We start from the raw sequence: 72,089 nt of genomic DNA on the forward strand, positions 1-72,089 counted from the left end.
GAACAACCATCAGCTGTATTAGGGAATGACGACAGTGTACGGGAATTACATAATGTGTGTAAGAGTACAGGTTGTGTCGCAGACACGACTACTTATGGAAGTTTGGCCGTGAAGCCGTTAACTCTTTGGAGCACGGTGGTATACATAGTATACCACCTTTTGAAAATTTTCTTGGCTCTTTGCACAGTGGTTTAACTGCACGACCACCACTCTAATATGCTCACCTAGTTCTCTACTTATCAGACAGATGGCACTCACTGCCTATAAGGAATCAGTTCCCGCCAAGAATTGCATAGATTACAACTGTGAAAGCTGCGTGCTGAGTTGTGCATGGTTTTTGCGTGTGAATAGTGGTTTATAACGAATTTCTTGTTGCGCCTGTGTTTTTTCCATATCTTGGACGTCACAGCTACGGTATGAACCCATGTATACATTCATATGCACAATCTTCCGTTATTTATATACAATTTATTTTGGTGGTATATTATTTGTACCACCGTGCATGTAGCAGTATTCTATTGCATTTCGTTTCCTAGTATAAAATTCGAAATCCTCCGCTACAAAGTTTAGTTTTTAATTGTGTTGTGACTTATTTTAGCTCTTTCTCCATTTTGTTTTGCTTACGTATTCTTTACTTGGATTCAGGCTGTTGTTTGAAAATGAAAATGTCAAGAAGAGGCTTACGAGATGAAGAAATCGAACGATTATTGTGTGAAATTCCATCAGACGAGGATTCCACTGTTGACACCACAGATGACGAATCTGATTATGAAGCAAGCATTGTTGCGGAGGCTATTGTGTCGTCTGAAGGCGAAGTTTCAGAGAGCGAGGAAGAAAGTGAGTCCACTCCGCCAAAACGCGCTGCTGACACAGCGCCAACTTGGGGACAACAATTCAATGCTACCTCAGGAATGCAGTTCGACAGTGAATCAGGACCAAGTGCTTTTATTAGGGACATTGATGATCCAGAACCTATCGATATATTCGAAAAAATATTTCCAAAAGAGCTAGTTCAGCTAATCGTTTTCCAAACAAATTTATATGCGACGCAATCTGGCAAGTCTTTCACTCCAACAACTGACAATGAAATACGAACTTTCCTGGGAATCAACATTTTGATGGGTATAAAGCGTATGCCAGCATACAGAGACTACTGGTCTAGTGCCCCAGAACTTCATGATCGTTATATTGCATCTCTGATGGCAGTAAATCGGTTTGGATGGTTACTGAGGAACATTCATCTGAATGATAACACATTGCATCCAGAAAAAGGACACCCAGGTTATGACAAACTGTACAAGCTGCGACCAGTGATCAAGATACTATCTGAATCTTTTTCCAAGTGTTACCAACCCAGCAAACACCTAGCAATTGATGAGTCAATGATCAAATTCAAAGGCCGCAACAGTATGAAACAATACATGAGAGATAAACCCATAAAGCGTGGTTACAAAGTGTGGATGCTGTGTGACAAGACCTCTTACAACTTGAAATTTGATATTTACACCGGAAAAGTAGGTGACACAGTGCAAACAGGCCTTGGGGAGCATGTAGTGCTGAGTTTGTCCTCTGAACTCGTAAATAAAGGCCATTATCTTTATTTCGACAACTATTTCAATAGCTATAACTTGTTGGCTGGTTTACAGCAGAGAAACATATATGCCTGTGGGACAGTTCAACCAACAAGGAAACATTTACCCAAATTAAAAACAGACAAAGAATTAAGCAGAGGTGAATTTGACTGGAGGGTCAGCAACTGTGGCATCCTCTACTTGAAGTGGAAAGATAAGAGAGCTGTTCATCTCCTTTCAAATTTTCACAGTCCTGAAGTTACTACAGTGACTCGCCGTGAAAGAGATGGTTCACGCATAGAGCTACCTTGTCCTCAAGCAGTGATGGATTACAATGCACACATGAACAATGTCGACAAGTTCGACCAACTGAAAAAATCATATGAAATAAGCCGGAGAAGTAAAAAGTGGTGGCACCGAATATTCTTTCACCTGCTTGATGTCAGTATCGTCAACAGCTATATAATTTGGAAGGAACTAGGCGATAGAGAAAAAATGACTGCCAAAGTCTTCAGGATGAGTATCCTGCAAAGCTTAGTAACCCAGAAAACACCATTGAGGCCATCTAGACTTCATGAGAGTCAAGTCCACGTAAAGAAAAACAAGCCATATGTTTCCTCACGCCAGCGTCTCGACAATTCATCCCACCAGCCAGAGCGTACTACCGCCAGACGTTGTGCGAAATGCAGTACAAAAAAGAAGCAAGTGCGCACTTTCTGGATGTGCGCTGAATGCAAAGTGCCTTTGTGCCTTAGCAAAACAAAAAGGTGCTTTCAAGATTTTCACAAAAAGGAATAAGAAACATATTTTATTTGTAAGGTTTGTAATTTGATTTTGTATTGTAAATGACCAATTGCCAGAAATAAAATTATTTTACATTAATTATACTAATTATTACTGCTTAGAGTAGAATTTAAAGGTGAGTTACAAGCACAAACCAAGATATCTCAAAAACTTTAGGTACGGCCCTAAGTGGCATGGTGGTATATTATATATACCACCATCTAAAACCAAAATCAATACAATAAAAAATTTTAATTCATGTTTTCCTTTATTAGCAACCCCACCAGACATAGAAAATGCATGTTTTATTAAAAAATTAATTAAACATAAAATCTGTGCATCAAAGAGTTAAGCACCCGCTCGCGTAAAGCTGGAAATCGGGAGTCCCAGACCGTCACTGATTTTCCTTCTTGTCATTTCCTTATACAGGTGATATTTGTTCGTATTAGCAACTCACTATACATTTAATTTACTGTAGAAATTGCATAGCGTTCCAAATGCTTGTGCTGGTGGAGTTATGTTACCCGTAACTTTAATAACTCTAGATGTGCTAGAATTATTTTGTGAGATGTGACCAAACGTGTTATTGAAGGTTTTGGCCCGTAGTTACTGTTTTGTGCTGCCTCGTGGACTAATCTGCGACGTTTCCTTAAGGAGTGTGTCTGCTAAAAAGGGCCATGTTATATACGTAGTGTTCTGCTTCAGAGTAAACTGTTGTCGTGTCTGTTTGCATTCCAAGCGCAGCCACTCAGAAGTTGCACCTTCGCGACGAGCAACCAGGAGGCAGATGTTCCGAAGACAGCAGCAGACTACTTTCATTTAAGGATTTAATTAATGGGAAAATCTGCTCATCGGTCTACCAGTGAATATAACCTAGCCCTCCGCTGTCAACCATGTACGTGATTTAACGTCAAATATTTAACTCAACAGTTCGTTTGCAAAGCATTAAGACGTTTGAAGTTGTTTTATACATGGTAATTGGTTTATTTAAAGAGTCGTTTATGCAGTAAATGGTTACAGCTGTTGAATAATCTTCCGTGTTGCTGGAGATACGTATAGATGAAATGTATTCGCAGGTGAGAATATGGACAACCATCAGCTATGGAAACAATGAAAACTTACGCCGGACCGCGACTCGATCGCTGATTTCCCACTTATTGCGAGTGATCTCCTTACCATTAGGGTATGCGCGAATGACTGTCGGCCAGTCCCAAACTTCTATTGCCGTCAACCACGTGTCCACAACATGTACTCTTACATCCATTACAGCTGAAAGTCGTTTGCTCGCTTTCCGGGGGCTAATACGATAATGAAGTGCCTGTGTTAATCAGAAGTGCAATGGGAAGTTGCTTCGGACATGCATAGTCTGTGCAAGTGACTTTCACTTAAAATGTCTCCCATGTACGGCAGTGTACATAATGAACGAGAGAATGAGGGTTGTAGACACATGGTTGACGACATATATGGGTTTGGGTGTGGTTGCGAATCATGTTCGGAAAGCGTAATGTTACGCCGACCGCTGCGATAAGCGGGATATCCGGGTTCAGTTCCCGGTCCGCGACAAATTTTCATTGTCCTCATTCCATTATACAACTGATGGTTGTCCACATTCGGAAATCAAAATACATTTCTTGTATTTGCATATGGGCTGTGTGGGCCGCAGTAGCTGCCCCTTCGGACATGCATCTACGTCCGAAGAAGCCTTGTATCGTTCTCCTGGACAACAGACACTGCAGTATCCTAAGAATACACATTGTCATGCTATCTGATAACGCCATTTCACCTACTGGTAAGTGAAAGTAATACGATTTCAGCCATAAATATCTGAGAGAAAAAACTTCCACCGTTCTAGATTGTTTAGTTACGCATGGTGGTGGAAAAAGAGACCCAGCTAACTCTGAATATATCCTACTTCCTCATGTTCCGCATATTTACTGTACTCTACGGGCGGTTTGGGCGTTGATTTGTGTGGACTGAGAAGAACTGTGATTCTCAGCGTGATGGACGTTTGAAAAAAGAGAAAAAAAGGGGGGGAGAGAGGTTTAAAAATAAAGGAAAGCCTGCGGGCCGTCAGAGGTAGTGGGTCGGACGCGTCGGCACTCTTTCAGCCATTCACGCAGGCGCAACTTCGCACAGCGCATTTGCATGTGTGCACGCATTGTGCGCGGCGCGGGCCGCACGGCCGCGAGAACTCGTGTCCGCTGGAAACTGTGCTCGCCGCCCGGCGACGCCATGCATTATGCATGTCACTCCGACCACCATTTGTCAATAATTTGTACATTAACTCGCGGGCCCTGGCGACCGATCTCGCCGCCGGTCCCCACGCCACGCCACCCGCAGGCGGTCGCTGTTTTGCTATTCATGCCCATCCACCCCGGCTCTCCGTCCTGCCCGGAGCCGCTGCGTTCTGTCGCCCCGTCCCGGACCCCTATCCCCTGACCAGTACACACGTGCAACTGGCCCAGTTCGGCTAATAACGCGATCTAGGTCAGGGGGGAAGCATGTGCTGCGTCCCTATTATTGTTTCCTTCAGCAGCTGCGATGCGACAACGTCCCAGTAGCGCATCTCTCATACTTTATCGATTTTTTAAAAATGTTTTAATAGCCGCCTGGCTTTTATTTCGTTTGTTGCCAGTGTAAACTCCCTAGCAGACTTCGCTATTATTCCGCTGTTGTTATGGCCTTCCATTCAATGACTGGTCTGATACAGCTCTGCAAGCTAATCCATTTTGGGCGGGCCTCTTCATTTCTGTGTATCTACTGCATCTGACATACATTTGCCTTTACGTATTGATCCTGTAGCCAATATGAAGCATGACACAAACGAATTAAAAACATTACCTGCCACTGGGCACTGATTTAAATCAATGGGCAAAGTTGAAAATTTATGCTCGGTCGAAATTCGAACCTGGGTGTCCTACCTAGTAGGCAGATGCACTCATCACTACACAATATTTTTATTTCTCCCATGATTATATGATAGCGGAACAAACACTGGTAGCAGTTACTTGTGTAAAATATCTGGGAGTATGCGTGCGGAACGATTTGAAGTGGAATGATCAAATAAAATTAATTGTTGGTAAGGCGGGCACCAGGTTGAGATTCATTGGGAGAGCCCTTAGAAAACTGTAGTCCATCAACAAAGGAGGTGGCTTAAAAAGCACTCGTTCGACCTATACTTGAGTATTGCTCATCAGTGTTGGACCCGTACCAGATCGGGTTGACGGAGGAGATAGAGAAGATCCAAAGAAGAGCGGCGCGTTTCGTCACAGGGTTATTTGATAAGCGTGATAGCGTTACGGAGATGTTTAGCAAACTCAAGTGGCAGACTGTGCAAGAGAGGCGCTCTGCATCGCGGTGTAGCTTGCTGTCCAGGTTTCGAGAGGGTGCGTTTCTGGATGAGGTATCGAATATATTGCTCGCCGTACTTATACCTCCCGAGGAGATCACGAATGTAAAATTAGAGAGATTCGAGCGCGCGCGGAGGCTTTCCGGCAGTCGTTCTTCCCGTGAACCATACGCGACTGGAACAGGAAAGGGAGGTAATGACAGTGGCATGTAAAGTTCCCTCCGCCACACACCGTTGGGTGGCTTGCGGAGTATAAATGTAGATGTAGATGTAGACAGGAAAGGGAAACTATAAAAAAGATCTCTTTGCCTCCGCCTCTTGTCTCTTACGAAAAAAAGGAACTGCACCTATTCAGACATTGGCGCCTGTCTATGCCTATCCCAAAATGACTGACCTGGTCTTGAAAGTGGTAGGAAAGGAAGAACGTAGGGGACGAGAACACACAGAGCAGCGATGAAAATGAAGGTTGTTTTTTAGGGGCATTTTTTGCATTATGTTATTTCATTTTTTTATGTACGGGAATTCCATGAGTCCTTCGCACCTTCGAATGGTGAACATCCAAACGTGCTTTCTCGAAATTTCTAAAGGAGATTCCGTTTGTAGATTGTTGAGAGCGTGTTGTCGGAAAAATAAGCATCAGCATCTCAAGGCTGGACGTTCCAGTTGAAAGACGCTCCATAGAAAATTGTTTGGGCTGGGGTTGCGAACAAGTGACAGTTTCAATTATTAAGGTACGCCTAATAACCCAGTTCCGGCTTCTCGTCGGGGCCAAAAATGCAGCGCACCATATTACCGCGTATCAGTTTCACAGCTGTGGCTGAAGAAGTCGGGATGAGGGGTGCCCTTAGCATGGAAGGTCACGGCCCGATAATGTCACTCCTTAAACACAACAATTATCAAATCAATAAATTAACAATTTATTCAAAGACAACATTTATAAAACAGCTAAGAGACAATCAACATGTGGCCATCTTTAAAACATACCGAAATATCACAGATAACTTGCTTCTCAAGCAAGGCAACAGATTACAATTATCAAAAACTGACTTAAAGAGATGAGCCACGGAGATTTCAATACTTAAAGGAACAATAAATTACAATCTGAAAGTGATTTAAAGAAATGTGGCACGGATCATTTATTTAAAGCAGCAATAATTTGCAATGTGAACGTGATTTATGAAAGCCGCGCGGGATTAGCTGAACGGTCTAGGGCACTGCAGTCATGGACTGTGCGGTTGGTCCCGGCGGAGTTTCGAGTCCACCCTCGGGCATGGGTGTGTGTGTTTGTCCTTAGGATAATTTAGGTTAAGTAGTGTGTAAGCTTAGGGACTGATGACATTAGCAGTTAAGTCCCATAGGATTTCACACAAATTTGAACATTTTTTTGATTTCTGAAACGCACACCAGTTCGTTAAGAACCCAAATAACACAAGCAACACAAAGTTACAATTTAATGCAATTCATTCCCAAGCAAATTAATAAACATATTTTAAAACATATACACATGAAACACGTTAAATGTTTACCAAACGGGCAGTGACGCTAGGCTGCCCAGGGCGGAAGGTGACTTAACTTTAAAAGCCGGAAGCAGCAGACCAGCCGTCCAAAACAACATCTAAACCTTGGGGCCCAACCGGGAGTCACTTCCCAAAAGACGGCACGTCACAGCTTCTCTGCAACGAAGCGGAACATGGCGTCGCTACCGCACACCCCAGTTCGGAGAAAACTGGAACACGAACAGACCGCAGAAGATACGGCAAACACGAACCAACATCAGTTAATATAAGTTAACAGATCAATAAACAACAAATAAATGAAGAAGCAATACTCTTTTAGTAATACTGAGTGAGTGCATTCAAGCAAAAGCACGAGTATTAAATTCTACGTACAAATGATTGCCTTTTACAGAATACGGGCCTTTACAAATAAGTGAGGGAATGCTTTCAAATAAATGCAAGTATATAAAGGAAATACGTACAAATGACTAGCTTTACAGAATAAGAGTCTTAATTATTAACTGAGTGCCGGCCGGTGTGGCCGAGCAGTTCTAGGCGCTTCAGTCTGGAACCGCGGGACCAATACGGTCGCAGGTTCGAATCCTGCGTCGGGCTTGGACGTATGTGATATCCTTAGCTTAGTTAGGTTTAAGTAGTTCTAAGTTCTAGGGGACTGATGACCTCAGATGTTAAGTCCCATAGTGCTCAGAGCCATTTGAACGATTTTTAATAACTGAGTAAGTGCTTTCAATAGAAGTGAGCAAAATTTTACAACAATATACAAGGTACGTCGAACTGATTGGCACTGACAATCTCATGCAGACAGTACATAAACTTCTGGATGCTGTCCCAAAAATAAAACCAAAATATAGCACACAGATCTTCGAGCTAATCAGCTTCCTAATAGTAATCCAACCAGTGAAATTTTAAAAGGAAATAGTACCTGCTGGTCTTACTTCAACAACACGTACATTAGGGTACCAAGCAACAAGTACACTCGCTGCAACGCAAATCGGCCAACGAAACGAAGGCACCAAAATCAGTTACACCTTCGATAGAGAGCGTATTTCGAGACGGTCTCCAGAGATGGGTCTCTCGGAGAAAACAGGCACCAGAGCAATGCGACGAGGAGCGCCCGGAGTTGATATCAGGCAGCTCCACCACAAACTCGCCACCGCCCTACGAGGTAGACCCGGCGTACCGCTGCTGGCCGAGCACACTTGTTTTCCTCTATCGTCCACGCAAGCACGTCCTTGCGCCTCGTAACGAGTCCAGCACCAACTACCCTGAGCGTGGAAACACCAGCAAGATAACGACAGGGGAAAAGATCCCAGCACAGTCGATGGTGTCACGCCAAAGGGCTGGTGTGCCAGAAGAGGCGCACCAGGGCCAACAGTGTTAGTCTTCTCTGCAGTGAAATGAATTACAACTGGGAATAAGAGTGTCTGGGAAGTGATCCGAACGGGTGTCTGTCGGGTTTGGAAAGCCAAGACGCACTGCCCGAACCTCCAGACATCGGGTGACGGACCACATGATAACCGGTGGAGGTCTGTGTCGTCAACACACAGTGAACACATAGGGATGGGTCAGCGAGGGGCATGTGGTGCAAGCGAAATTGGTTGACCTGCTTGCTATTGACGGTGATATACCAGGTGGATTAGTCGCTGGTGTCGAGAAGGACTGCATGCACCGCCACAACCTTCCACACTCGACGTCAAATGATATGGAGAGAATTGTCATCTTAAACTTTTGTAGTCCTGTCTTCCTCAGTTGCGTGTAATGTCACGGTATATTGATAATTGTTACTTGTGGACCGTCTGATAGCAACTGAATAAAACAAAATTTTAGTGCCGTCACCCGATGTCTGGAGGTTCGCGCAGTGAATTTTAGATTTCTTTACCCGACAAAAAAATTGTGTTTTATTCAGTTTCTGTCAGACGGTTCATAAGTAAAAATTATCAATATACCGGGAGAGAATTGTGTTTGATGGGATTGGGCGACCAATGCATTTGTAATGTGTTGTGTAGGAGTAGTCGTGGAAACGCTAAGTAGTGCAGAATGTAACTTAATTCCAGAAAGAAACGTCGAAAGTGATTAAAGGAGGTTGGAATGTCTGATAACGTGACTGGGGCTGATGTGGAGACTGGCGCATAATCATGTAAAAGCAGTCCACTGAGGTTCGTCGGTCAATGATGCCAGATTTTCAGTTTGGAGATAACAAAAAGTGCTGTAACTTTATTTGGCTCCTGGAATAAGCCAATACAACCGTGCTCCCGTGGGTGGGCAAAGGAGAAATATTGAACTTAAAATCACATCCCGGTACAGACAAAGAATCCCATCGTCATCAATTCACGACAAGTGAGGGTAATCGGGACTGGGAAACAGCCCGCATTCGCCGAGGCGGATAGAAAACCGCCTTAAAAACCATCCACAGATTGGCTTGTTAGACATTCACGTATTGCACAAGCTATACGATGTCGAGGGATCTAAACCAGTGATTTGTGAGCAGAGCCCTGATCGTCTCGAGAAGACATCTGCTTTTGGTTGCCATGTAACGACGAATATTATTCATAAAATCAATGCTAAACAGCGGACGCTGATTGCCACGCTTAGCGGGGCGTCACATCTCTCAGGTAGGCCCTAACCGATGAGCAGAATCTGCGAGATGCAGAACAGCCAGATGCCTCCCCATATGTCGCTACCCATACCATAGATGCACGGACATCATCTTCGTTGCGTAGCTAGAGCACAAGATCGTCAACATTGGCAATACAACAGAAGCAGTGTACATGGAATGTCAGGCCCAACAGGCACCTATCGATGCAAAATTTAAGGATCAAGAACAGGCCTTAGAAAATACATTTGGAGAACAACAGGCTAAAATGATCGCTGCTTGGGAGAACAAGTTTAGTCAACAGCAAGTTGATGTGGATCATAAAATTAGTAATATAGAATCCAGATTAGTTAGTCGAGAAAAGGGAGAAGTTAAAATTACTGACCGTGCAAAAAGGTACAAGAAAGTGTTAGTAATTTTTCAGGACAATTTGGGGTTAGGACTGAAATGGTTAATGCGTGGATGAGGCCCGGTCTTCTAAGCAACAATCAAGTAGTAATGCCAAGCTGGCCGGCCGGGGTGGCCGATCGGTTCTAGGCGCTACAGTCTGGAACCGCGCGACCGCTAGAGTTGCAGGTCCGAATTCTGCCTCGGGCATGAATGTGTGTGATGTCCTTAGGTTAGTTAGGTTTAAGTAGTTCTAGGTTCTAGAGGACTGATGACCTTAGAAGTTAGGCCCCATAGTGCTTACAGCCATCAAAAACATTTTTTTGCCAAACTGGGAAATGTACAAATAAGTGCGAGACAAAACGTCCGCGAGTACAAGAGAGCGCGAATGCAGGTGAACTATAGGAAGTAAACGGCCAATCCGATGGAGAGGATGACACATATGTTCAAAGAAGTAGTACTTCATCATTAAAGGTAGAACATACTATTTTCAAAAATAGACAGTTTTCTATTTTTTCGAGTGAAAAGAATGACATTAATCCTAAGGTATTTATTAATTTTTTAAAAACGATATTTCCACGTACTCGGATAGAGTATGACAAATTACAATTCATAGTATCAAAAATTGTCGGTGAATCAGCATTGTGGGCCGCTGAGATAAGCGAAACTTGCTATACGTGTTCCTAATTTGAAAAATTCGAATCACTGCTTACCAGCCTGCACGAGGAATTCTTGATCTTCAAATCGCATTCTGCGATATGGTGCCAAATCACGGAAGTAGGATGGGTGTTCCATTGTTGTCCATCCAAGCTTAGTGATCTCGGTAGTGGTTATAGCTGCACATTTTCATGCAACAGCAAAACGTAGATCCTTTCACGCTATTGGCGACACCGACACATTCGAGAATGAATTTTTTAAGCATTTCCACATACGCATCAGAACTGATAGAGCTGCCATGTGACATGATGTCTACATATAAGAGTACTTTTGAATGAAAGAAACACAACAGCCTTAACTTCTGCTCCAGGTGCAGTCTTGAATATTTTCTTTATCGGTAAGTTTGCACCATGCTTAGAATTGTACTCTACCAAAAGTATAGTTAGGTAGTTTTGACACACGACATAAATGATGTGGTGAATGATAGGATTGCCGGTAGTATTGATAGCATCGGTACGAAAGTAAACACAAATGAATGAGTAGGAGAGCATCTGTGAGACGAAGATTTCTCTTTGTTTTTGTATTTGTTTGGTTGTATGTTTTACACGTATTTAGAGCAGAACATCATATAGTGTTACTCCATTTTTTTATACCCTTAAAAATATAAATAGCATTTAACAAGTAATAAAAATGAGCTTGTTATGTAATTTCTGAACTTTTATGGAGTCAAAGCAATCAGTTTTAATGCATGTACAGTTGACACGAACAGACATAAAAAACTATATATAATTATTGTTATAACTTTGTTCTGAACAGAACATTCATCATGGTCAAAGGCAAGAGGCTCCTGTTATTATTGATAAATGCGAAAGTTATTATGAATACCAGAAACCAGCTGTATATAAGTTCGATGAAGTACCGATTCTAAGTGTGATATATTTTTCATTGGTGTTTTTTCTTTATTGTACCTTTTTGATGAGGAAATTGCGTTTTGTAGCAATATACAATAAATCTGTATTATTTCTTTTATTTTTCCTGCAACGTCCCTCTGTTTCTCGTTACAAACGAATAATTTTCGAGTAAAACCAGATTCAAACACTGACAGGTCCAGTTTTGCTAAAAAAACAGGGACAGGGCAATTACTATGTAGAACAAAAATTTTCCATACGTTATGCAGCCTTTCATATATCCTCACTCAGTTTCTAGACGGTTTACTGCTTCTAGTTTTTACGGAAATCTATTAACACACTGCAAACATATGTAAAGAAAGTGATCTCTATGAGCTAACACTTAATAGGTATGCAAAACGCCTAGCATACAGATAATGCGGGTATATACTTAACTAACCAAAGTTACTGGAAAAATTATTGTAGTCTGCGCTTACTTTTGATAGTCTATGGTAGACTAAGGTAGTTTTACAACTCTAATCATGACATTCCATCAATTGCCGTCTCGTCTCCAGTTCAATGAGATACAACCAGACTCCTCCTCCCAGCACAATTCACGCTAGGTGTTCCGAATGTTTCCTGCACACTGTCTTTCGTGTTTCCTTCTGGGAATCCGTCGTCATTCTCGGAACCAACGTGACGCAGTGACGCAAACCATTTTCAAGATCATCTGTGTCAATACCCTACCCACAATCGCTTCTGCTACCACTCAGACTGACATTCAGTCAGTCTTATGTATTTGTCAGCCAAAATTGGATTGTGAATACGCTGTTTATTGCCAGTAGACTGTGCAGTGCTCGGTCAACGGATCAGCGAGAGGTTTGGATTGTTGGAGTGCCCACTGTCACAAGATAATCTGCTTGTCAGACGTTTAGTTTTACTGGGATCAACAGCATCAACTCCATACATGTTTCAAATCTCTTGTGAATCTTTGTCACTGCCTCTTCGTCACAATGCTGGAGCTCTGTAAGACCACGTTGCTTCAATGGACGTCAAGTGCTACGACAACGTGACTTACAGAAAGAAGTTGAATTACTTAAATCTGAATTCAAGCAAGAGTAATCTCTGGATGACCTACGTGAATAGCGCAGATGTAGAATGGAAGGGAAGCTGAATTTACTAACGTAAACGTTGTGTATTCCTTTTGGAATGACCCTCTTGCTATAAAATATATGTAATAAAAGAAGAGCTTGGGAAATTCTTATATTTTTTATACTATGTCATATAATTTAGATGCTACATTATCGATAAAGCAGCTGGAAGATGCAGTAGAGATTCAAGAGTTGAGATGTTCAAAGAAACAAATGATGATGTTGGATGCAGAGTACATGTATAGTTTAGCGCCATCTAGGAGAAGTTAGAGGACGCTGTCAATCGACAAAAACAGTAATAAAGGAAAATGCAGTGGCTTACAGTAGCTGGAGTGGTAGTTCCCATCTTGCCTCGATTTCCTTTAGTCCCCGTGTACACCGCTGACCCCTCGGTGGCCAGAGGACTGGGCCAGTCGTGTGCAGCGCCACGGGGGCACGGATTGATTACATGCCGTCATTAACGGGGCATTAGCGCCATAATGCGGATTGTAACATTCCGTTCCGAGTGCGCTAATGGTTATTAATGGCAAACGATCTATCGATCAGAAGGGAGGGGTATGGTAGAGGCCAGTACTTTATTTTACGGCCGCGCAGAGGCTGACATCGGTTCTGCACGCAGCCTGAATCACGCGCTGGAGTACAGAACTGAACCAAAACATGCTACCGGGTTGTAAAACGAAGCGATGGAGGTCATTCAGCTTCTGTAAAATCTGTTGTTCACGCCAGTCCGGAATAGAAATCCCACAACTCAGCGGTTATAAGAGAGTGTTAGAGCACCTTATCGATTAACGATGAAAGACGATAGACTGCACACAAAAGATTGTATACTTTGTTTTTAGATTTTTAACCTATGGATTGCGTGTTAAAAACATGAGTGAGCTGCACTTAGCTTGATACGTCGCCGAACGGATCCTACTGACCTGCATTTAGCTGTTGGTTTACTTATAAGTTTTCAGGGCCGATTATCAGTTGCTCTTTGCATTTCAGGCTCTAGATTCGACATGGACTAATAAGTATCGTTTTTGCTCACTCACAGAATGTTGTGTTACAGTGATGCGAGGCTGTATTTCTTATCTTGGATCATATACATCCTTACATGACTCATCCACAGTGCAAGGGATCAATACCTTCGAGAAGCAGAGATTCTTCGTCCTGAAAATGTTGGCGATAGAATAAGCACTATATTGATGATTCCGTGAAGATACAGCTATAATCATTATGGTAGAGTGTTACACCTTACTGAATTTTTGCTCCATCAAACAGGACATTCGAAAATTCCCGTTACTAAATTATAGCACATGTAGTGGGGAACGAGCACATAACACTTTGAGTAGGAACCCAAGTCCGGGAACGTCATCCAACGACGCTATAGATCGACAAAATTATACAGGGTGGTCCATTGATAGTGAGCGGGCCAAATATCTCACGAAATAAGCACCAAGCGAAAAAACTACAAAGAACGAAACTCGTCTAGCTTGAAGTAGGAAACCAGATGGCGCTATGGTTGGCCCGTTAGATGGCGCTGCCATAGGTCAAACGGATATCAACTGCGTTTTTTAAAAAATAGGAACCCCCATTTTTATCACATATTCGTGTATTACGTAAAGAAATATGAATGTTTTAGTTGGGCCACTTTTTTCGCTTTGTGATAGATGGAGCTGTAATAGTCATAAACATATAAGTACATGGTATTACGTAACATTCCGCAAGTGGGGACGGTATTTGCCTCGTGATACATTACCAGTGTTAAAATGTACCGTTTACCAATTGCGGAAAAGATAGATATCGTGTTGATGTATGACTATTGTGATCAAAATGCCCATCGGAAGTGTGCCATGTATGCTGCTCGGTATCCTGGACGACATCATACAAGTGTCCGAACCGTTCGCCGGATAGTTGCCTTATTTAAGGAAACAGGAAGTGTTCAACCGCATGTGAAACGTCAACCACGACCTGCATCAAATGATGATGCCCAAGTAGGTGTTTTACCTGCTGTCGCGGCTAATCCGCACCTCTGTGGCAGACGAATTGTGCGAGAATCGGGAATCATAAAAACGTCGGTATTGAGAATGCTGCATCAACATCGACTGCACTCTTACCATATTTCTATGCACCAGGAATTGCATGGCGACGACTTTGAACGTCGTGTACAATTCTGTCGCTGGACACAAGAGAAATTACGGAACGCTGACAGATTTTTTGCACGCGTTATATTTAGCGACTAAGCGTCATTCACGAACAGCGGTAACGTAAACCGGCATAATATGCACTTTTGGACAACGGAAAATCCACGATGGCTGCGACAAGTGGAACATCAGCGACATTGGCGGGATAATGTATGGTGCGGAATTATGGGAGGAAGGATGAATGGCCCCCATTTTATCGATGGCAATCTAAATGGTGCAATGTATGCTGATTTCCTACATAATGTTCTAACGATGTTACCACAAGATGTTTCACTGCATGAAAGAGTGGCGATGAACTTCCAACATGATGGATGTCCGGCACATAGCTCGCGTGCGATTGAAGCGGTATTGAATAGCATATTTCATGACAGGTGGATTGGGCGGCGAAGTACCATACCACGGCCCGCACGTTCATTGGATCTGACATTCATATTTCTTTACGTACTACACGAATATGTAATAAAAAATGGGGGTCCTATTTTAAAAAAACGCAGTTGATATCCGTTTGACCTATGGCAGCGCTATCTAGCGGGCCAACCATAGCGCCATCTAGTTTCCTCCTTCAAGCTAGACAAGTTTCGTTCTTTGTAATTTTTTCGTTTGACGCTTACTTCGTGAGATATTTTGCCCGGTCACAATCAATGGACCACCCTGTAGGTGCCGGCTCCTTTAAATGTATGTATATAACACGTGATTCCGTGGTGATGTAGACGGATAAATGTATCAACTGGAGGTAACGGTCCCTGGTTCGGGAACGAACGAATAGAAAGTTACAATCGGAAACTACTCTGATACCACCTACAGTGGAATGCATGACGGTACTGTTGTTGCTACGAATGTAGTGTACCTAACTTCCATAGGTGGTTGTATGGACCAAAAATATCTAGTAAACATGCGATCTAAAATTCGTCCTGAGGAGCTATGAGCACTTGCTCATCTTCGTTACTGCGAAACGCATCTGCTCTAATGAACAAGCGCTCGTAGCTCTTAATTTATGTATTATTAAACCCATGTTTACTGGACATTTTTGCTTGTTTTGGTCCATACTAACGACCTCTGAAAGTTGCCTCCGCTACCATCGTACCAACAACGATACCACTACATGTATTTCAGTGTAAGAGGTATCATAAGGATTTTCACTTATAACTTCCGACTCGTTCGTTTCTACATCTACATCTACATGATTACTGTGCAATTCACATTTAAGTGCTTGGCAGAGGGTTCATCAAACCAAAAATCTCTCTACCATTCCACTCCCGAACAGCGCGCGGGGAAAACGAACACCTAAACCTTTCTGTTCGAGCTCTGATTTCTCTTATTTTAATTTGATGTTCATTCCTACCTATGTAGGCTGGGCTCAACAAAATATTTTCGCATTCGGAAGTGAAAGTTGGTGACTGAAATTTCGTAAATAGGTAAATTTCGTAAATAGGTCTCGCCGCGACGAAAACCCTCTTTGCTTTAATGACTTCCATCCCAACTCGCGTATCATATCTGCCACACTCTCTCCCCTGTTACTTGATAATACAAAACGAGCTGCCCTTTTTTGCGCCCTTTCGATGTTCTCCGTCAATCCGACCTGGTAAGGATCCCACACCGCGCAGCAATATTCTAACAGAGGTCGAACGAGTGTAGTGTAAGCCCTTTCTTTAGTGGACTTGTTGCATCTTCTAAGTGTCCTGGCAATGAAACGCAACCTTTGGCTCGCCTTCCCCACAATATTATCTACGTGGTCTTTCCGACTGAAGTTGTTCGTAATTTTAACACCCAGGTACTTAGTTGAAATGACAGCTTTGAGAATTGTATTATTTATCGAGTAATCGAATTCCAACGGATTTCTTTTGGAACTCTTGTGGATCACCTCACACTTTTCGTTATTTTGCGTCAACTGCCACCTCGCACACCATACAGCAATCTTTTCTAAATCGCTTTGCAAGTGATACTGGTCTTCGGATGACCTTACTAGACGGTAAATTACAGCATCATCTGCGAACAACCTAAGAGAACTGCCCTGATTGTCACCCAGGTCATTTACATAGATCAGGAACAGCAGAGGTCCCAGGACGCTTCCTTGGGGAACACTTGATATCACTTCAGTTTTACTCGATGATTTGCCGTCTATTACTACGAACTGCGACCTTCTTGACAGGAAATCACGAATCCAGTCGCACAACTGAGACGATACCCCATAGGCCCGCAGCTTGATTAGAAGTCGCTTGTGAGGTACGGTGTCAAAAGCTTTCCGGAAATCTAGAAGTACGGAATCAACTTGAGATCCCCTGTCGATAGCGGCCATTACTTCGTGGGAATAAAGAGCTAGCTGCGTTGCACAAGAACGATGTTTTCTGAAACCATGCTGATTATGTATCAATAGATCGTTGCCTTCGAGGTGATTCATAATGTTTGAATACAGTATATGCTCCAAAACCCTACTGCAAACCGACGTCAATGATATAGGTCTGTAGTTCGATGGATTACTCCTACTACCCTTCTTAAACACTGGTGCGACCTGCGCAATTTTCCAATCTGTAGGTACAGGTCTATCGGTTAGCGAGCGGATGTATATGATTGCTAAGTAGGGAGCTATTGTATCAGCGTAATCTGAAAGGAACCTAAACGGTATACAATCTGGACCTGAAAACTTGCCCGTATCAAGCGATTTGAGTTGCTTCGCAAGCCCTAAGATATCTACTTCTTAGATACTCATGCTAGCAGCTGTTCGTGTTTCAAATTCAGGAATGTTCCATTCATCTTCCTTGGTGAAGGAATTTCGGAAAACTGCGTTCAATAACTCCGCTTTAGCGGCATAGTCGTCGGTAACAGTACCATCGGCACTGCGCAGCGAAGGTATTGACTGCGTCTTGCTGCTTGTGTACTTTGGTTCAAATGGCTCTGAGCACTATGGGACTCAACTGCTGTGGTCATCAGTCCCCTAGAACTTAGAACTAATTAAACCTAACTAACCTAAGGACATCACACACATCCATGCCCGAGGCAGGATTCGAATCTGCGACCGTAGCAGCAGCGCGGCTCCGGACTGGAGCGCCTAGAACCGCACGACTACCGCGGCCGGCGCTTGTGTACTTTACATACGACCAAAATTTCTTCTGATTTTCTACCAAATTACGAGACAATGTTTCGTTGTTGAACCTATTAAAGGCATCTTGCATTGAAGTCCGTGCCAAATTTCGCGCGTCTGTAAATTTTAGCCAATCTTCGCGATTTCGCGTACTTCTGAACTTCGCATGCTTTTTCCGTTGCCTCTGCAACGGCGTTCGGACCTGTTTTGTGTACCATGGAGGATCAGTTCCATCTCTTTTCAGTTTATGAGGTATGAATCTCTCAATTGCTATTCCTACTATATCTTTGTAATTGAGCCACATCTCGTCTACATTTGCATAGTCAGTTCGGAAGGAATGGAGATAGTCTCTTAGAAAGGCTTCTAGTGACACTTATCCTCTTTTTTAAATAAAATTATTTTGCGTTTGTTTCTGGTGGATTTGGAAGAAACGGTATTGACCCTAGCTGGTGCTGGGACCCTTACCTCAAATTGATACACTGAACCTTCTCCATCGTTCTTGAAATTTTGGAACATAATCACTGAATGACCCTGCAAGTGCATACATTTAGACGCACCTGCACTTATCACTTCGTTGGGTGATGTTTCCGGACGTGGGTTCCTTTTCAAAACGTGCAGCTCAAGAATTCACACCAAACTCAAATGCTCTACAAACAGTACAGTTTATTCATCTGTAATAAACCTTATCAGAACCCGGCACGTTGTCCAATTGGTCACCTTACAGCATAAGACGAATCTGCCACCGAAATATGATACCACATGAAGCTAGGTCGCCGTATACTTGACTTTGGGTTCCACATACGTTAAGTCGTTACTTTGAAATCTCATAAATCCTGCTGCGAGGTTCCACTGTACTTGGCCTGGTCTCTAAAAAACTGTTCATGGACAACTGCAGCTGAAGAAAGTTTAGCTTGTTTCTCATCCACGGGCATACTAAGTCCTTCGAGGATGCAGCGCCCTATGAAGGTACTAACTGAACAACCCTCGTGTGTATAGAAGCCGAGAAAAAATCCTCCGCAACAAGATAGGAAAATGATCATGTCAGCTACGCTTCTGAATACCTACGAGAGTTGCCCAGAAAGTAATGCACCGCTTTTTTTTTTCTCAGCGGAAAATAATGCTACGGCTGCTGAACGTTACGTATATATTATCTGAAGTCTCCTGAGTAAGAGCGCCAAGTTTCCGTCTTTTCTCACAGGCCGGCTTGAGTGGCCGAGTGGTTCTAGACGCTACAGCCTGGAACCGCGCAACCGCTATGGTCGCCGGTTCGAATACTGCCTCGGGCATGGATGTGTCTGATGTCCGTAGGTTAGTTAGGTTTAAGTAGTTCTAAGTTCTAGGGGACTGATGACCTCAGAAGTTAAGTCCCATAGTGCTGAGAGCCATTTGATTTGAACTTCTGACAGATCGCATATCTGCAGAACAGTTTCAAAATGACGTTTGTATGTGATGTACGTTACAAGCAACGTGCCGTCATTTAATTTCACACTGCAGGGAAAGGAACTGTGGGGAATACTCACAAACGCTTGTGCCAAGTCTACGGAGCATCTGCTGTCGACAGAAGTGCAGTTAGTCGCTGGCACGGGCGGTGAGGTCATCAGAAGGTGGTTCGGGGAGCTTCACGATTTTCAGCGGTCGGGGAGACCATCCACGGCTGTGACTGCTGACACACCTGACCTAGCCCGCTCTGACTTCCAATTGTAAGGGTCATTAAGGGATGCCTTTCGTGGAAGACATTTTGAGGACAATGAGCAGGTGATTGAGACAGTGAAACACTAGCTTAGCCACCCGGACAATGATTGGTATGGCGCTTTGAGGAAGGCCATAGAACGTGATGGAGATTACGTGGAAAAATCGAGTGTGTAGATAAAACACCATTCTTTCGTGTGTATTTTCCATTACTTTCAATAAAGAATAATTGAAAAAAAATACGGTGTATTTCATACTGGGTAACCCTCGTACTTAACTCCGGGTGAACCTTGCGTCCGTCGCACGTAAAGTTTGATTACCCTCTGATTACCTATCTATATCGACATGCAGTTAGTTAGGATGTAACATATACGAAACAGACTATATATAGATTCCAGTCAACTATGAATGTTACTACGAGCACGATACTTTGTATGGTCAATGCGCTTGGGTGAATTAACGGCGCTAGACATTTTTGAAAGCATGTGTATTACTCCAATTGATGCAATAACTTCGTGAAGCATTACGCAAAGTGTACCATAACCTACAATGCTCCAAAGATTTGGACGGTAATTGTAGAAAAATGGAAAATGAAATTACATGTGGTTTCTACTAATTTTCGAATGGGTGCTGCTGTCCTTGTCGTTGAGAGTGCCTAACGCCCCTCCCCCCCCCTCCCCACTCACGCATATCTACAGTGACGTTAAGCCATCGCGAGTTTATACAAACAACCCATTAATAAAACGTGCATCGTATACAATTGTTCTTATTCGTTCGTAGAAATTTACGGATTTCTTATGAGCAAAATACACTACTGACCACTCGAAACACTCTGAACGAAGCATCCAAATTAAGTGAAATTTGCAGTTTACGTTTGAGGCTACGAAATATGCACGTGATGAGGATTTCAGTGCCGGCGATCATCACGGGCGCCAGCAGCGCTTCCCAAATGCTGTATAAAGTGGGGAAAGACAGCCGTGTGGACGTGCTGGAATTGTTCTTTCCTGTGGTTGTTTTGCGTAAGCTGGTTGAATCTGTCTCATAGGAGACAACGAGCGCCTTTCGAGAACGTTTGTAGGAGCTCGAGCGAGGATTAGAATATGGAGCATGGTGAACTGTTGCCTTATTCTTAGCCATACTGGTTCTGCACCCAGTACTGTGGGTTGGGTTGGTGTTGCGTTCCACTCCGGCAGCACTAACCAGCCAGCCTTACATCTCTGAAGCTTTGGAACCTGTTGTCCTCCCATACCTATGGGCCTTTCCGACCATGCCACACATGGTAGGCAATGTTCAAGACTTCTTCGCCGTCCCTCCTTTTTCTCCAGATCTCTCGCCTATGGGAAACGTCTGGTCGACGATAGCGGAACGAATGGCCTGAGATAGACCATCCCCGATGCTACACCGGATCCAATTTTGCCATATGTGAGAGCACCATGGGCGGCTATACCCCAACAACACATCCAGAGCCTCTTTGATCCAATGCCGAGTTGTGTGGCAGCGCTTATAGCCAGCAGTGGCAGCAAAACTCAATTAAGTCATCTCCCGCACTTCACATGGGGCTGTATTTTCAGTCATGTGATATTTGTAAAACGTGTTATCTCCCAAATCAGTTTGGTTATGATGTCTCTGGTTATTCTTGTTGCATTTTGAATGGACAGCAGAGTATTCATAAATTACGAATTTAATCAATGCCTTAAAAAGTCTTAGGTGCGAGTAGGACTCGAGTTCTGACTGTTTCGAACAAGTTATTTATATCGATAGTTCACCTACAGGTTTTGATGAGTCACTTTGCGACTATCAAAATATGACATAACTGGCCCCAACTTCATGTTTTTTCTCGCCAAGGGACCGTAAGACCTTAGTATATGACAGGAATTTCAGCTTGATATTCCTACACGTAATGGAAATAAGAGGGTCTTAACAGACTAACTGACGGACAACAAAGTGATCCTGTATTGGTTCCATTTTGCCGACGAGGTACGGAACACTAAAAAAGAGAACAAAAATTATGCTTGTTAGGCGTCAGGTTTTGCTCAAAATTTGTGCTAAAGTAACACGATAGTACAATGTGAAATGAAATGGGGTTCAAACCTCGGTATAACCACTGTCTGTCAATTATGTTTTTCCCGAAAAAAATGACATCCTTGACCCGGACACCGTCGTAGAGAAATCCGTAGTTTGAAAAGCGACCCAATCGAACTGTCATGTCCAGTAATTGTTCGTATCGTGAGTGGGCACAGAAATGAGTTGTCCGCACATCTTGGAAACGGCCAATCATTTTGTCTCCAAGTCACTGGATTTACATAACCAGCAGACCCGTCAGGCACGTTTCAAGCCTTCTAAAGCCGCCAGAGTTAACTGTTGGTGATATGACTGTGAAGTGGAAACTCGAACGGTCAATCCCAGCTAAGACAAGACCAGGTGGACCCTTTATACTGGTGGATAGGGACCGTCGAGCATTGAGGAGGTTATTTCTAAAATATAGCAAGAAGTCAAATGAAGGAATCATCCATGAGTAGCGAAGTGCTACCAGCAATCCAGCTAGAACAATTACTGTGGTTATGGAGTTAAAGACAGTGAGATACAATGGTCGATCAACTTCTAAAAAACCATACATTTTGGCAGTCAAAGCCAAGCGAGGCTTGAGGTGTAACGACAGTTCAGGTGTAAAGACGCTTCAGGTATGAAGATGCTTGTGGTGAAAATAGCGACGCCATGGGACACTGGATGACTAGAAATGAGACCGAAAGCGTCATCGAGATGCTCAGCCAACTTCAATGTCAGAAAAGCAAGAGAAGCGTTGTGCGTGACGGTGTGATTTACGGGTCAAGTTCAGAGAGCGCACTTCCCCACAAGAGACAACCACTTTCTACTATAAATCCCTCGTGATAATGCCATGAAGGCGGCAATCAAAAGCAAGTGCTTTTATTTGCCGAAGACTGGAGAACGATGCGCGTCACCTTCTGTAGTGCCATCGTTGAAGAACAGAAGTAGGGTGCTACGGCATGAGGGTGATTTTCGTGTTTAGGGAGTGGTATACTTAAGAATACGCTCAATTCGGAGGGATACGAGCGGACCTTACACCATTGTGTGCTGCGTACGGTAGAGGGAGAGTTCGTAGACGATGGCTGTATCAGCAGGAGATTTCACCCTGACATAGCGTCTTTGATTAGTAATCAAAGCGTCCTTGGTACCGGTTTCTAAATCTGCCACTGCTTAAACCTGAATAAAAATCATCAACAACGGGGGCCGATGACTTCCGGCATATAAAGTCACCCTCATTTAGGTAACGACAGTGTCAAGGAGGGTGGATTAGCAGAGAGCGGTTCAGGAAACTATTTTGCCCTTGAAATGGGGAACTGCCTCTAAAGGTGGAGGATTGAACAATTATCCACAACATCAGGACGGAAAAGGCAATGGAAACCACTGCATCAAACATATATCCCAGGACATGGGCCAATAAGTGAAAGAGCGCCATGATGATCTATCCATTGGCAAGATTCCGAACTAGTCCCCCATTCGAATCCCCGAAATGGAACTGCCAATGTGAGGATGCCATTGAGAAAAAGACTGAATCACTAACGAAAGGATAATGTTATACCAGCCGGGGCGTGGAATGTCAGAAGTCTGAGCGTAGTTGGGAAGCTATAAAATCTGAAATGGGGAATCCTGAAGTTTAGATGTAGTGGAGGTCATTTAAGTGAAATGCAAAGAAGGCGACTATTGAGTAGTATTAACAGCAGCAGAAAATGGTATAAGGGCACTAAGATTCGTTGTGAATAAGAAGGAAGGGCAGAGTCTGAGTTACGTTGGTTGGTTGGTTGTTTGGGGAAGGAGACCAGACAGCGTGGTCATCGGTGTCATCGGATTAGGGAAGGATGGGGAAGGAAGTCGGCCGTGCCCTTTCAGAGGAACCATCCCGGCATTTGCCTGGAGTGATTTAGGGAAATCACGGAAAATCTAAATCAGGATGGCCGGACGCGGGATTTAACCGTCGTCCTCCCGAATGCGAGTCCAGTGTCGAACCACTGCGCCACCTCGCTCGGTCTGAGTTACGTGAATACTTCAGTGAAGAGGAGTTCTCATCAGAAATGGCAGAAAACCAGCAGCGACAACATGTCCATCTAGCAAGCCGAAGATGAAGATAAAGAGGAGGTATATAAGGATACTGAACGGATAATACAGTACGTAAAGGAAGATGAAAATATAATAGTCATAGTGGACTGAAATATGGTTGTAGGGGAAGGAGTAGAAGGAAGGGTTACTGGAGGATGTGGGATTGGTACTAGGAATGAGAGGAAGGAAGAATAATTGAGTTTTGCAATAAATTTGAGCTAGTAATAGCGAATACTCCAATCAAAAATTACAAGAAGAGCTATACTTGGATAAGGCCAGGTGATACAGAAGATTTCAGTTACATGAAATTTTGGTCAGTCGGAGATTCTGAAAGCAGATAATGGAATTTAAGTCGTAACCAGGAGCAGATATAGGCAGTAGGGAGAAGTTTAAGAGACTAGTCAGTTAGAATTATTGACTAAAGACTTGGGATACAGAAGTACTGAGGAATGAAGATATACACGTCAAACTGTCTGGGGCTATACATACTGCTACAAAGGATGCTCAGTAGACAGGTCAGCTGAAGAAAAAAAATGGCAGTCACGTAAGTTGGAAACAAAATATAGAAAAAAAAGAAGGTAATTGAGAGGAACAAGAAGACAACCGAAATGTGATTTTCGCCCTGCAGCGGAGTGTGCGCTGATATGAAACTTTCTGGCAGTCTAACACTACTCAGTTGGAAGAGCACTTGCCCCCGAAAGGCAAAGGTCCCGGGAACGAGTCTCGGTGCGACACACAGTATTAATCTGCCAGGAAGTTTCATATCAGCGCACACTCCGCTGCAGAGTGAAAATCTCATTCAGGAAATATCCCACAGGCTGTGGCAAAGCCATGTCTCCGAAATATTCTTTCTTCCAGGAGTGCTAGTTGTGTACGTTTCGCAGGAGAGCTTCTGTGAAGTTTGGAACGTAGGTGACGAGGTACTGGCGGAAGCAAAGCGGTGAGGACGGGTTGTGGGTCGTGCTTGGGTAGCTCACTTGGTAGATCTTTTTTCCGCGAAAGACAAAGGTCCGGAGTTCGAGTTTCGGTCCGGCACACACTTTTAATTTTGCAAGAAGTTTCAAAAAGACAACCGACTTACTTCCCAAGATGCCACTTGGACAACATTATACCTCTAAGACGTACGCATAAGATGCAATATGAATGTATAAGCTAACACAGACGTAAGGAACAATATTATGCTCCTTTTATCATCTTTACAGGAAAACTTGCTAATGGCAAAACGCCGAAACCAGCTTGTGTAATTTGTATCACAAAGAGCTCATAAATATTTAGTGCTGCAAAACTATTGTACTTAAAACAAAATATGTCATCCTATCAACACTGTTTGAAGGATTCAGCCTAATGTTTTGCATTTTGTTTGCTAAGTAGGATTCATACTAAGTATAAATAACGGAGCCGGGAGCTGCAAAATGAAAACCGCTGAAAGAATGTTTTGCATTGCTCATGGAAAAAGGTGTGGTCCCTATAAGACCGTTTAACTGGAAAACTTCCCGCTAAAGGGACACGGGCGCTTACCCACGGGACGATAGAACGAGGATACGCAAACGTCGAACGCCCACTGCACTCATTCCCGCTGAAAACAGTTTAAAAGGTTCACCAAAAGAAGCGTCCACTGCAATCAGTCGTGCTAAAAACAGTGCAAAGGATTCTTCAAAAGAAAAGAAAAGGGTGTAGCGCATTCCTAAACAGGGGGAGTAGTGTGGCGAACGGGAACTCATCGAAAAACGGCACAAGTATGAGGACAGCACTGGGTCAACGCGTGGCACTATCGATTCTGGGAAGGACGGACGTCATTAGCCGATGATGCACCGTCTGTAATGCCACTCCGAGTTGTCGATGCCATTGTCCAGCAGGTGGATGCCCTCTCTATTCAAGACTGGCGAGTTACGGTAGCCGCTATTGCCTCAGAGGTCGGACTGAGCGTCAGAATTATTCACCCTGTCATGAAGGACAGATTGAAATTTCGCTAAGTGTGCACCCGATTGGTGCGTCACAGTCTCCAACCAGATCAGGAAGCATTTCGAGTAGTACTCTCTCTTAAACATCCGGAACGCTATGTCAAATAACTGGATAAGTTACTGTAACAAGTGATCACTGGAGACGAGGCATTATGTATCAGATCGAACCCGTGTCAAAACGACTTTCTCCACAGGAAAAATACGGAATCATCGTCACCCAAAAAGCCCTATATCCCTTTTCTCTTCCTTTGGAGTCACAGTTTCATTGTTTCGGCCACGACTGAGTACAATGGACGGTCGACACACACACACGCACACACGTGGTCGCTCTCTCGTCACGTGAGTGTCGGCCCATGTCCCTCTAGCGGCAGGTTAGGGAGATAAGCTCTCTTATAGAGAACTCACGTTCTTCCAGTGGAAATTACATTACAATACTTTCAGTGGTTTTCATTTTACAGCTCGTTCCAATTTGACCGTATCGCATGTGTCTAAGATGGTAACTAGAACTAAGCAGTCAGACTCCTCAGGAAGACCACAAAAACTACAAAAACTGTCAGTTGGCGATATTTTATTCGTATTATTACGCTAGTGGCCGGTCATGTATTCGCACGCGTAGTATTATGCATCTCCAACCTGACGACTTGAATGGAGGAGCTTATTTTGTTTGCGGGCCGTGAATAAAATTCTGAAAACAATGTCAAGTACCTGAGTATCTTCACTTTGATATTATTTAGGAGATGTAAGCAGGAAATGTGCTTGAAGGCATGAAAATTACACGTTGCATATACAGTTGGCATTTGGACTGACATATTTTTGTTATGACCGGAGCACATAGTGATGTAACTAACATGCTTACAAACAACGTAAGTATTGTATGTGAATCATGGGTGTACGTGAGGGTGAGTGATTCAGTATGTAAGGAAGCTGGAAGAGGTGAAACAAATAAATGAAGAAAAGGGAAAGAGAACACGCATGATGTACATGTTTAGCTCATCTCTCAATACGCTTCTTGTGAAGCTCAGTACACACGGCAATGCATTGTTGAACCTTATTCCTGCAATTCTGTGTCGTGGTCTCTTAGACAGACTTCTTCGCTGTCCCTCACAAAAACCGGCCGGAGTGGGCGAGTGGTTCTAGGCGCTACAGTCTGGAACCGCGTGACGGCTACGGTCGCAGGTTCGAATCCTGCCTCGGGCATGGATGTGTGTGATGTTCTTAGGTTAGTTAGGTTTAAGTAGATCTAAGTTCTAGGGGACTGATGACCTCAGAAGTTAAGTCCCATAGTGCTCAGAACCATTTGAACCATTTTTTTTGTCCCTCACAAAGAATCGTATCCACATCTACGTCTCATTCAAGGAAAGCCGAAAGCTGAAAGTTGAGACATCGGTTGCGCAGCTGAAAAAATGTACAATATGCAAACGAAAAAAACTTGCTGAAGTACTTTTTCGCAAACCGCAACAACCACATATTCTGGATTCGCTTTTTTCTTCGCAATACAACTGTTCTGAAACTATTGCAGGCGAATTAATGGTTCAAAGTATATAACTGTTTCAAAGTTTATCACATCGCAGCCTGATACTGAGGTTGTTATATTTGCCTTACTGGCCATTGCTTCCTAACTGATTAAATCAATGTCCATTATTCTAATAATTTGCAGTGAATTAAGAGCGTGATTTGGAACTAGTAACCTGAAGGAATCAGAAATTGGTAGTCTGGAACTGTCCTTATACTTCGAAATGCGTCCCTTTATCATCTATAGAAGTATTACGAAATCTTTTGTATTTATTCACAAGAAATTTCCAAATTCCATCAATCCGTATATAGATGTAGATATACAAGAGGATCGTGCCACTGTATTTACTTTTTTGAAAAGGCGAAAATCTCTTTCCACTAGGGGAGATTCGTTTACCACTCATCTCTTTAATTTGAAAGTGTGGAAACAAGGAATGTCTTTCGTCCCAATATGCAGAGGATCGTGTTCGTGTCTATGTTTATCTCAAACAAAGTAGAAAGCTGAAAGTTGAGTCACATTCTGCACTGCTATAAAGCATACTCTATGTAAACGAAGTAAAGTTGCATACCAAGCTCCGTTTTACTTTATTCACAAAACAATGAAGAAAATGACTAGCCGGGATTCAATCCTTGAACCTCTCGCTGTCTAGACAGTTTTACTTTCTTTTTTTTTTTTTTTAAATAAGACTTTAAAGGGAACAGGTGGTGAGTTGACCCGAGGCCTGGCCACAGTCCCCGTTCCTGGAGATGTGGTCCAAGGGTTGGGAAGGGTTACTATATTTTAATTTTTTTTCTTTTTCTTTTAATTTTCTTCTTTTTGCGATTTACAGGTGCAGAACAAAACATGGAGAAACTAAAGTTGCCATTCAATATATCCAAGCGTAAAAACTGGTAACGCCGTCTAGATTTAACCAATCCACAAACAAAGGAAAGGGACCCTGCAACTGCGCACTTGGCGTTTCTCCAGGTTGCCTTGTCGGTAACTTAAAGACAATATGTAGTCCCCTGTGTACATCAGGCATGAACATAGTTTCGCGAGCCATGATCTGTCTTCTCAGTTCATTTCTCGCAACTGCAACACCTTAGCTATCCCTCGAATCCAAGCAACTGACAAAACACATTCTTTACAATTTACGCGTCGCCACACGATCACACTTTGCTCTTGCCACGTGTACCAGAAGTCTAAGACATCCTTGTCATAGGCGCGACATAGATACATCACCATCCTCTTTATCCAGTTCATGGCGTTTGCCCGGGCGGTGGGAAAGTGTATTTCGTCCTTGAAGAGTATGTTGTCAGCTTTGATTGCCGTGTGCACCGCACGCAAGCAGTGGTCGTTGGAGTGGGGGGGGGGGGGGATATCGGTGTGTCAACGATAAACAGTCCAAACATAGGATGAACAAAGGATAGGAGACGTTGAAGGACGAAACCAGGATGAGAACTTCACTTTTTCTCAAGAAATTATAGAATTTATTTCAAATATGTCAACAATCAGAATGGTACACTCCTGGAAATGGAAAAAAGAACACATTGACACCGGTGTGTCAGACCCACCATACTTGCTCCGGACACTGCGAGAGGGCTGTACAAGCAATGATCACACGCACGGCACAGCGGACACACCAGGAGCCGCGGTGTTGGCCGTCGAATGGCGCTAGCTGCGCAGCATTTGTGCACCGCCGCCGTCAGTGTCAGCCAGTTTGCCGTGGCGTACGGAGCTCCATCGCAGTCTTTAACACTGGTAGCATGCCGCGACAGCGTGGACGTGAACCGTATGTGCAGTTGACGGACTTTGAGCGAGGGCGTATAGTGGGCATGCGGGAGGCCGGGTGGACGTACCGCCGAATTGCTCAACACGTGGGGCGTGAGGTCTCCACAGTACATCGATGTTGTCGCCAGTGGTCGGCGGAAGGTGCACGTGCCCGTCCACCTGGGACCGGACCGCACCGACCACGGATGCACGCCAAGACCGTAGGATCCTACGCAGTGCCGTAGGGGACCGCACCGCCACTTCCCAGCAAGTTAGGGACACTGTTGCTCCTGGGGTATCGGCGAGGACCATTCGCAACCGTCTCCATGAAGCTGGGCTACGGTCCTGCACACCGTTAGGCCGTCTTCCGCTCACGCCCCAACATCGTGCAGCCCGCCTCCAGTGGTGTCGCGACAGGCGTGAATGGAGGGACGAATGGAGACGTGTCGTCTTCAGCGATGAGAGTCGCTTCTGCCTTGGTGCCAATGATGGTCGTATGCGTGTTTGGCGCCGTGCAGGTGAGCGCCACAATCACGACTGCATACGACCGAGGCACACAGGGCCAACACCCGGCATCATGGTGTGGGGAGCGATCTCCTACACTGGCCGTACACCACTGGTGATCGTCGAGGGGACACTGAATAGTGCACGGTACATCCAAACCGTCATCGAACCCATCGTTCTACCATTCCTAGACCGGCAAGGGAACTTGCTGTTCCAACAGGACAATGCACGTCCGCATGTATCCCGTGCCACCCAACGTGCTCTAGAAGGTGTAAGTCAACTACCCTGGCCAGCAAGATCTCCGGATCTGTCCCCCATTGAGCATGTTTGGGACTGGATGAAGCGTCGTCTCACGCGGTCTGCACGTCCAGCACGAACGCTGGTCCAACTGAGGCGCCAGGTGGAAATGGCATGGCAAGCCGTTCCACAGGACTACATCCAGCATCTCTACGATCGTCTCCATGGGAGAATAGCAGCCTGTATTGCTGCGAAAGGTGGATATACACTGTACTAGTGCCGACATTGTGCATGCTCTGTTGCCTGTGTCTATGTGCCTGTGGTTCTGTCAGTGTGATCATGTGATGTATCTGACCCCAGGAATGTGTCAATAAAGTTTCCCCTTCCTGGGACAATGAATTCACGGTGTTATTATTTCAATTTCCAGGAGTGTAGTATATTAGATCTTAACAACTCGTCTTTTAATCTCTCGAAAGCGGCCTGACACCCGTCAGTCCACACAAACGGAACGTTTTTGCGTAAGAGGTTATTCAAATTTTCATCATTAAACACTTGTCCTTTTACAAATTTACGGTAAAATCCTGTTAGCCCTAGAAAACTTTTTAATTGTTTCCTAGACTTGGGTGGAGGACAATTCCCTATTGCCTCTAGTTTCTCTGGGTCCTTTGTAATACCAGCAGTGGTAATTACATGCCCTAAAAATTTCAGCTCCTGCTTCACAAATTCGCATTTCTTTAGCTTTAGAGTCATTCCGCCACGGCGCAATGCTCTAAAAACTTCATCTAACAGGTCACAATGGTCATGCCAAGTGGCATTGGCCAACAATAGATCGTCAACATATACAGTTAATCTTGAACTCAAAGCCGGTCCTAGCACTTTATCTAGGGCCCTGATGAATACTGACACATATATATTAAGTCCAAACGGCAGTACTCTATACTGATAACACCTGCCCGCAAACAAGAAGGCGGTGTATGGCCTAGATTCTTCTTCGAGTTCTATTTGCCAGTAACTAGCCGTCAGATCGAGGCTAGTCATGAATTTAACGTCATGAAAACGTTGCAAAATGTGTTCCATACTCTCTGGTCTGTCTGTTTCACGTTGAACGACCCTATTCAACGTGCGTGCGTCGATCACAATACGCACACTACCATCCCGTTTTGCTACAATGACCAAACCGTTATTATATGGACTCGTACTTCTTTCAATCACTCCCCATTCGATCATCTTATCTATCTCCCGTTGCACTGCTTCCTTTTTGGACAGCGGTATAGCATACGGTCTCACGAAGAATGGTTCGTGCGGAATCACATGCAACTTGCATTTATATCCTTCCACAAGTCCCGGTTTGTTTGAAAACACACTCTTATTCTTCATTATTACTTCATACAGGCCTCGTCTTTGTTCGTGTGTTACGTTTGACACACCGTCTACAATACTTTCCAATTCACTTTCTACACTATTGTCAATGCCGAGATTCCTCACATTACAGTAGTTCAAATTCATACCTACGTCAATAGCATCCGGCCAGTTAACAATGTGTATAGGCTGGTATTGCCTATGCACACCGTCCCCTGCCTCGTCAAAACTAACTATTATTGTTTTATCTTGTGACGTACATGTCAAAGTTTTGCTTTCGCAATTAATCACTGCACGGTACTTTAATAGCCAATCTAACCCGATAATTACTTCCGTAGTCAAGTCTGGCACGACGACAAACTCTTGTTCAAATCGTGCCCCACATATCTCGAAGTGGACAAAAATCTGTTTTGTGACCGTTTTACTGGCCTTCCCAGTAGCACCGATAATTTTCACTCCTGTTACTGGCATAACTACGATGCCAGGTCTATCTTTCAGTAACTCAAATATTTTCCCAGATACAGCACTCAATTCTGCACCGGTGTCAATCAACACGTTTAGTTGTAGGTCGTGCATATTAACAGACACTACTACCCGTCTACACTTGTCCTCAACTGTTTCTTTATTTCCCCACAGTAAATCCTCGACTATATCCAGGTCATTCCAGAAAAATCCCATCCGGTTTTGATCCCAAATCCGGCTTATCTGGCGGCTTTTTCAGCCTCTGTTCACATACAGTTTTAATTTCAACACGTTTGTCCTGAGGCTTTGTCTGTAGCTTCGCCTCCAATACCGAAACCTTTTCCTGTAACTCGTCAACTAGCGAGTGTTGCTTTGCTATCAATTCACTAATTGTCACCTTCGTTGATTCCTCCTTAGCCAGATTGATCTCATCTGCCAATCTACCTGGAGAAATGTGCCCAGTAGTATCTGCAATTACTTCCTCTAGATCTGCGCAACCCACACTGTTATCGTCTGACCGTATAACGTCAGCTCTAACCTCATACACACTGTAATCTACGTGGTTTTCTACCAATCGTGTCCGGCTACCACTAAAATTTTCGCAATCTTTCTCCTTAATACTTTCGCAATGTTTAAACTGGAGGTTTGCGTCGGATGGGTCGGCTACTTCTACCACTGAAACTTTCGGTAAGGTCTGCCGGTTAGGGCCAGAACTTTCCGTTACTACTTCAACATCCAACTCTTGCGGGACGAAACACGACCAATCTTGACGTGCTCCCCATTAACATCAACTATTTCTAGTAAAGTCTGACGGTTAGGGCCAGAACTTTCTATCATTTCACAAACACTATCTTCCTGCGAGACGAGACGCGGAAAATCCTGCACGCGCTCCCCATAAACACTTCTCTCATACAGGCCCCTATAATCTCTTAATTCGTCGTATAAGCGACCGAACTGCCTTAACCAGACCTCATCCCTCTCTGCATCCCCTCGCTCGATGACGGACGTTTTATCCGACATCTGATCTTATCTCAACACTTGCGAATCATTCTTAAACTCAATCTCCAGTTCCGCTGTGGGTATTACAGCTGCCACTTTATAATCGACTTCCGGAACACTACTTAAATTGTTCTCACTGACAGTGAATGTACTTCCTAATGCCGTGTATACAGCTGATCTACTACTTGTGGGCGCACTCCTTTCTCCTAACACTGGCACACTCTCCCGCCGTTGATTATTCCACACGGAATTTTCATATCGACAACACCTGGGTTTTCTCCTGCTATTGGGCCGCCAAAATTTCTCCACGCCCGGTCGGACCCTCACCGGCGCGACTAATGGTTTCCCTGTCTCGTCCCAGCAGATACGGCCCCCGGATGCTGCTGAGGCGGCTGATCACACCCTCAGGCGTTATTACTATTCTGTGAAGCCCGTATCACGTTAGTATGATACTGGTTTCCGTCATTCCTGTTATTATTTGCATTGTACCGATAGTTATTACGACCCGAACCATTATTGTTATTGCTGCCATGGTTGCGGAATACATAATTCCCATGGTTATCGTTGTTGCGGTTGCTGTGGTACCCGTTGTTGTTACCACGGCCTCTACCACTGTCGCGATTATTGCGCCAATTGTCCTCGTCCTCCACTCTTTCCAGGAAATCATTTATTGTTCTGTAATTGCTTCCTACGTAGTGTTTTGTATCATCTGGAAGCTTTTTGTAGAGTTCCCAGACTATTTCGGATTCCGTGCTGCGATCACGCAAGTATTCCAGCTTGCGGATCCAGCCCTCACAAAACTCCTTCATCGAACAGCGCGAATTCGCATCGAAAGGCCTCGATAGGACAAATTCGCGCCAGACACTTTGCTGTTTTTGCTCTGACCAGTATTCAGCCAGAAACAAATTTTTAAATTCGTCAAAAGTCAGGTCCGTAATGTTGAGGTTTAAGCCCCAACGCTTGGCATCACCAGCCAACACATCAATAATCGCATTAATTTTTGTCTCATTAGTCCATGATCTGGGTAAAACTCTTTCACAATTCTTAATGAAATCCGTCGCGTGTATACCGCCTTTATTCAAGGGGTCGAACCGCTCCTCTTTCGTCAACAATTCCGAACTATGTGCGTAGATTGGCACATAGCACTGCTTTTCGTCAAGTTTCTTTTCTAATTCCGACACTCTCGTAATTACTTGACAAGTGGTTGTCACAAGCGTTTCTACTTCCCTTTTTTTTTCGCAGGTATTAGCCTGCTTCGTCACTTTGGTATCTACTTCGGATACTAAAGCCTTTAAAGTTTCCACCTTCTTTTGATCCTGTTTTTTCACTAATTGAATTTGTTCCGTCACTTTATTCTCGATGATCGGAGCAACTGATTCTCCTACACTTTTCTCGATTCTGCTAATTTCGGAATAAAAACGATTATTTATGCTCGCAATTTCCGCCTGAACGCCTATCATTTCCTGTTTAAGATTACCAGTTTCGCTATTAATCACAACAATATCTTCTTTGATTTTATCAACTTTTGTGTTAACAACTCCAACATTGTTGTTAACAACATTAATAGCTTTGTTGTGACTGTCTAGCTTTCGTTCAATTTTTTCAGACTGAGCTTCTTGCTTGGCCGATTGACTCTTGATTTCGTTAATCAAAACATTCAATAAATCAGTTAAATTCTCGGAAACTACCGGTTTTACTTCCGTAGCGGCTTCCTCTTTAATTGTCCCCCCGTATTCGTCGTCAAGGGATTCGCATTTGATTTTCACTTCCGACTCCGAAACATTTTCTAAAGTGTGGAATTCCTTTTCTGCTCTTTGTTGCGTTTCGGCGGTCGCGTCTTTCATGCTAGCCGCCTGTCCCCGAACAATGGGTACCGCGGTCCGCGTTCCCCACTGTTCGACCGATTGTTCCTTATCCAAGCCTACCAAATTTTGGTAATTGTTGCCTTCACTCATTTTAATAATTTTCGATTTAAATGCCAAATCTCAAATCTAATTAGGATTCCTCACACTAAAATTCTCGCTGACGTATCGACCATTTCGTAACCAATACTTTGTTACGAGATTTGTACAATGCAAAATTCGTGTCCAGAACAACCTCAAATTTGAAGATTGTCCTGTCACCACGTCGCCACGTGTAAACTCCCCCTCACTTATCGACCTTAATGGCAGTGAAAAATGAAACCGCGTGTACCTAATGGGAATTTTGGAAAAGCAATCGTCACCGAAGTTAACTGTCGGTAAAGAGGGAGGAAAGGGTTACATCTAAATGAAAGGAAAAATGTAAGTGAAACTGGTGGAAATTAATTTTGAAATAGGGATAAAGTTAATAAAGAAAGTAAATGTGCGGCCGTTACGTTAACAATCAACTAGCGGTAATTAGATATTTGAGATTTGGGGGAAATTACGGTCGCCAGTCCTATGGAAAATTACTATAATAACTGAAAAAGAAAGGTTATTACACATATAATTAGCACTAGAAGCGTGGCAACTGAAGGTTGACACGTGTAGTGTGAAAACTGAAAGTTTGTCAGAGGTAATAAATTTCGCTACGTTTAATTTAGCAAAAGAATTAATGAAAACGGAAAATCGAAAGTTAATTTAGTGACTGAAGTTAATAGTGAGCTTTCTTTCTGAAGCACATCGAAATACAGTTAGTCTTGGACTACCTCAACAATCATTTCTAAAGCTACTTGAATCTACGCAATTTAGAAAGAAGAGATTTAACTTTGAACTTGAATTAAACGATTCTGAACAATTAACAATAGTAAAATTTAGTACGTACCAAGCTGAGCTGCAGTCACAGGTAAGCTAAAATACGGTAACAAAACTCGCACTCTTAATTTGTGCTTGTGTAATCTAATTATTGTAGCCAGCTATGAATACTTAAATTGAACTTTGAAATTAAAGCAGTGAAATGGAATTATGCTGGCGTTTGAATTTCAACGACACTCGGGTTCATTTCGGAAAAGGAAGGGACCCTGCTTGGCAATGCAATTGGGACAATGAGCAACAAAGGTTCATGCTAAGTTGCTGTAATTTTGCGAGGCAAATGGAACAATTTGAAAAGCTGAGGTCTGCCATACAGTTCGGAAACTTTACGTGCTTTTAGTCTTCCTTGTTGGTTGATTGAAGGTTTGAAGCCGTCGATCGAGGAGGTGGCGACAGTCACTCATTGTCGGCCGTCGCTGTTGCAGAAGCTGGATGCTGGCGCGCCTTCTTCTCGACACGGTCACCAGGCGAAACGGGCTCTTGATGTGCGCCAGCTAATGCTTCCCGTCCGCGACACCATGTCAGAAACTATCATCGCGAGTCGAGCGCAATTACATGCTGCCAAACCCCGAAAGCGCGGCAACTCGCGGGAGCGTCACACAACACACCTGCTCCACTCGCTACTCCAGCCAGACTCCCCCAGCTCTGCCCGCGCTCCACGCGGCAGAGTTAACACTACCAAAGATCCTACACACTTTGAGTCTTCACACGACCTATCGATGTAATCGTTCGATAGCAGTTTTCCCTAGGCAAGGCCCAGCGTAAAAATACAAATAATATTTACGAAACAAACCAATTATACATCGACATAAATGCATAAATATATGTACAAATAGTAAAACAATTACAATATGTAATGACACAGGAATGTCATATATTCAGGTAACAAAAATAAGGAAAACAAATTATAGTACAATAGATGGAAATAGGAGGATATGCATTTCCGGCGGTACAACACCAGCGATATATATTGAACCATCTCAGGTTAGCCACAACACATACTTTATCTCACATCACTAAAATGTACCTGATGAACACGGACGTTAATAATAACACCATATGACAGCAGTTTAACAACGCCATAGTGGGTCACGCCCATGTAGAACACATTTCAAAATAAATTTAAAAATAATTGTAGTCTTCGGAATTGAATAAATTATATATCTATTAAAAGGTAATAGTCTGCAGATTCAGAAAACGCAAAAAAGTAAAAATTGAACTTTTCATGATTTTGAGCCTTTCCGGAGCCCCTTAAGCTGGACGTATTGTTTTATGTAATAGAGAGTTCTGACACACTCCTTACAACAGATACAAACTTAACCGCGTGGCACGGACTTTAGACTTAACATTTGCAGATAAGGTTGGTATTTAAAACACTCAACATTTAAACCCGTGTAAAAGAAATTTAAAAGAACTTACTTTAAGATATCAAAAGCTGATTCATCATTGTTCCAAAACTTGCAACAGATAAGGAAAGACTTGAAGCTAAGGAACAACAAATGGAGACACCAATGCGCTATAATACGACCAGTAGTCTCTGAACAGAACACTTCAGAGACAAATTTACCACTTCAATACGTGGTCCATCTCTTAACATTAGTGTAACTTGAGACTAACTCCGAGGTTTTAACAGACCAGCTGCCCGTATAACACTTCTTATACACACATAAATGGAAATCACTAAACAAATAAGCAAAATTACGCTTGCGGCTTTAAACAGCTTACAGTAACTGCAAGAAAATCTCATCTTTCACACTCCACGGGTAAGTTTCACTGAGAGAATAAACACAATAGCGAACATGACGTCTGTAGTACTCCATTCGACAACTTCTAAGCACTATTCCGGCCGTCAACGTCCAAACCGCACATGGCGAGAACATTCCAGAAGCAAACTGCGGGTGCACTCTCCCTCCAAAACCCAGAAATCATTCGCAGTGTTTGCTGTCGTGCATACGGCTCCGAATACACCAAGGGTCAGTAACGGCCATCACATCAACAGACTGTCCCCTTAGTCCGCACATGCTGCCACCTTGTAGCAACAACAAAGCCCCCTACTGCGACATAGGTCCCACCTTTCTCCTCACCCCCAAACAGCTATAAACCGTGCGAATCAGTCACGCACTCGCACCTCCGACCGAGACGCCAGTCAGTCAGAGGATCGAAGATAGCACCACACAACCGAGGCTCAGACTGGTGAAGAGAATGCAGTTATTGACTGTTCGAGAATTTGCCGTTTTGCCGTTCACCACAACATACCACAACGCACGTACCTCCGTATAGAAGGAGAGGGAGAGAGAGAGACAGAGAGAGAGAGAGAGAGAGAGAGAGAGAGAGAGAGAGAGAGAGAGACAGAGATAGAGCGCTACGGGAGATGAACTGCTTTTCGTATTCGCTGTATTGCAGGCTACTTTTTCCTACCACATCGCAAGGATGTTGTCTAAGGAAGCCTCGATAAACGTATTTGGTTGTGGGCAAACTGGCTTAAGGTAAACCGTATTGAACGTTAACTGTGTCCGACGAATAAGTCCCGAAGACGTGCGGGCAGCGCCATAATGAGGCCAACATTGAGTGGTGGACGCAGTGACTGCGGGATCACTTCGTCAATCACAGTGCTCAATAACCTGACGTGGTCGGCTCTCCAAAAGTGTTGCATTATATTAAGGAATATCCTATGCGACGTATTCCTCACGAGTCCGACACATTCTTCACTCGCTAACAGCGTCAAGGTATCGTAGCGGGTTCTAAAGAGAAATGTCCGAACACCGACTGTGATAACATAGACGCGATCGTGGTGGGCAGCGGCAGTGTGGGCTCGACATGACATATTTTAGGTGCCAAACAGACGTTCATATAATGAGTGCGCTAGAACATATCTCATGCACGAAGTGCGTGTTGTACTATTGCGCGAATCTGCTGCAGAAGCCATCGATAATTATTCAACGCCGAACGACGTATTTTTTTGTGGAACACCGCTCCGAAATACTTGAGAATGGATACCTTGGTAAAGGGCAGTGCTGTCCCTGGTGGCTGCACTAAGCCTACTTCCATATATTCGATCTATCGTAGTTTAGTGACAATTTACCTGCCACCCTTCCATGCAGCTGAAGCCACACTAGCACCGCCTTGGATTCGTCTCCTGACCTGACCAAAACAACGATGTTGTCGGCATATGAGTCTGACTGGCAGGATGTGGTCCGTAGCTGAACGCCTAAGAGGCGCCGTCGAAGGCCGTGCAGTGCAGACTCAAGAGCGAATGCACATAAAATGGCCGAAAATGTCCAACCTAGCCGCCCTGAGAGCTGGATCGTTACAGGTTCTGAGCTATCACCGTTCGCAAAAACTCTCGAGTGCGCACCGTGAATCAACCGCAATACCCTAATGTAACCGCTAGATCATCACAAACATGCTAATTTCGTCACGCTTTCTGCTCTCTTGAGGTATCGGTGCTCTTTCACGTGGTATGGCTGTTGTTCCCTAGGGGGGAACAGCATTAATCCCTCTCAGGGACTGCTGTTGTGGTTACACGGACGTGGCATGTTAATTTTAAGGGGTGGCCGTATGCCCTTCCTGTCGCCGCCCCATAGCCCCGGGATGGAATCAGTGTACCCCAGGTGTCTGCGTCTACTGTAAGCCACGGAATAGTGCGAATGTGATTTAAATGCCTGCGAGTCGTGTAATTGAGGCGGAAGGTGGGGACCAGCCCGGTATTCACCCAGCGGGATGTGGAAAACAGCCTAAAAACAATATCCAGGCTGGCCAGCACACTGGCCCTCGTCGTTAGTCCGCCGGGCGAATTCGATCCGGGACCAGCGCGCTTACCCAAGTCCAGAAAGCAGCCCGTTAGCACTCTCGGCTACCGTGACAGGTTAACTTAATTCATCATGATTCAGATAATCTGGACCAAATATTTGTAAACGATGTACAAAAATCTTCCTCGTGAATCAACATACGAGTATCTATTAGTTAAAACCGGATCACTACCCCTACAACAGTCCATGAGATTTGCCTGCATATAGAGACTGACACGAGAGAGCGACCTCAATTTACATAGACAGGGATATGTAAGGTATTGGGGATCTTCACAGTCAACTATTAGCCTCACCAATACTCCCATCCTCTCCACCCCTTCTTCTGTTCCAACAGCCACTCCTAAGCCACAGATTTTATGCACCATAAATCCATCCGTATATCACCACATCCCTACCGTCCTCATCTGCTATCTTCTTCCCGTCCAACAAGAGACTCCCTATCCCAGGGAAGATGCTTCCAGTTTTAGAGACAGAAAAGTGCATCTTTCAAGTGCGATCAGCGCTTCAGCATCATGTTATACATGTTTCTAAATCATCAGGTTACCCTCCATTCAGAGCTGTTCCACGCAGCGACCGTTATTTTGATTTGTAAATAATAGATTTCAGCTATCAAAAAAGGATAGTGCATTGAGATTGGCTAGTTGCTAGCTGAAATCTAGATCTGCCAATAAAAATTCCAAAGGATGACTGATAGCTGAAATCTGTTATTTACAAATGTTTCTAAATGTATCCTTATTGGCCGCGCGGGATTAGCCGAGCGGCCTATGGCGTTGCATCATGGACTGTGCGGCTGGTCCCGGCGGAGGTTCGAGTCCTCCCTGTCGACCGGTGTGGCCAAGCGGTTCTAGGCGCTGCAGTATGGTACCGCGCGATCGCTGCGGTCGCAGCTTAGAATCCTGCCTCGGGCGTGGATGTGTGTAATGTCCTTAGATTAGTTAGGTTTAAGTAGTTCTAAGTTCGAGATGACTACGACCTCAGATGTTAAGTCCCAAACTGCTCAGAGCCATTTGAACCATTTTTTTCGTGGCCTCCCTCGGGCATGGGTGTGTGTGTTTGCCCTTAGGATACTCTAGGTTAAGTAGTGTGTCAGCTTAGGGACTGATGACCGTAGCAGTTAAGTCCCATAAGTTTTCACACACAATTGGATATTTGTATCCTTATTGTCTTTCGTGTCATTATTACTGTTTTTAACTACAAGTTGTCTCTTGTATACATAAAAACTTCGAAAATCAGACTAAGAGCAGCCGACCAGTTGCAAAGGATAAAGTAATCTTTACCTAGGTTTCAATAGATATAAATCTATCTTCTTCAGAAGACGGCAATATTATAACAACATGAAGTGATATGTCCTTATCGTTTAGGCAAACATCTGCATAGTTACATTAATCATATAAAATATAGCCCTGAAACAGGGTTTGTCGGACAAATAAAGTAGGTACATGGAAGTTGCAGAGCGCTCTGTTGTTATAATATTGCCGTCTTCTGAAGAAGATAGATTTATATCTATTGAAACCTAGGTAAAGATTACTTTATCCTTTGCAACTGGTCGGCTGCTCTTAGTCTGATTTACGTGGAACCGTTGCTGTAGCGCAGCTATGTTTAAAGTAATAAAAACTTCGATTTTATTTCACCTTTGATAAGTTTTAAATTCACAGTAAGTATCTCACCTTTCTGTTTTTATTTCTTCTACTCATTCAGTTCTTTTCGTCATTTGGCTGAATAATGGGTTCACTGTACCGCTGATAGTCTCCGCTCCCCCCCCCCCCCCCTTCCATCACCCATTGGCGGAGGAAGGATAATGTGGAAAGGTAAAAATGTTGGGGATCTTATTGCAGGCCAATCTATTCCCAATCAAGTTGCGAGATAACGTTGGCATAAACACATTGTTACACGTAATTCCTCTTAAGACGCACTACAGTTGGTTCTATATAAGTTACTGTTTCGAAACAGTGTTCCGTGAAGTTTCTTGCAATACTTTGCAGCCGGCCGAAGTGGCCGTGCGGTTAAAGGCGCTGCAGTCTGGAACCGCAAGACCGCTACGGTCGCAGGTTCGAATCCTGCCTCGGGCATGGATGTTTGTGATGTCCTTAGGTTAGTTAGGTTTAACTAGTTCTATGTTCTAGGGGACTAATGACCTCAGCAGTTGAGTCCCATAGTGCTCAGAGCCATTTGAACCATTTGAACCAATATTTTGCAGCTGTGCAGCCTCCAGAGAGTCTGCAAACAAGTACCGTTGTGTCCTTCACAGCGAGCCGGCGGCCGGTGTTGCGTTGCGAAACCCATTAGGGCCCTGCCGGTCGGCACTCAGCGCTAATCATGCCGTGTCCGCTCGGTCGCTGCCCCACCACGCCTGCCCCGCGACGCGGACCCAACAGCTCCTGTGGGGCCACGACACGTTCCGTGCTCCGCATACCACCCAGACGAGCTAGCGCCGACTTACGCGGAGGATAGGAGCATTCCACTCCCACACACGTCATACGTTCGTCAGGTAAATACACAATTTCAGAAACTAATTGCAACGGTTTATGGATGTCCATCTTATTGCATGGACAAGGGAAGTCAGCTGATGACTACACTGAAGAGGCCAGAATCTGTACATCTGCCTAAGATCGTGTAGGGCCCCCGCGACCAGGAAGGAGAGCCGCAACACGACGTGGCATGTACTCGACTAATGTCTGAAGTAGTGCCGGAGGGAAATGACACCATGCAATCCTGCAGAGTGTGGCGTCTGCGTCTCTTTAGAGTTGACAGGACTCAGTGGTGATGATTGTCCCAGTCGGTATGTCGTGGAACGGCGTCCGTCGCTACTTTAAACATTCACGTAATTCTGACTTTCACTTCCGATAAGCCACATCCGTTAGGTACATCACGGTAAGAGAACACAAACTCCTCGCCCGGTTTGGTCATATTTCAGATACCGTCTTTCGCAGCGCGTCAGAATGTGTAAGCCGCTCTTGCTTCTTCTTTTCATTATGCCCGGTAAGATAATGGATGTTGAATATTAATAATATAATGTCTTGAGTCTCCAGTTCATCACCCAAGTCCTGGCCACATTATGGCATTGCGAGGATGTTAAGTTGGAAAACAAATATTCCTTCGTCAAGACGTCGCTATGTCGAGTGTTCAATAACTACAAGACGTAATTCCAGAGATAACATATACTTAAGCAATGCTCAGTATGCGTCGTAATCTGGGGACAATTCAATGACTGTTCACTGTTAAATAAGCATGAAATCACTTTTCACTTCATAATATTATAATATTCAAATAATTTTCACAATCACACATGATAATGTCTATTCAGTTATTTAGACGAAACGAAGAATTAAAGTTTCAATTCTATTTTATTGTTTCCTGCAATTAATTGTCCCTACGCTGAGCACGCACACCTATTTCTCACTCAGGGAATTGCTTCCGTTTGCATCAGTAATCCTGTCGTTGACGACACTTTCTGATAACTCGGCGCAATTGTACGTTCTTCGTGTTTGCGTTTGTTTTTTACCTACTCCAGACTAATAATTGTTTTTCTGTCGGCGGTCTTTCTTTTTCAATGCCCTTGTATGTTCGTGCGTATCCAGTTGCACGAAGGCTAAGTTCCATCACACATCTCACACGATTTAACTTCACCGCGAGTCTCAGTATCCCGTTACCTTGCTAGTAGTTAAGATGACTTTGCTTTAGTATGACTTCTGAATAATACTTCAGCCTATATCGCAAAACTTTCAAACTTCCGATTACTTTAAAACAATCTAGTAGCGACTAGATAGCAACTGAAGCTAACATTTCCGTTTCCGAGTTACGTTGTAGTCACATGGAACATCCTTTTCGATGCGGCTACAACTCTCTCCTATGATAAATGTTATCTTTGGCCAGTTTACCATCTGGGCTTTAACCTTCGTTATTAATTATTTTGCAATTCCTTCTTTGATGTTATCGTCGCGTATCTTATCAGAGTCTTTCATTCAGTCTCTATTTAATGATAAATATTATTATTCAAATGACATTCCTGTTGATCAAATTATCACAAATGTCAAATTTGTCGTTAGTAGCTGCCGTCGCTGCCAGATTGACTAATTTTCTTACCTCTTTTACAACCAAGGGTTGTTTATTAGGTTTTCTGAAATTGGCGTGCTACAAGAGCTGTCCATAAATCCGTAAGAGCTCTTCGAACAGCACGTTGCAAGGCATCCCAGGAAAGCCCAATAATGTTCATCACTTGGGAGTTTGGTGACAAGCGGAAGTGTTTAAACTCATAAGAGTGTTCCTGGAGCCACTCTGTTGCAACTCTGGATTCGTGGGGTGACGCATTGTCCTACTAGAATTGTCCAAGCTAGTCAGAATGCGCATCGGACATGAATGGATGCAGGTGATCAGACAGAATGGTTACGCACACGTCACCTGTCTGAGTCGTATCACTCCACCTGCACAATCCCCACACAGTTACAGAGTCTCCACCAGCTTAAACAATCCCCTGCTGACATGCAGGGTCCGTGGATTCATGAGGTTGTCTCCACACCCGCGGAGGCCGAGCGGTTCTAGGCGCTTCAGTCCGGAACCGCGCTGCAGCTACAGTCGCAGGGTCGAATCCGCCCTCGGGCATGGATGTTTGTGATGTCCTTATGTTAGTTAGGTTTAAGTAGTTTTAAGTGTAGGGGACTGATGACTTCAGATGTTAAGTCCCACAGTGCTTTGAGCCATTTGAACCATCTCCATACCCGTACAAATCCATCGGCTCGATAGAATTCGAGACTCGTCCGACCAGGCAACATGTTTCCAGCCATCGACAGTCCAACTGTAACGCCGGAAATGCATATCCTCCTATTTCCATATATTTTACTATAATTTTTTTCCTTATTTTGTTACCTGAAGATATGACGTTTCTGTGTCTTTGTATATTGTAATTGTTTTACTATTTGTACATATATATTTATGCATTTATGTCGATGTATAATTGGTTTGTTTTGTAAATATTATTTGTATTTTTACGCTGGCCTAGGGAAAGCTATGCTATCGAAGATTACATCGATAAGTCGTGTGGTGCACCGAAGTGTTTAGGATCTTTGGTAGTGTTAACTCTGCCGCGTGGAGCGCGGGCAGAGCAGAGGGAGTCTGGCTGGAGGAGGGCAGTGGAGCAGGTGTGTTGTGTGACGCTCCCGAGAGTTGTCGCGCTTTCGGGGTTTGGCAGCATGTAATTGCGATCGACTTGCTATGTTAGTTTCTGACATGGTGTCGCGGACGGAAAGCGTTAGCTGGCACACATCAAGAGCCCGTTTCGGCTGGACACCGTGTCGAGAAGAAGGCGCGCCAACATCCAGCTTCTGCAACAGCGACGGCCGACAATGAGTGACTGTCGCCACCTCCTCGACCGACGACTTCAAACCTTCAATCAACCAACAGGGAAGACTGGTAGCACGTAAAGTTTTAGAACTGTAGGGCAGATCTCAGCTTTTCAAACTGTTAAATTTTTCTCACTAAATTACAGCAACGTAGCATGAACCTTTGTTGCTCATTGTCCCAATTGCATTACCAAGCAGGGTCCCTTCCTTTTCCGGAATGAACCCGAGTGTCGTTGAAATTCAAACGCCAGCATTAAAGTAATATCATTCGATTTCACTGCTTAAATTTCAAAGTTCAGTTAAGGTATTCATAGCTGTCTACAATATTTAGATTACACAAGCACAAATTAAGAGTGCGAGTTTTGTTACCGTATTTTAGCTTACGTTTGACTGCAGCTCAGCTTGGTACGTACTAAATTTTACTATTGTTAATTGTTCAGAATCAATTAATTCAAGTTCAAAGTTAAATCTCTTATTTCTAAATTGCGTAGATTCAAGTAGCTTTTGAAATGATTGTTGAGGTACCCCAAGACTAACCGTATTTTACTGAATTTCGATGTGCTTCAAAAACAAAGCTCACTATTAATTTCAGTCACTAAATTAACTTTCAATTTTCCGGTTTTATTAATTCTTTTGATAAATTAAGTCAGAGTGCAGCGAAATTTATTACTTCTGACAAACTTTCAGTTTTCACACTACACGTGTAACCTTCAGCTGCCACGCTTCTAGTGCTAATTATATGTGCAATAGCCTTTCTTTTTCAGTTACTATAGTAATTGTCCATAGGACTGGCGACCGTAATTTTCCCCAAATCTCAAATATCTAATTACCGCTAGTTAATTGTTAACGTAACGGCAGCACATTTACTTTCATTATTAACTTTACTCCTTTTCAAAATTAATTTCCACCAGTTTCATTTGAATTTTTCCTTTCATTAAGATGTAACCCTTTCCTCCCTCTTTACCGACAGATTAACTTCGGTGACGATTGCTTTTCCCAAATTTCCATTAGGTACACGCGGTTTAATTTTTCACTGTCATTAAGGTCGATAGGTGAGGAGGAGGTTACACAATGTCGGTGTTGATGGTCCCAGGCGAGGTGCAAAGCTCTGTGTCCTGCAGTCAGAATGAGTTTACGAGTAGGTCCTCGACTCCGAAAGCCCATATCAATAATGTTTCGTTGAATGGCTCGCACGCTGACACTTTCTGATGGGCTAGCACTGATATCTGCAGCAATTTGCAGAAGGGTTGCACTCCTCTCCAGATGAACGATTCTGTTCAGTCGTCGTTGGTCCCGTTCTTGCAGGATCTTTTTCAGGCTGCAGCGATGTCGGAAGTTTGATGTTTTGCCGGATTTCTGATCTTCACTATATTCTCATGGAATGGTCGTACGGGAAAACCTCCATTTCATCGCTATCTCGGAAATGCTGTGTCCCATCGCTGTTTCGTTGAGTATAACACCACGTTCAAATTCACATAAACTTTGATATCCTGTCATTGTAGAAGCAGTAATCCGGCTTAAAACTACGCCAGACACTTGTTGTCTTACACAGGCGTTGCCGACCGCAGCGCCATATTCTGCCTGTTTAGATATCTCTGTATTTGAATACACATTTCTATTCCAGCTTCTTAGTCGCTTCAGTGAATATGAGAAAAAGTACTACCGCAGCTGTTATCTGTGAATGTCTTTATTCTATGACACGACTAGTTTCGGCGCAATGTTACCGCCGTCCTCAGGCCGCACGACTGCCAAAAACGTATTTGATTTATTTGGCGCATTTACTGTGGGATCCTTGTTACCAACACACGTGGGATACCATTCATCAGGAGTCTGTACTCGATACCGTGTTGTCTCCTGATGGAAGCTGGACCACGTGTGCTTGTAACAAGAATGCCGCAGTAAATGCCCCAAGGAAAATTAAATACTCTTTTGGCAATGCCGGGGCCTGAGGATGCTGGTAGTGTGCCACAGAAACTAGTCGTGTGATAGAATAAAGACGTTCTCAGGATACAGCCATGGTGGTATTTTTTTTTTCATATAATTGCAAAGACTTCCAGTGGCAATTGTCCTGTTCCTCGTCGTTAGCTCACCAAAATAAATACTCACGTCGAGGAGACCTCAAGCTAACACCTCGTAATACCATATCTGCACTTGATAATCACGGCGATAACATACTTCATGTATGCCGTACCCAAATGAAACCAATCACTGATGATTAAATCCTGTGGAATTACAAAATTACGTGCATTTTGATTGCTACATGTCACTTGCTGTTCCCACAATCGGGGAATATTGGAGAATAGCGCACAATAATTTTACTACAGAAAATTGTACATTTTCATCAACATTGACAACATATTACTCTCATCGTGGTACGAGTTTCAACATGCTCTGTTCGTTAAAAGTTCGTTTGCTTGGAGTATAGTAGCTATGTGCGGACTGCATGTTTCACTTCCAGATCTGTCACAAACCGTTGACCGGACACTACGTTGCAGTATCAGGACTGTGTGGTGTATGGTGGAATACCTCCCAACAAGGCGCTACAGTCTGGAAACGCGCGACCGCTACGGCCGCAGGTTCGAATCCTGCCTCGGGCATGGATGTGTGTGATGTCCTTAGGTTAGTTAGGTTTGAGTGGTTCTAAGTTCTAGGGGACTGATGACCTCAGATGTTAAGTCCCATAGTGCTCAGAGCCATTGGGCCACCTCCCAACTAAATTTGTCGATTTTCTCACGAACAGGAGAAGCAACATGGGGACGAGCATTGACATGAAGAAGTTTGGCACCGTCAGCATTGATGTTGTGGCGTTGTCACGAAGTACACGACGTGACTTAACCAAAGTTACAGTATTCATAGTGTGCAGCAGAGCTCCGAGATTCTTCGGGCTTGCTACTGTTACGACAGGCCTCTCGGAGCGTGGCAAATCACATGATTCAGTGGGAAGAATACACACCACTTCGAGACATTGCTACGGTCCTTACAGTCTTCCTCGTCCCCGTACACGCTACCCATGTGCCTGTAAATTTCACTTGGTTTGTGCCCTTTGGCTCACGATTATCGATCCACAATTCGCTGCTCTCTACAAGTTGATGACAGTAACATGCGGGTCATGTTTGTTTTGTAGTTCAAGCTTCTCTCGCTTGAGCTGCATATGAAAGCAAAGTTCCGTCTGTATAAAATTTCAACATTCCAAGTGCTATATCAGGGAGAAATAAACTATTGTGCCTTACTTTCCGAACCTGCTTCGTATTTCGAGACGGTTCGTGTGGGATTACGATCAAGTTATTTGGCAGGCCTATTGAGAGGCGATAAGGCGCGTGAGTGCTCTTCAAACCACAGGCACATTATATCGGTTTGTTTTACTTGTTACTATTTTATGCGAGTGTGCTTCTGCGATGTTGTTTAAATTTGGTAGCCAGAATTACATTTGCAACGCATGTAATTATAATTTAGTAACTTACATGATTATTAAAGAATAATCAATTAGATATACATGCTGTCCTGTCAATTTCTTAATTTCACCTGTGAGTTTGCTTCTTGTTTTTTGCTGCGTGGTTGTTCTTGCTGTTTATGAGCGGCTATCTGTTTTGTCCACTTATCCTCGCACTATTTATTAATGCTTAAAGACACTACATGATTACAGAAGCCACTCTTTCCTCAGGGCATATTCGAATGGTGGCTGACAACGTATTTCGGGCTTCACTAATTTCTTTATGATGACGCGGCGCCTTTCTCGATTATCCGCGAGTACAGTGAAGAATAGATATTGCCGTTCTTAAGCGACAAAATTTGATCGAAACAAATAGCCTTTCTGAAATGTAATAATAAATTTGGGGCAGAATGTTGTAAGACACCACTTATTAGCAGATAAGACAGAATTTTATTTTATCTGCAGGTTTACTATTTCATATATGTGAAGTGAATGTATCAGCGCTGCAGTACGTATGGCGTAAGGAGTGAGCGGAAGGTTGTCACACTTCCCAGAAGAGGTGGTTGGCCGTATTTCGCCTTCAGAGCCAATGGGATGAGGTGCCGCTAAGGAAATCGCTCGTGACATCAGAAAAGAGGTACGCAGGGAGCATTCATTCATTCTGGCGCAAATCAAGTAATGTTTATTGATTAATATTCGCTAACAAAAGTTGCCTTTAACCACTCAGACATTAGGAGTCAACTGTCCATTAATACTGTCTTTTAGTAATTTTACAATGCTAGGAAACGTTGATATTATAAGAAAATGAATAACTTTGTCATAATACTAGACATACGATCTCAAAACAAAATGGTTCAAATGGCTCTAACCACTACGGGACTTAACATCTGAGTCCATCTGTTCCATAGACTTAGAACTACTTAAACCTAACTAACCTAAGGACATCACATACATCCACGTCCGAGGCAGGATTCGAACCTGAAGCCCTAGCAGCAGCAAGGTTCCGGATTTAAGCCCCTAGAACAGCTCGGCCACCTCGACCGGCGTACGATCTCATACGAACTGTACCGATTGTACGCTCAAGTTACAGACTCTGTGTCATAGTCGGCAGTTGGCGATAGGGAGACTTTCGATCTAGTCATGCGGTAGATCACGCCCTCGTAGCTTTAATACACTCCTGGAAATTGAAATAAGAACACCGTGAATTCATTGTCCCAGGAAGGGGAAACTTTATTGACACATTCCTGGGGTCAGATACATCACATGATCACACTGACAGAACCACAGGCACATAGACACAGGCAACAGAGGATGCACAATGTCGGCACTAGTACAGTGTATATCCACCTTTCGCAGCAATGCAGGCTGCTATTCTCCCATGAAGACGATCGTAGAGATGCTGGATGTAATCCTGTGGAACGACTTGCCATGCCATTTCCACCTGGCGCCTCAGTTGGACCAGCGTTCGTGCTGGACGTGCAGACCGCGTGAGACGACGCTTCATCCAGTCCCAAACATGCTCAATGGGGGACAGATCCGGAGATCTTGCTGGGCAGCGTAGTTGACTTACACCTTCTAGAGCACGTTGGGTGGCACGGGATACATGCGGACGTGCATTGTCCTGTTGGAACAGCAAGTTCCCTTGCCGGTCTAGGAATGGTAGAACGATGGGTTCGATGACGGTTTGGATGTACCGTGTACTATTCAGTGTCCCCTCGACGATCACCAGTGGTGTACGGCCAGTGTAGGAGATCGCTCCCCACACCATGATGCCGGGTGTTGGCCCTGTGTGCCTCGGTCGTATGCAGTCCTGATTGTGGCGCTCACCTGCACGGCGCCAAACACGCATACGACCATCATTGGCACCAAGGTAGAAGCAACTCTCATCGCTGAAGACGACACGTCTCCATTCGTCCCTCCATTCACGCCTGTCGCGACACCACTGGAGGCGGGCTGCACGATGTTGGGGCGTGAGCGGAAGACGGCCTAAAGGTGTGCGGGACCGTAGCCCAGCTTCATGGAGACGGTTGCGAATGGTCCTCGCCGATACCCCAGGAGCAACAGTGTCCCTAATTTGCTGGGAAGTGGCGGTGCGGTCCCCTACGGTACTGCGTAGGATCCTACGGTCTTGGTGTGCATCCGTGCGTCGCTGCGGTCCGGTCCCAGGTCGACGGGCACGTGCACCTTCCGCCGACCACTGGCGACAACATCGATGTACTATGGAGACCTCACGCCCCACGTGTTGAGCAATTCGGCGGTACGTCCACCTGGCCTCCCGCATGCCCACTATACGCCCTCGCTCAAAGTCCGTCAACTGCACATACGGTTCACGTCCACGCTGTCGCGGCATGCTACCAGTGTTAAAGACTGCGATGGAGCTCCGTATGCCACGGCAAACTGGCTGACACTGACGGCGGCGGTGCACAAATGCTGCGCAGCTAGCGCCATTCGACGGCCAACACCGCGGTTCCTGGTGTGTCCGCTGTGCCGTACGTGTGATCATTGCTTGTACAGCCCTCTCGCAGTGTCCGGAGCAAGTATGGTGGGTCTGACACACCGGTGTCAATGTGTTCTTTTTTCCATTTCCAGGAGTGTAGTTAGACTATAATCAGTGCGAACATGTACATTTTACTTTTTTTCTTAAATAAACGCACTATAATGGCATCCAGCGTAAAAATTATTTGCACAAGAAAACTTCCTCACTCCTTACATTGTCAGTCCACCAACTTTTCATCATTATTCTGTAGCGCCATATCTCTAATGCTTGGATTCTCTTCCTGTTTTCCCACAGTTAATCTTTCACTACCATAAAATGTTGTGTTGCAAACGTACGTTCTCAGATATATCTTACTTAAATTAAGGCCTACGTTTGATACTGGAAGGCCTATGTTGTCCGGGAATCCCCTTTTTGGAACTGCTAGTCTACTTTTTACGTCCTTGTTCCGTCCGTTGCAGGTTATTTTGCTGCCTAGATGGCAGAGTTCTTTAACTTCACCTCCTTCGTGATCACCAGACCTGATGTTAAGTTTCTCGCTATTTTCATAATTCAGTAAACAGGAAAGATCCATAAATCAATTGCAGCTATGTTTTCAGTGTAGTTTTGCTCAGTAATAAGTCACTCTCCAGTATAATCCTATAGAAGTTTGTTTTCCCATGGTTTCAGTTCTGCAGAACACGGCAAGTGATTGTGACGCCAATTTTTTTCTTTGTATTTCTTAATAAAACAAACATATCAGAGATGTTCCATTGGACTCTGTCTAGCAACTGTGCTTGACTGGCCGAAAGCAAAAACCTTGCTTTAGTTCTAGGCGCTCAGTCCGGAACCGCGCGACTGCTACGGTCGTAGGTTCGAATCCTGCCTCGGGCATGGATGTGTGTGATGTCCTTAGGTTAGTTAGGTTTAAGTAGTTCTAATTTCTAGGGGACTGATGACCATAAATGTTAAGTCCCATAGTGCTCAGAGCCATTTTTTGAACCTTGCTTTAGTTTAACCCGCTGCATTTTGCTCTGACGCATCTCAACATGGTACATGCTTCGGTTTACGCTCATTTTTAACACTCTTTCAGATTACGAGGCAGTCCCCTCAATGTCCTTTCAGATTGCACCTGACAATCACGATCAGAATGTGCGCCGAGTTTCCCGTGAGAGGTTAAGACGAGACAATGGGAGGGCTGTTCCCCGCTCGAGGCTGCCGTACCACCGTCGACACACCCCGGCCCGCAGCTCAGAAATTAATTACCAGACCTGTCTGCGGGCGGACGCAGATTTCACGTCAGACTGCGGGCAGACGCTGATCGCTCAAGCTGCTCGACGGCTCCGAAAATAGTGAGGCGCTCCCCCTCCCTGGTGCACGCCAGGGGCGGATATTCCGACCGGCAGAGCTCTATGATGAGGCAGAGAAGACTCGATGTCCCTGCAGATTTGTATTTGATAGCAGCATTCACGGCCATTCATTCTTTGCAGTCTCTAAGCAAGGAAAGTGATTTAAACTTTAGGTTTCTTGAATCTGGACAGGTCTCGCTTTTACCCTATACTTTGTGAACCTCATTCCTGATCTATAACGCTTTGGAAGTTGGGATTCTAAGCAGGTACTTAATAAAACTACGAAATATTATATTTATTAAACAGTGGAGTTTATTTGCTACAACAATTTGTCCTACAAATGCATCTTGAATGTACGTTTAGTTTCCAGTGCTACCTGTGTAGAATCGTGCAGACTGTGGCAGCCTTCACTCGCTCAGCGTCCAAGGATCTGCGTTACCTGTAACATCTTGTAGTTCGGATTATAATTGAGGAAATAATAGTTTGGTGGGCGCGGACCACAGAGGAAACGCCTGCAGCCGTTGGTGGAGGGGGAAGGCCATAGGCATAAATACTGAACCAGGTCCACTCGAGGAGCAGTCTCAGGTCGCACCTGATGAAGGTTACGAGCTACGTGACCGAAATATCGTGCAAGTACGACGCTGATATCCGGCAGAACACCCGACAACCCAAGATGTCAATAGTAATTTATTTCACCTGATGTAGTTGTGACGGATTGTTTTACCTAACCTAATGATTAGGTGATATCTATCGTAATTGCATCTAACTACAATATGTGAGAAGCAACATATTAAGTATGTTGACATAAGCCTACTACAGGCTGAATGATCTTACACATATGATGACCCAAAGATTTTACCGAGAACTACACTTGCATCCAAAATTCATCTCATGGACAAACTGTTGTTCTAGTAAACTATCATAGATGGAGAATACTGATTTACCTAACGTTATGGAGTACTGACATAAAATCGCAACGTCATAGGTGTTATAGAAAAAATAGTAATGCATTCTCAAAGTAGACGTGAAAACGCAACCTTCTCACTCCAGGTCACATTCAGCGACACTCACAGCAACGTGACAGTAAATGAACAAGTGCAGCAAACAACACGTAAATTTTTCGCTGGACTTAAATACGAGGGCAATTCAATAAGTAATGCAACAATTTTTTTTCTGAAACAGGGGTTGTTTTATTCAGCATTGAAATACACCAGGTTATTACCCAATCGTTTAGCTACACAACACTATTTTTCAACGTAATCTCCATTCAATGCTACGGCCTTACGCCACCTTGAAATGAGGGCCTGTATGCCTGCACGGTACCATTCCACTGGTCGATGTCGGAGCCAACGTCGTACTGCATCAATAACTTCTTCATCATCCGCGTAGTGCCTCCCACGGATTGCGTCCTTCATTGGGCCAAACATATGGAAATCCGACGGTGCGAGATCGGGGCTGTAGGGTGCATGAGGAAGAACAATCCATTGAAGTTTTGTGAGCTCCTCTCGGGTGCGAAGACTTGTGTGAGGTCTTGCGTTGTCATGAAGAAGGAGAAGTTCGTTCAGATTTTTGTGCCTACGAACACGCTGAAGTCGTTTCTGCAATTTCTGAAGCGTAGCACAATACACTTCAGAGTTGATCGTTTGACCATGGGGAAGGAAATCGAACCGAATAACCCCTTCAGCGTCCCAGAAGACTGTAACCATGACTTTACCGGCTGAGGGTATGGCTTTAAACTTTTTCTTGGAAGGGGGGTGGGTGTGGCGCCACTCCATTGATTGCCGTTTTGTTTCAGGTTCGAAGTGATGAACCCATGTTTCATCGCCTGTAACAATCTTTGACAAGAAATTGTCACCCTCAGCCACATGACGAGCAAGCAATTCCGCACAGATGGTTCTTCTTTGCTCTTTATGGTGTTCGGTTAGACAACGAGGGACCCAGCGGGAACAAACCTTTGAATATCCCAACTGGTGAACAACTGTGACAGCACTACCAACAGAGATGTCAAGTTGAGCACTGAGTTGTTTGATGGTGATCCGTCGATCATCTCGAACGAGTGTGTTTGCACGCTCCGCCATTGCAGGAGTCACAGCTGTGCACGGCCGGCCCGCACGCGGGAGATCAGACAGTCTTGCTTGACCCTGCGGCGATGATGACACAGGCTTTGCCCAACGACTCACCGTGCTTTTGTCCACTGCCAGATCACCGTAGACATTCTGCAAGCGCCTATGAATATCTGAGATGCCCTGGTTTTCAGCTGAAAGAAACTCGATCACTGCCCGTTGTTTGCAACGCACATCCGTTACAGACGCCATTTTAACAGCTCCGTACAGCGCTGCCAGCTGTCGGAAGTCAATGAAACTATACGAGACGAAGCGGGAATGTTTGAAAATATTCCATAAGAAATTTCCGGGTTTTTCAACCAAAATTGTCCTAGAAAAAAAATGTGTTGCATTACTTATTGAACTGCCCTCGTATGTGTGAAAAACTTGGTGCACCTTTTACAGCCTTTCACACAAAAACCTTTAAACTGCTTTAACTTTTGGCAACAACCCCTGAGATGTGGCAGCGAGCTGATGTCTTTCGCCATTTAAGGATGTCATTCGTGGATGACATTTTGAGGACGATGAGGAGGTAATTAACACAGGACAAGGATTGGATTCCCACAGGGCACACATGCCCTTCTTTCGCACTGGAGGAAGACCATAGATTAAGCGGAAAATTAGGGTGTGTGGATAAAATACCATTCTTTCGTGTGTATAATTCTTATTATGTTCAATAAAGAATTCTTGAAGAAAAAATATGGTGCATAACTTTCTGGGCAACCCTTGTATTACGGAAATCCCTATCTATGAACATGCCTTATGCTTTCATCGAGAATATATTTTAAGAGTTTATCCAGTCATCGTTGTTAACTAGCAACTAATGCAAATATTGTCATAAACTACGTAACAAGTAAAATTTCCAATGTAGATTCTATTCAGAATGAGAGTTTCACTCTGCAGCAGAGTGTGCGCTGATACGAAACTATTAGATGCAGAAGTTAATTACATAATTTAATTAGAGGATGGTCAAATGACAATTTGTGTATTTAAAATATTTGCTGAAAGAACCATAATTGATGAAATGATATGATATTATGAGGTATTTTGGAAATAAGGACTGAATTTCTGACGAAAGTGTAGTGTCATTTTCTTGGAATTAGTGACGGAATTCCAATTTTGTTTGACCAATGTATTTTGGTGTTATTCAACAAATACATTTCAGAAAATCGAGCAGTGTGAAGAAGAGCTATAAGTGTATTGCATAACAGTATTAATTGTATATTTCGCAATTTTGTACGTAGTTTTGTGACCTTGTGCGGTAAGGACCTCTTATACTTCTGTAAGTTAACGGAAAACGCAAATTCATTGAGAACTAATGATGGGTGATAAAATATGGCTGCAGCAACCAGATGCATAAAGAGAAAATTCTTTCTCATTGTTTCCCCGTACCATTAATGTAAAAGCTGTGACTGTCATAACTACAAGATGTCACTATACCCCATCAGTCCAGGAAGCTTTCATACTAGAATAATAAAAATTAAAAAAAAAAACCTTAAGATGGGGATTTTAAAGCCTGAGTTGTTACACATAGTTTCTCCCCTTACTTGCGTAGACAACACAAAATGCTCATAAAACATGTAGAACTGTCAGATAAATCGTTATTTAGGAAGTTATTCAACTCTCACATGTCATATCGGCTTTGAATGTAAGCTATGTCGTCAAAGCTTTCACCCATTATGAATGTTTCTGTAGCTTGTTGTGTGTTAGGTTCATATTGATAACACCAGGCGTCGTCACATATGATTTTTTCCAGAAAAGAATTGTATTCGATTCGCACTTCCATGAAGTGATGGCAGATGACCATGTGTCGTTGTTTTCGTTCGAGATTCAAAGTGTGTGGGACAAACTTTTCACAAGTTTTTCCTTCATTCAAACGTTCTGGAGCATGCCTTGAACACTTGATTGAGAAATGTGTCACCACTGCGATTTGTGACACAAGGAAGTTCATACAATACGGACGTGCAACCACTACTTAACACTGCTTGCCGTTGGTGGGGAGGCTTACGTGCATCAGCGATACAGATAGACGTACGGTATGTGCAACCACTACGGAGGGGTAACTGTTGAGAGGCCAGACAAACGTGTGGTGCCTCAAGAGGGGCAGCAGCATTTTCAGCTGTTGCAGGGGCTACTGTCTGGATGATTGACTGATCTGGTCTCATAACACTAACCAAAACGGCCTTGCTGTGCTGGTACTGCAAACGGATGAAAACACGGGAAAGGTACAGCCGTAATTTTTCCTGAGGGCATGCAGTTTTACTGTATGTACAATGTCGATTTACAATTTGTACAGAAACCAGTGGCAGTTATAAGGGTCGAGGGGCATGAAAGGGAAGCAGTGCTTGGTGAAGGGAGTGAGACTGTGTTGTAGCCTCTCCCCGACGTTATTCAATCTGTATATTGAGCAAGCAGTAAAGGAAACAAAAGCAAAATTCGGAGTAGGAATTAAAATCCATGGAGAAGAAATAAAAACTATGAGGTTCACCGATGACATTGTAATTCTGTTAGAGAGAGCAAAGGACCTGGAAGAGCAGTTGAACAGAATGGACAATGTCTTGAAAGGAGCATACGAGATGAACAGCAACAAAAGCTGGCAATGGCAAGGAAAGTGTTTCTGAAGAAGAGATATTTGTTAACATCGAGTGTAGATTTAAGTGTCAGGAAGTCGTTTCTGAAAGTATTTCCATGGAATGTAGCCATGTATGGAATTGGAACGTGGACGATAAATAGTTTAGACAAGAAGAGAATAGCTTTCAAATTGTGGTATTACAGAAGAATGCTGCGGATTAGACGGGCCGTCCGCCTTGGCAGAGCGGTTCTAGGCGCTTCAGTTTGGAATCGCGCGCCTGCTATGGTATCAGGTTCGTATCCTACCCCGGGCAACGGTGAGAGTGGTGCCCTTAAGTTAGTTAGGTTTAAGTAAATCTCAGTCTAGGGGACTGACGACCTCAGATGTTAAGTCCCATAGTGTTTAGAGCCATTTGAACAATTTTTGATTAGATGGGTAGATCTCATAACAAATGAAGAGGCACTGAATAGAACTGGGGATATGAGAAATTTGTAGCACAACTTGACTAGAAGAAGGGATCTGTTGGTAGGGCATGTTATCAGGCATCAAGGGATCACCAATTTAGTATTGGAGGGTAGCGTGTAGGGGAAAAATCGCAGAGGGAGACCAAGAGATGAATACACTAAGCAGATTCAGAAGAATGTAGGTTGCAGTAGGTACTGGAAGAAGAAGAAGCTTCCACAGAATAGAGTAGCATGGAAAGCAGCACTACAACAACAAACACTGCTTGCTAACAAGTGACTTGTATAATGTGCATACGTTGATGACAGATGTTAGGTACTACACTGACGTCTCTTAACTGCCAGAAATAGACTCGGAACTTTTTGGACGAAAGATATATACTGCGGACGTTAACATGAGTGTTGCTGTTGAGTATTAGCCCCCAGTCACGGTAGTCTATGAAACAACATAAAAAGGACTTCGAAATGGGAGTAGCTTTTGATATTATGGAGAGTTAACTACGATGGCACCTAAGGTGGTGGTACGTTTGTGGTATGTCTCTACAGGACCAAACTGCTGAGGTCATCGGTACCTAGGATTTCACAATATATAATCTACTTTTAACTATCTTACACTAAGTACAACAGACACACTCATTCTGGAGGGCGTACTCGAACCTCTGACGGGGGGAGCCGCGTGAACCGTGGCAAGACGCATCAGACCACGCGGCTGCCCAGCACGTCTCATCTAAGGCAAGTACCATCACATGTTGTCAGCTACAGTCAGTGATGCAGTATTGTAAATTTATACAAGTTGTAAAAATAGATGTACGTTCTGTGTGTGTGTGTGTGTGTGTGTGTGTGTGTGTGTTCCAAATCTCCTGCTAAGCTACAGAATCGATTTCAACCAAGTATGGTACACATATCCATTACTGTAATGTATGGCAACAATCGCTGTGGGGGCACGCGCCATCAAACTACCATAGTTCAGGATATATGACGTCATAAAACAATGAGATGAGAGAGAAACTGCCACATTATACAACACCTTTAAATTAATTATTGTTTTCTGCTAATTTTATTCCAAACACATTTCGTACACATTATTCGCGTATGCCTCTAAATGTGCCCACAAAATTATATCGTTGTGTGACACACAAATGAAGAAATTCGGCTTCATAAACACTCAGAAGGGCGAAGAATTGCTGCATCACTCACGGCGTACGAGTTTATTACGTTTTTGTTACTAACTCAATTCGCAACATATTTCGGTGACAGTATTCACAAAAGCTGCTAAATGTACTCACACAAACATGTCATTGCATGACAGATGTAACGTCATAAACACTGAGACACGTGAATAAATTGCGCGTCATACATAATGTTTTAGCAGATTTACTATTTACTAGGAAGTTACCCCTACATTTTATCAACTTAAGGAAATCGCTGACACTTGGCACCGCTTGTGGCTGCCTTCAGCTGCGAAGGGCAAACGGCTACTGGCGAAAACGATAGCCGTCTGTAAAGCTACGATAGACGTTACTTGGAAACATTTACAATATCGCTTTGCAGACACGGGAACCAGCTGTCCCATCGTACAGATTATTTAATTAACTTGGATACTGTGCTTGTATATTTTTACATGATGGATATTCTTTGTACGATTGTTTCATGATTTCAGAGGTGTTTTGCAAATACGGAAATAAAATGTTTTCGACACTTCACTATACAGGAGAGCATCTGTCAAGTTTGGAAGGCAGGAGACGAGGTGCTGGCGGAAGTAGGGCTGTAAGGCTTGCTTGGGATGCTCAGACAGTAGAACATTTGCCCGCGAAAGTGAAAGGTCCCTAGTTCGAGTCCCGGACCAGCATACAGTTTTAATCTGCCAGTAAGTTCCACTTCACAACATAGATCATTTCGCTTCTAACAGGAAATAAGCAAAATGGGTACCTAGGCAACGTCCTGTTTGTCAGCTAGCAGGAAAATAAACAAAAGCTCAGATATAGCTTTGGAATTCATTTTAACGATAACCTTTTCTATTATTCTCGCTTAGAACCACGCTTAGGCACAAGGTAGCGCTGGCTGTCGTGGAAATCACGATGCAGTAAATTATTACAGACGTGAAAAGGTCACACGTGGCGACACCGACGTCCAGCAAGCCACAATTTATTCCCAGGACCGTAATTCTTGTCCTGCGGCTGACTTCAGTTAACCTTACATTTCCAGGTCTAACTTCTTGATGACATTCTTCAGTGGGAATAAATCATCCTGAAATCGTGGGTCTGAATGCGGTGGACGTCTTCCTCGGCGGTGGGCCCCCCCCACCACGGCCGCAAGCGGTGACGGATGACCCCTGGCGGCCGCGCGTTAAAATTGCAGGGGCTTCCCCGCTGCCGCCATTATGCGGCGAGCGTTTAAGCGCGGGGCTGACCGCCGCAGACTCGGCCTGCCTCGGCTCGTCTCGGCAGTTCTGCATGATTTACGGGCCGGCCGCGGCGATTATGCCTCATTGGGAGAGCCGCGTCTATTTCGAGGAGGTCCGCCGATTGCCGCCGGAGAAAGAATTTACGACGCGGTGAGCGGCTGCGGCGTTCGTGCGCGCACGCGATGTCACTCACGCTGGCCGCGTAAACTGACGTCCACTCCCTCCCTCCTCTAACCTCCCACCCCCACCGGAAGGGTAATTCCACCCCCTGCCGTAGCCGCAGTGACGCCTTTCTTCTTGGAAGGTACATCCATTACGTGTCTCACTGTCACACAAGGTCGAATGTTTCTGCTCTACGATCTCATCTACAGCTATATCTACAGGAGTAACCTTCCCTTAAGCCGATGAACTTTTCTCCAGATTCTGCAGCTGGCTCCCTCTTTCGTCATCGTAGTTAGAACTTACTTGTGATATTACGATAGGTTCATATTGTGCAGTTTAATACATACAGCAGGAGTATAGCCAACAGCTAAATTTATTTTATTAATAAAGGAAATGATTTCATTCATCATTTTGATTTTCAATTAAAGGTAATTCTGAAGATTTTGTGAATAAAGCCATCAATATCGCTGTCAAAACCTTCTGTATCATACAGTTTCAGCTACTGCCATCATCAGATAATTGTAATTAAGTTTGAAGAAACGTGAGAGTGGCAGGCATTTATCAATTATCAACAACGTGCAAAAGACTGAAAATTGAAAACTCAAGAAAGTGTAATAATATTAAATATTTTGAACATGTATCTGAAACAGAGTTAATGATTCGCTTCGCACCCACAATGACGACATTATCGACAGATACGAAAAGACAAGCCAGAATGAGATTTTCACTCCGCAGCGGAGTGTGCGCTGATGTGAAACTTCCTGGCAGATTAAAACTGTGTGCCGGACCGAGCCTCGAACTCGGGACCTTTGCCTTTCGCGACCACTTTGCCCGCGAAAGAACAAGGTCCCGAGTTCAAGTATCGGTCCGGCACACAGTTTTCATCTGCCAGGAAGTTTCTCGAAAAGACATTTCTGAAGTTCAGAAATAGGGTTATTAGTAATAAAAATAGTGTCAGCATTTAACAACTACGTGAAGCATATGTTTTACGATATAGTACCTAACAAAACGGACATTACTTTTGCGCAGGCCGAGAATGATTGGTTATTTAAAGGCCTTATGTACAATTTATCATATCAGCTTAATAAGGTTCCTGTAATCTGCAACTTTATAATCGATCTTAAAGTTCGTATGGAATATCTTCGGTTAGATGAAGTCGATCAAGTCAGATATGCACATGAAAACAATAATATAATAGGTAAATAAATTGCTTTGCCACCTAACGTTCGTTCTGCCAAACTTGGTTTAGTAAAAAGTATTAATAGTAAGCTGAAAGACCATCATGTTTTAATTTCCAAAAGCCACAAGGGTAACACAGTTGCTATTGCTTATACAGTAGAGTACACTGATAAGACTGTAAAGTTTTTGAAGGATAATGACATACAAGAGGCTATTGTAGCTCCAACTGTGGACCTACAAAAGTAAATTCGTCATGGTTTATTTAATACAGAAAAGCTATTCAGCAAGTTTCAAAAACAGTGCCTCATAAATATGTATCCGAAGCCTCCCATACTTAGAAGTCATTCAAGCTGCATAAATAAAGTTACACGATTCGTCCATTAGTCACTGGAATACGAAGTGTCCATCACACACTGAGTAGGTGTGTTCCTTACAAAATTAAGGATTCATTTCTATATGAAAATAACTTTCTGTTAAAAACAGTAAAGATTTAATCAATAAAATTCAAATGAATCAGTGCACAGCTGACACTGGGTTCATTTTTTTGATATTGGTAGCTTATACACGAATTTTTCTCTGGATACAACTATATCTCCGTAGAGACGTGTCTACTGCAATATTAAAAAATGACTAAAATTCAGTTCGCTGAACTACTCAGTCTAATTAAAGGTGTTTCAAATATAATTACTTCACTTTCAACAGAAAAATGTACATTCAACCTTATGGTAGTCTGCTCGCTGATATTTTGGCGGATGTTTTCAACGCTCTTGAGACAAAAGTTATTAACTCCAGTACGAAATTACGTCAAAAATTCGTTTTAAGTGCGATGTGTTGAGGATATTATCAATGCCTTCGACGGTATTGATCACTAGTAGCAGTTTCTTTTCAATGCATTCAATGTCTTCCATAGAAAAAATTGTTTTACGAAACAGCTTCAAAGCGAAACACGTGAACTCGATTTTCTGGATATAACAACTTTTATAGAAAAAGATTTGTCAGTTTCAACATCTTCCGTAAATAAACATATTCAAAACATGCCGTCCATACTGATTCGAGTCATCCAAAAGGGCAAAAACTAGCGTTTTTTACTTACTTCACACACTGTACAGTCAGCAATCCTTTATCTCTTGAAAATCATCAAAATGAGGTAAATGTGATTATCGAAGTAAATAGTTGACGCGCCCAGGCATGGAAGATCATATCTTTAGTAAGAAAACTTCTAAAAAATGCTCAACGTCGGCAACAACACTTCTTTCAGTAATTCTTGGGAAATAATTCTTACAGGATTAACAGTACTCTCGAGAAAAATTATAACTATATTATTTCCTTCTCTACATATAATGGTTTAAAGAAAAGCATTTGCATGTAGTGAAATACAGGTGATTGGTTTTCCAATTCTAAAAATTGTCCTGCAATGTTTGAACATGCTATGTCATCGGTCAAATAACCAGACCTGTGAAGATAAGATGTGAGAGCATCTCTTAACGAAGAAAGAAACTTGTACATAATTCAGTGTTTGCCGCACATTTATTGATGCCAATCAAATCCTCAAACACTAGAAAATTTGGAGGACACAGTTATTTTGCACATAGAAATCAAAGGACGCAAGTTGGATCTTCGGGAAGAGCTAGAGATCTCCAAACGTCGAGAGCTCAGAGATGAAAATTTACTGAGTGACCAGCTGCATCTTGCCTGCAGACAGTTTTTCTATAGGCTTCAAATCTATACTGTGCATAAAATCTGCATACAGTTGTCGGTAGCGTTTGCGAGTTGCTCATATCTCAAAATTCTAATATGCATTATTTTTGCATAATTGTTCTTCCCCAGTTTTATATTTTGTGAAGATATTGATTTTACCCACTCACGTTACTGTATGTTTTTTGCTATACAACAACCCATACACTACTCTCTTTCATCGTCACATGCATTTATCACAATGTGCTCAAGCATTAGCTTTATTTCTGTTGCTACGACAATGTACCTGTGGTTTTAAAAGGCTTTCAGTGTATGTTATCATATGTTACTTTACACTATCGTCCTGTGAAATTCTTCATTTCTCGCTGTTTTGTCACACCTCCCTTCTACAATGCATCTTCTCCTATTGACCGTTTATGCAGGAAGCGTACGCGTAAGCTACCTTGTTTCCGTGGTATTCAAGCTCTCTGTTTCCTGTTAGTTGCCAAGCAGATCGCACGAGGACCTAACATTTTACTTTATTGGTTGCAGTTGTGGATTTTAACTATTCTTACTTAACAAGCCTTGATCATAGGGGCTAGCATATTTAATAACGTATAAAATGATAGGCGCTGACAACATATTTTCTTTGAACAAATGTGAAATCCTTCATTATCTTTTGTTTTTCCAACGGGATGGCTCATTAAGTACTAGTTTCTATTCTTGTGATTATGTTTTACGGTATTTGTGATATTCCTACACCTTTGTGGGGATCTAGTCTCTACAGGAAGCGTAATTTTGACGTATCTGATTCCTGGTTTGTAGCTATTGGTGCTCCATTGTCTTCAGGTTACACGTAAGATGGGTTTACATCTGTTAAAACCGTGGTCAGAGGTTCATTTACTTTACAAGTATTTTTAAAAGTATAATCACCAAAGCTTAGAATTTGCAGAACATGATCTTAATATTGACCCGCTCCTTGTTTTGCAAGTTCCAAGCCTCTTTTTCAATTTTTAACTTTTTTATTTATCACCTTTGTACGTTAGCATTGTGCAACAAATGCCTGTTACTCTTCGGTTGCTCTCACTGTAACTGCAAGTATCTGATGATGACACTAGTCGAAACAGCGTGATAAAATAAAATTTCAATAGTTATCTAGACGGTTTGTCACAAAAATTTCAGTTACTGAGTCTGCACACAGTAGTCGGAAGATCAGATGATTAAAAGTAAGTCTCAGGGTATAAGGGGCGCCAAACATATTTCCCAAAGATGCCACCACTGCAAAAACGGTGGCTTCTACCTGAATCGCCGGCCGCAGTGGCCGTGCGGTTCTAGGCGCTGCAGTCTGGAACCGCGAGACCGCTACAGTCGCAGGTTCGAATCCTGCCTCGGGCATGGTTGTGTGTGATGTCCTTAGGTTAGTTAGGTTTAACTAGTTCTACGTTCTAGGGGACTAATGACCTCAGAAGTTGAGTTCCATAGTGCTCAGAGCCATTTGAACCATTTCTACCTGAATGGGTGTGTAATCGTACTGAGCTTCGATGCCCGATATGTTTATATCATTCCAAACCGGTGCAGATCTACAGTATCCTACCAAAAAATTTCTGAGTATTGTTTTATTCCGGGTGTGTAAGTGACGTCAACGTGTACCTATGGGGGTAGCTTCACCTAACAGCTGTGAACAGAAAATGTGCGTTCGAACAGACAGTTGTGAGCAGGCAGTGATAAGTAGGAGACGTGTTACCGTTGTATATCAAGGTAGTAGTGTCGCAAATTGCAGCGGAGCAACGTCTCTGAATCAGATGTTCAAGGTTTTCTTTAGATTGTTTTGCAGAAGAGAAAAAGGTTTGTAATGATAGTACCGCACAACTTGATTCACGAACAAAGACAACGACACAGGGATATCTGCCGGGACTTGATTGCAATGAAAACGCTGACAATTTTTTCTGGAAGAAAATCATTGGAGATGAAGCGATTTGGTGTTATCAGTACGAACCGAACACAGAAGGCGAAACTCCACAAATTCACGAAAAGGGTCAAAACTTTCACCACACAACCTACACGCAGTGACGATGCAGACGACAGGTTTTAACGTCTCATCGGCCAGTCGACTGTTTTTCCGTTCAGTCGGGTTTTTCAGGCGAATATGAAAACCAAACGAAAGTGTCTCTGCAGCCATGTCAGCTGAGCGAACGTTTCTCACTCACCCTTCGGGTCTGAGAGATATCACTTAACAGATAACAAACGGTTACGTCTGTTATACGAATTTTTTCAGTCAGTCCCTGGGTTTCAATTATGCACTTTACTCTTCCATCATTTTCGGTTGCACATGAACTATGGCTAGAGTTTCCAAGTTCTTTAGAGACAACCAACGTATATAATTTCGAGAAGAGGTAAATGAAATGAATAATTCCAAAAATTTTTGTTTCTTTGGGAAAACGTCATTTTTCATGTTTAGTGTTGAGTAACTTGAAAGGAGACTATTTTGTTTGCCATGAGGATTTTCGGGTAGTTTAGGCCATAAATGAGAATGAAGTTGCGAATTTGATAAATGTACTCAACCTCTGAAACATTATATTCTTTGGTCAGAGAGGTCACTAATGTTGAAGAGAGTAGCATGTGTGTTAGACTGTCTGGCTACAAACTTGTTTTGAAACGGAAGTAAGCTGCCTTGCCATGTAAAATGAAATATTGTGATAATGTGTTTTGAGGAAAAATTCTGAGGAATTGAGATGATATGATTGCAAGAATGACGAAGCCAATTTTAAGGTAATGCACTCTTCTATACCAGTAATTGTGTAGTTTCTTATTGTCAGAATACTGTGTATGATTAAAGTTTGCTGCAGATATTTTATAGTAACTCACGTTGGCATGTCTGGTAGTTGAAACAAGTGTCAAGGAAAGCAATTGCGTACAAGAGTATTATTAAGAAGTATTTTTACTAACTTGGCAAGGTGTAAGAACTTCATGGAAAGGTATATTATTGTTATGAATGAAGCATAATTATACCTGGAGTCTTATTTCTCATTTATCAATCGTTATGTTTAGTTCGTTTTCATTATTTACTTCCATGACTATGTGTGCATACTCGCATTGCACATCGCGAGTTGCTTGCTAAGGCGTTATGAAAACTGGTATGATACCGTCTTCCACTCACATCGCAAGTACGGCAAATGAAATTTGGTTTTGGGCAGTAAGACCAAGACGAGCGTTCTGTGCGCACAGGTATGCCTACAAATTTAATTTATCATCAGAGTTCATGTTCGTTGCAAGGTACAGTGATTCTCAGAGTGTGTTTGTGCAAATAATATCGGTGACAGTTCAGAGGCTTAATGCCTATAGAAGATTCCAGTAAGTGCTGTCTTGTGAGTTTTCAAGCAGTATTATCAGAATCTCAGCTGCCTTACATTTTGTCTTGATTTTCTGTTCAATTGCAGTAACAGTGCTGGTTCAGTCATTTATTTCCAAGACCAAAGATAAAAATTAGCTACATTCACGGCCAACATTTAAATCTGAGTTTGTTTTTCAGTCAAATGGCTCGTGTAAATTTCGTTGAAATCGGATTGCTTTCTCGCGGGCCAGTTGCTTGATGAGCTGATTAGTCTCGATTTCGCGTCATGTAGCGTGAGCTTCAGATATTTCGGTTCAGAGCTAAATGTTCACGTGGTTCTGATGCTCTTCATTCAGGTTTATATGTTTCGATGTCAAAGTGGGTTTTACACATTTCTTAGATACCAACCTGAACTTAAAAACACAAGTTTAGAAGTTTAACATTAAACTTTCGAATTCTCAGCGGGTAATACTGGATACTGTACGAGCTACGAGCATCTACAGATGTGCTGAGAGCCACTTCATATGAGAGGAGGAGTACTATTTATATGCTGTTTGTTAATATTTACAGGCGTTTCCCTCAGTTGCTATTTCCTACAATGCTGTATCATAAAGATAATAAAAATTACGTCTTTTGTAACAGAAAAATTATGTTTCATTGTGAAGATAATAAAAATTCCGTCTTTTGCAAATGAACTTCTATCTTCGTATCAGGCATGTTTCGCCTACTCATGTTAGACATCTTCATTATTTATTCGTACATGTCTTGACGAGATTTGTAAATATCTTTTGTTTAAACTTAGCTATTTCCATTTATAACAATATAGAATGTAAATAAAAAAAACGTTCTGAAAAGTAAGATCTGTGAATTGTTTTGTTCTACTCTCAACCTTGGTTAAGGTATCACGCGTCTTGCAAATTACACAGTCGACTTTCCCGCTTCGCTGGCGCAAATTGCAACCGTCTTCCGCTAGAGGGCTCCGAATTTTGGAGAGTAACTTGGTGGTGTGCATCACAACTATGTCGGTGCGAGGAAAACTGCGTGCTGTAGTCAAGTTTCTAACCCCAGAAAACGTGTCTCCAATTGATATCCATACGAGAATAAAAGCTGCGTTTGGTGAAGATGGTATTGACACCAGTAATGACTGACGGTGGATTGTTGGTGCTCATAATGAACCTAACTGTGGTGCTAATCTCAGTGTGAGTGTCAGATAGAGCTTGGAGTGTCGCCTGAACTTATAAATCACCTTCGAGGACTTTACTTTTGTAGTGATGAAGCGGTGCGAGGAGAGGTGAATCTGTCACTCCGTCGCTAAATTCCAACTTTCTGAAGTGACGGTATCAACAAACTAGTCTCTCTTTGGAAGAAATGTGTTTGTCGCGAGGATGGCTATGTTGAGGAATAAATATGTAGACAAGGTGAATAAATAGTGTTTTATTTGAACAGCTATAAGAGTTTTCACATAAAACGAAGGGAGATATTTAAATAAAACCGCAAAATAATCATCACAAATCTCGTGTCAAAGGACGTATAATAAATCTTTTTATGTATTATAAACCTCTGAAGATGCCTGAACGCGAATAGGCGAAACATGTATGGTAAAAGGAGACAAATTCAGTTGCAAAAGAAGGAATTTTTATTACCTTTATGATACTTACTTTCCGTGTCCGGAACTAGACTTCAGATTTCCAAAAATCATCAACCAATATGGCCTTGTCATTTGCGCTCCATAAGTCATTCATTGTGCAGGGCTGATCTAAATATGGTCACATAAGAAGGTGTTAAGTGTCCTGGACAGAACCACAGAGACAGAGAGTGTTCTCATTCTCTTTTAGGAAACCCCATTGCTGCAGGTTTGTCTTGCACTTTGGCACTTCTACCCTCATACGGTTTAGGGTTCTCCAGACTGTGTACGGTAGGTCTCCACCAGGCGCCAGTTCTTCTTTTACGTCTTTATGGGGGTTTCTCAGGTCGATTTTCCACCTTTTCAAACGATTCTCTGCAGCCGACCCTTCCTGGGATCGAGTACGTGACAGGAAACTCTTCGTCGAACAAAGCCATCGGTCTGCAAGCTGGTGTCCATGTAAAGGGTGACGAATGTCTTTTTCTTGCTTGGTTTTTTCGGCTTCGGCAGCGATGTCACGTCGTATGTTGGGCGGTGCGATCCCCATGATTAAGTACATCTTGTGCACTAGGGTTGGCCTCAAGTATCGGGTAACAATCGGTGCCATTTCATTCACAGCGACATCAACGTTTCTCACCTGTGTTGATGCAGACCATACTGGAGCGGCGTAATCCGCGGCTGGCACACTGAGCGCATGGGCTGAGGTTCTCAGGACTTTAGGGTTTGCCCCCCATGATCCGCTGGTTAGTTTCCTAATGATGTTGTTTCTAGTTGAGACTTTTTCCCTTGTGGCATTACAATGATGTTTATAGGTCAGTGTGCGATCCAACGTGACACCAAGATATTTGGGCGTTTTTCAATGCTCGAGACGTTCACCTCTCCATATTACATTTAATTCATGATTTGCCTCCCTGTTCTTTAAAGCTACGGTTGTATAAGACATTAATAATGCCAGAAGTACTTTATGGTTCTCAAACCTGGAGCACTCGAAAACAAGGCCTTAAGCGACTGCTAACATTTGAAAGGAAAGTCCTCAGGAAAATATTTGGACCAGTCAGAGATCAGACTACTGGAGAATGGAGAAGACACCATAACACTGAATTAGAAGAGCTGTACAAGGAGCCTAACATCTTGGGAGTGATGAGAAGCAAAAGACTGCAATGGGCTGGACATGTTGTTAGATTGGAGGCAACAAGATGGCCCAAAATCACAATGGACTGGATCCCGTCAGGCAGCAGACTAGTGAGAAGACCTAGAAAGAGGTGGATCGATGGAGTGAGAGACGACCTGTTGCAGCTGGGAGTCACGGAAAACTGGAGACACATAGCAGAAGACAGAGACGGATGGAGAGCTCTAACTGTGGTGGCGCGCGGTCCTCTGGGCCTGATCGCGTGAAGAAGAGGAAGTTCTTTAAATGGAATGCACACACCTGCGTCTTCGAAGGCTTCGGCCTTAGGGGGTTTGCCTCATAATACTGGGAGAGAGCTTCCAAGGTACTGGTTAATTTTTCCTCTACATCCATAAAATTGTTACCTTGGGCTGCAACTGCAGTGCCATCGGCATACATAAATTGGCGCGTGGTATTTGGCACTGGTTGGTCAACCGCAATCGGGTGCACCCCAGGCAACGTTGATCTATCAGCGGCTTATCCTTCAACAACCGGAACGGACTTCTGAGAAAATCTTTATGACAAAACGTAACTTATATAAATACACACCCTCCTACTTCTCTTACTCTTCCGGCAATTTGCGTGCGTGCCAACCAAGCGGGACGATGCGAAGCCACGCTTCCTGTCAGCCAGGATATCAGCCGTGTGCAGGAAGTAGCTGCTACCGAGCGTCTGTTTCTGTAACAGGCGGCTGCAGCCAGGGAACGATAGGCGCCACCTCTCCTGCTCTCCTGGACGGCAGCGCAGATGAAGTAACACGCTCCCAGCGACTCAGAAGGGCGCGCGCGAACGTGTATGGTGTCGTCAGACTCTTTATAGGGATGGACAGAGAGAGACAGGCTTTAACTGTGTAACGTCCCCTTTTGAACAATTATACAAGACTGTGCTTAAACTGACACACAATATTTTTAGCGCAACGCAATCTGACTTTCAAAAAATCCCTACGAAAGAATGGCCCTGACTAACATTAACCTACCCGTTTCACGAATCACTTACCTCACAAAAATCTTGGTTACTCGAGCTACTGCAATAAAGCGAGCGCCACTGCTGCCAGCTAAATAAAAGATTCAAACTACGGAAGGCACTAACTACTGATAGACATAGTTAGCAAATGAAAGATTTTAATAGAGAACAAACACTGTATTTACCTTAATAGTCATAATATATATATAGCAGTTCATGACAAATTACAAAACTCCGCCATCTCTCTCCCCACATCCACCACTGCTGGCGGCTCACCTCCAACTGCGCAACGCTACGCGCTGTTCACATCCAGCTGCCGCTGCCCAACACTACAATGGCAGACAACAATGCAAACTAGCCACAGACTGCACACAGCACAGCCAGTGATATTCATACGGAGGTGGCGTTACCAATAAAAAAACCTAAACAGCCTACATACAACTGTGAAGATGAAGTACCAAATAAGAGCAGTAGTTCTTCATGCCAGTGAAACACTGTACCTCCTACTTTTTAAAGGCTGTAAAATGTAAACAAATTTGCCGCGTGCATGAGTAACATTTACGCTATAGTTGTCGATTACATCATTCTTCTGCACAATACATTCATCTTCCACACAAAGAAATGGTTCAGTAAGCGTTTAGCGTTTGGATCGAATGGTTTTTTAATTAATGGATATAATTACACCTTTTCAATCAAACAGATTGAAAACAGTTGCTGAAATTTCATAAAATTCCTCTCTTCTTTACGTACCTATTCGAGAACTATCCCCAAGTTTTAGTTCCAACGATACATACTTAATTAGTTAGTAACTTGTTAACTGCACCTACAGCATTTTAATCCACACCAATTTATCAGTCAGTTTTAAATGATGAAAGGAAAGATCAGTCTATCCAGTTCACAGTCAAATGAGCGCTCTGCGGTATGTGTACCACAGTTGCATAAAACTGGTTAAATTCATACCATTAAAGTAGTGCTGAGTGGTTTCACTCAAAAATATGAATGGGCGTATCAGTCGACTAGAACACTAAATAGGCGTTATACTTGAAAGAACGATTGAATGTACGGTTCAACCCACAGAAAACCTGCAGAATGATTTCACTTGATAAGCAAAAATGAATAATTCAATTAGTATGCAAAATTACGAGGGCAGTTCAATAAGTAATGCAACACATTTTTTTTTCTCGGCCAATTTTGGTTGAAAAAACCGGAAATTTCTTGTGGAATATTTTCAAACATTCCCGCTTCGTCTCGTATAGTTTCATTGACTTCCGACAGGTGGCAGCGCTGTACGGAGCTGTTAAAATGGCGTCTGTAACGGATGTGCGTTGCAAACAACGAGTTTCTTTTGGCGGAAAACCAGGGCATCTCAGATATTCATAGGCGCTTGCAGAATGTCTACGGTGATCTGGCAGTGGACAAAAGCACGGTGAGTCGTTGGGCAAAGCGTGTGTCATCATCGCCGCAAGGTCAAGCAAGACTGTCTGATCTCCCGCGTGCGGGCCGGCCGTGCACAGCTGTGACTCCTGCAATGGTGGAGCGTGCGAATACACTCGTTCGAGATGATCGACGGATCACCATCAAACAACTCAGTGCTCAACTTGACATCTCTGTTGGTAGTGCTGTCACAATTGTTCACCAGTTGGGATATTCAAAGGTTTGTTCCCGCTGGGTCCCTCGTTGTCTAACCGAACACCATAAAGAGCAAAGGAGAACCATCTGTGCGGAATTGCTTGCTCGTCATGTGGCTGAGGGTGACAATTTCTTGTCAAAGATTGTTACAGGCGATGAAACATGGGTTCATCACTTCGAACCTGAAACAAAACGGCAATCAATGGAGTGGCGCCACACCCACTCCCCTACCAAGAAAAAGTTTAAAGCCATACCCTCAGCCGGTAAAGTCATGGTTACAGTCTTCTGGGACGCTGAAGGGGTTACTCTGTTCGATGTCCTTCCCCATGGTCGAACGATCAACTCTGAAGTGTATTGTGCTACTCTTCAGAAATTGAAGAAACGACTTCAGCGTGTTCGTAGGCACAAAAATCTGAACGAACTTCTCCTTCTTCATGACAACGCAAGACCTCACACAAGTCTTCGCACCCGAGAGGAGCTCACAAAACTTCAGTGGACTGTTCTTCCTCATGCACCCTACAGCCCCGATCTCGCACCGTCGGGTTTCCATATGTTTGGCCCAATGAAGGACGCAATCCGTGGAGGCACTACGCGGATGATGAAGAAGTTATTGATGCAGTACGACGTTGGCTCCGACATCGACCAGTGGAATGGTACCGTGCAGGCATACAGGCCCTCATTTCAAGGTGGCGTAAGGCCGTAGCATTGAATGGAGATTACGTTGAAAAATAGTGTTGTGTAGCTAAAAGATTGGGGAATAACCTGGTGTATTTCAATGCTGAATAAAACAACCCCTGTTTCAGAAAAAAAATGTGTTGCATTACTTATTGAACTGCCCTCGTACAACGGGCTATGGCTACTGTTTTCATTCACAGACTGCTTTCGCTCAAAAGAAAGAATGAA

General features: G+C 43.4%; 1 protein-coding gene across 1 annotated transcript; it reads left to right on the forward strand.

The window, feature by feature from the left end:
- Positions 1-665: 665 nt before the first annotated feature.
- On the forward strand, positions 666-59,610 carry LOC124779149 (piggyBac transposable element-derived protein 4-like). Its single transcript, XM_047253690.1, has 2 exons — positions 666-1,971; positions 59,411-59,610. Exons 1-2 carry the CDS (start codon positions 666-668, stop codon positions 59,608-59,610), a joined length of 1,506 nt encoding a protein of 501 aa, XP_047109646.1.
- The last annotated feature ends 12,479 nt before the right edge of the window (positions 59,611-72,089 follow it).

This window comes from Schistocerca piceifrons, chromosome 1 (genome assembly GCF_021461385.2).
Source record: "Schistocerca piceifrons isolate TAMUIC-IGC-003096 chromosome 1, iqSchPice1.1, whole genome shotgun sequence".
Classification (NCBI taxonomy): domain Eukaryota; kingdom Metazoa; phylum Arthropoda; class Insecta; order Orthoptera; family Acrididae; genus Schistocerca; species Schistocerca piceifrons.

Bases quoted from the DNA above. Each gene is read 5' to 3' on its own strand.
- LOC124779149 (XM_047253690.1), top strand. From the start codon at position 666: ATGTCAAGAAGAGGCTTACGAGATGAAGAAATCGAACGATTATTGTGT. The intron at 1,972-59,410 runs GTAAAAAGTGGT...TTAAAATTGCAG, and splicing joins ATATGAAATAAGCCGGAGAA to GGGCTTCCCCGCTGCCGCCA.